Source organism: Calidris pugnax, unplaced genomic scaffold (genome assembly GCF_001431845.1).
Source record: "Calidris pugnax isolate Ruff unplaced genomic scaffold, ASM143184v1 scaffold95, whole genome shotgun sequence".
NCBI lineage: Eukaryota > Metazoa > Chordata > Aves > Charadriiformes > Scolopacidae > Calidris > Calidris pugnax.
The window spans coordinates 15,477,228-15,549,316 of NW_015090885.1; the positions used below are offsets into that span (position 1 = coordinate 15,477,228).

Here is a 72,089-nt window from a genome sequence, read left to right on the forward strand (position 1 = left end):
ATGTTCACCACCTTTTTCTTTATGTAATTTAAAAGCAGGTAAATTATGACCTCAAAAATTCTTGTGAAAAATTTGTTTCCTGAGCCCTTCCAGGTCCAGACAACAACACAAAACCAGAAAAGTAGGGAAGAAAAAAAAAAAAAAAAAAAAGATTCAATTTTGGAAAAACGCTTGTGGAGACAAAGAGAGGTTTAGCAAGTTGCCGCCTAGTATGGAATGAAAGGAAAAAACCTGAGCTGCAAACTCATCAAAAACACAGTTGTTAATTGAAAAGCTGACAGACCTGTAACTACAGCAGTGCTTCTGGCCGCCACTATAATAAATGTAACTGTACATTTAGAGTAATTTGCTAATTTGCCTAAGTAACACCCACAGACAGCAACATGACATAAATACATTAGTGGAAGCAACAACTATAACCAGCTCGTACAGGTTCTTGGCTGCTAGATGGATGGATCAGATGAGCTGGAAAAGATTTACAAAACAGAATAGAAATGGAATTGCTAACAATATTGCGGCATAGAGGATTTCTTTATTTTTCTATTTCCCAAGAATTCTTTAAGCCCTCTAGATGCCCATGCATGTTGTAGCATGTAAGGTTTTCAACTTGTGTGTGTATGCGTGCAAACACCCAGAAAACTTGTAGGTATGGTGTACACATCTGCAAAATGCTAAGCATTTCAGAAGCAAAAATGACAAAATTTACATCTCAAGTAGTCTTTCAGGTAAATAATTGAATCTCAGCATTAAAAAAAAAAAAAAAAAAAAGAGTTTCAAGTTTGGCATAACAGTTTTGATCAAAACAGCTGCAATTTGAAAGGATTAGATTTGGTCTACTGTCCTGAAGAGGTAAGAATTGGACAGTGGCTTTTAATGATTTCACAGCCTTCTGTGTAAGCTGCCAAAGTAAGCATGTTTTGGATGAAAGTCTGAAAAAGGGGAAAAAAAGAGCTGGCATCAAAAAAAATGTTTGGTGTCCACCTCCAGCCTTAATAGTTTTCTTTTAATCTTTAGCCAGGGCATGGAAATAAAATCCTCCTACATTAAAAGCAATAAGTGGTCATGTATTGGAATCTATGTGACTTGAGATTCGCCCCCTTTATGGATGAATAAGGTTCATGGAATCTGATTATAAACTCAGAAGTCACCATGGAAATTTTTATGAACTTGCTCTCCTCCCCCCAAAAATAATCTGGTCCTTTCTAGAATTTTTTTTCTTCTTTTGAATGACATGTGAGGATTAAAGCAAGGAGGGCATATATTTACCTGGAATAATACCTAAAATTTTTTTCTGGTTATTCTACTGTATTTTAGTTCCTTAGAACTCTTTCACTGTCGTGTGGTCATATAAGTGATTTTACGTGTCCTGTTCTATGGTTACAGATATAAATTATAAAAAGAGAAAAAAAGTTTACTTTCAGCTGCTGCAATAGAACTTGAAATAGTAAATGAAAGCAGATGACCAAAGGTCCAATGCTATACATTATTTTTGCAGGGTTTTTTCCTAGTTTTTTCAAAATCCACCCTCCCATCCCCCACATACACGTGGCAGTGTTTGTAGATTTTCAGCTTTGGGAGTGTTAGCAGCTGAGTCTTGTGTAACCTTTCCACTTCAGGGCATGAGCTCATCAGCTTGTACAGCTAAACCACTGCTGAGCACTGGTCAGTGTGAAGTGAGGAGACCATGGGAAAACAAACAAGCAAACAAAACCAGTGTCCTGTTGAAAGCATTACCTCATAAATAGACAAAGGCAGTGATTAATTTGCTGCTAGGTGACATTCTAAATCAAATACTAAATGACATTGACATTTTGTCTCTTAAAAACTCTGTCTTATACTTCATAACGTTGTTATACATACTTTTATGACATGGTGGAAATATGGGGGTTGAAGGACAGCTTGCCCATCTAAACTCAATTTGGCAGTTTCAATTTAGTGTTGCAATTTTCACTTTCTATTCTGTAACTCTTAAATAAATTTTGCAGTTTTCACAGCTTTCTGTGTTCAGACTCAGAGGTGACAACACTTTGATGATAAAAGTAATACTTAGTTTTAACACAGTATCTATAGCAAAAGTAGAAGATCATGCACTTCACAAAGTGGGTCAGTATCATTATCCTGGTTTACCTAAGGGAAAAGTGAGGCTCCTAGAGATGAAGAAATTTGCCTGTGCTTATTAAAGTGTTGCTAGTTTCTTTTTTTTTTTTTTTAAAGGTAGATGTTGCAGTTGATTTGTCTTGATTTTTGAAGAGGCAAAATGTGATTCTTGGTGATTGTGTAGAAATCACTGAATTCTTCTTTCCCTTCATAATCTTGTCTACGTAAAATATTGATGATATTTTGCTTTTGATTTTAAAATTTTGAGGATAATTCAGAGGGGATTAATAAGGTTAAACTTATAAGTAATGGTGAAGCACTGTAAGATCTTTGGCTAGGAAATGTTTACTGACAGGTAAAACAATATTATTATTCTGCTACAGTATTCTGAAACAGTGATATGATGCCCAGAGAGCCATGACCGCCTACTTATATCAACCTCATTGGATTAATGAGGAAAAGAGAGCTATTTAAAAAAACCTTGAGGTTTTATCACCTCCCATGCTGCTCTGCTGTGGCACTGGCAGCTCCTACGTTTGCACCATCCTCTTGGTTTGGATATTCCCTACATCAAATTCACCTTGACAGCAGATTTGTAATGTGCTGAGTTGCTTTCCTGCAAGTGGGGGTCCTAGAACTGGAAAGAGGGAGCTGCACTGCATTGCAGCTACTCCTAAAAAACATATTCCTGTAGTATTTCATCTATAAGCCACGACCATACAACCTCTCCTACGGTTCCTACTGCAGATCTATGCTGGTCCTACCAGCAACAGGATTAGCTAGCCCAGATGTTCCTGTTCTTTGCTAGGACCTCACACCCTCCTACTTCCCTTTCTTGAAACTGCGTGCCAGGGAGCATGATGGATCACACACTGGTCCATGCCTAGACTTCTGTTTGGTTTGTGTTTGGATAAAAGACTTTTCCGATCATATACACAGACCCTTGCAATGTGTTTGTAATGTGACTTGATACAGGAGACTTATTTTGATAGCGTTCAACATTTTGATCAGCATTTCAGTAGTGAGAGGTCTGAGTGCTTGCAGAGAAGTGGAGAGAAAAAAAGCAGAGATGGGTGGGTTGAACCGAGGATGGAAAGTATTTACTTACCAGAAACATGAAAGTGGATTCATGTGTGTGACTGTGATGGGATGCAAACTTTGGAAAAGTATTTGGTCCCTGGTCCTCACTGAGAACCATAAATAGACTGCCATAAAGGTACAGGGGAAAAGGAAAAGGGCTGGTGAAATAAATGCTCCTGACAGGTGCGTATGCCTATGTTTTCCTGTGATCAGGAATTCTTGGCCATGTTTCATAGGGTTTTCTCAAGAAAGAAAGGCCCCGCATAGCAGAGTGGTAATGCATAAGTTCTACATTTAAAAGACAGGGACAGCATTAACTCTGCTTAGTTTACAAGTCCCGACCCAGCTTAGTCTTTCATGGAAGCAGACAGTTTGGTTACTGCATGTTTTCTCCATTATGTTTTCCATCAGGTTTTGATCACTCTTACCCATCAGGCTGCTATGCAATAATCTCTCACCCATTTCCTGTTCCTTTCCCCAAACTGAAATATGGAGATTACGCTTGGTATCAACTCTCATGTGATGCCAATGGATCCCATAAGAGGATCCCACCTTGTCAAGAGCTGTGTAATTTTCTGGGTTACAGGTGAGTGGCACACAAGGGAGAAAAGTAAGAAGTTTGCACAAAGATGACCTCAGATGTTTATTTTGTCTAGAACATAAGGTCCAATTTTCTGAATAGACCAACCATTGGAGGAGATGGTGTTCTGCTCTGCTGCTATCTGTACTGAGACCAGGGGTCCATGGAAGTGAGGGGAGGTAGGAAGTCCAGGAAGTATGGGAACAGTGTGGGCTGCAGGAGGGAATTTGTTGCTCCATCAGGTAGTAGACAGATTTTGATTCCTATAATAAAGAGAAGAACAAGCCTTCCCACTGAGAAGGTGGAGAGCTGAAAAAGGAGAGGAACTCCTGTCTCTAACTGCAGTCCTTTGAATTCCCACTAATTACTCCCTCATCTTCATACCAATTTGCCTTTTATTACCCCAGCCCTAGAGATCCCACTGTTTTTTCCCTATTTTCTTCTCCATAGCCTCAGAACTTACTTACCATTGCACATTTGAGCATTGCACATACCATGAAGGTATCTCCAGCAATTTCTGAGTGAACTTGTTGGTGCACAGTATGTTATTTTTGTTTCTTTTACTTAGAATTGCCTTATTACTTGGTGGTGTCGTGCGCAGGAAAATGCCTGTTTTTTGTGAGAACATCCGGTCACAAATGAAGCTCCACACATAGAAAATGAGTCACTAGAATCCCAAATCTAAGAGAGTATGTGGAGAGCTAATACTTGTCCTTTGCCAATGTTTTTCATAGGGTGAGGTGAAACTGTCATCTAGTGGTCATAATAGGCATTCCAGAATTACATTTTCATTTGGATATAGCTGGAATGTTTCTTATCCCCAGGATGTATCATCTGAAAATACTAAGCTAAAAAAAATATTAAATACATATATCCGAGAGACTTTGAGGAGAAGGGAAAAACCCCAGAATCTTTGATCGAGAATAAACACATTTATAATTTCATGTAGCAAAGCTGTGAACTCCCTTTTTCCTCTCTCTCCCACAATTTACCACAGTGACATATCAGCTTCTGCCTTACTGAAGGGTTGTGGGAGGCTGAAGATCAAGATAACTGGAGCTAAAATAGGGCATAAAAAGAAGTTCTCTTGTTAGGTACATTCATTTTACTTGTCAGCCTCAATTTCAAATTTCTGGTAAAAAATAGTTGCAACACTTCATCCTAATTCATCCTAGAAGGTCAAGTTTGTTACTGCATCAGTGAAATGCCAGTGTTTTCAGTTGGACAAGCACAGATTGTAAGGGAGAATAGTCTTCAGGTGTAGATCTTCTGTTGTCCATTGACTCCAGCAAGTTGTAGTAAACCTGAAGGGTTATACCAAGAAACAACAGGCACCACGAGTGAGCACAGCCTCAGGCTTCTAGATCTTTGAGTACAGACCTCTTTTTCATATAAAAGGTACTCTGCAGCAAGTATATTGATAATCAGAAGAGAGCTGACTGATTGGTAAAGCTAATACTAACATCTAGACAATAATAACTGGCGTTCAGAGAATAAATGTGAAAAACAGAAGGTACACAGTGTAATAAGAATACGCTCTTACAAAGAGGAAAACTGGCAGAGCAAAGTGCATTGTTACGAATTTGATGACTTGGGCTAGGATATTGCTACATAGTGTTAGCATCTGCCACTAGAATCTGTGATACTGTGGGCAGGAGCGGGTGTGATTCTGTTTTTTTGAGAGATTCATGTGTACTGATCAGTGAGGAAGCTTTTGTGCAAGCCATACCTCCTGGAACAAAATGACTAATATAATAGCAAACAAACTTCCTATCTAGCTCAGTTTGCAGATTATATGTATTGTTTGTATTTTTACAAGGTGTTGAAGCCCCAGTTTTGGATTAGGATCCCTCTATTCAAGGTGCTTGCAAATTCAGAACCTCAAGATGTCATCTGCCTTGTAATGCCTACAGTTTTAAGTATAAATTGAGGGGCAATGGTGACAGAGGCAGATGATGGGGACCATAAGGGAATTACAAGACAATCTGACCTATGTAATTAGCAGCAATTCCAGTATGTCCACACCCGAAAGAAATGTCATTTTTATTGTACAGGTGTCATTGCGGAAGTTAAGCAGAGACATTGAAGAAAAAGGATGGGCTACTTTTCTGCATGTTTATGCAGTTTCCTTCTGAGGAGTGTCCAATCTGAGGTAAATGAAAAAACGCACAAGATGAATTATTTTTAAACTTAACATGTGACCAAAGATATGTGGAATCTTTAGTCCATCAGAGAGAAATGGTTTTTCAATAGTGAATGCAAGGGAGAGCAAGTTAGGTTAGGAAGCCTTTCTTACATATTCACTAGTGAAGTATATTCAGTACTGAAAATTCTTTGCTCAGTACTTTCTGTGAATAGGTTTTGGACTGACTGCATACCTTCTTAATCTGCAAATGTATTTTTGGAGCTTTCTTTCTAGTTATGACTAAATGCATTGCCTATTTTTCTTTCCCTACCAGTATGAATCAGTTTTTAATCTGCTTGTAAAGAATTTACTCTTTTTAAAAAAATTTCTTTTAGTAAATGTTTTTTGAATAATATTTCTTTAGCATTCCCTTGCCAATACATTCATTCTCTAGATTTGTACGAGGAAGTCCCTGCTACATCTAGAGGCAGGTGACTGTGTCAATGTTCACGTGAAAGTCATGCAGCTCTAATGTGAAACTTAAATTTCTAGTGCCAATAGGATGAAAATTGAAGATACTGAAATAATTTTAATTCATAACTGGAAGTAAACTGGACCGAACTACAGAGCAGTCACACGCTGAACCAGGAGGTCTGTGATGGGCAGCAGGATTACAAACTAGACTGTAAGTAGCAAACCAAAAATATGAGTAGGTGATACCGGCAGGAGAATGTAGTTGTGAGTTCTGAAACCTGCTGGGATGCAGAGACAGGGTAATATCTGAAACACCACTTTGAATGGATTTTGTTGTTAGGAAGTTGTTTGAAGCAGGGAATTGATGATACAATGATTCTTCTGCTAAAATTTGCAATATAATGAAATCATACATATTGCTGTAATGGGTAATGAAGGGCTTGACTTTGTTCCCATGAATTTCCGATTAGAAAGGCACAGAAATTGATATATGCACAGAAGCCATGTTCAGTCTCAGGATTTGTAGTGCATCTATGTTTTAGCACTGCCAGTGCCGTCGTAAAGAATAGGCCCTTGGTCTGAAGGATGCCTGCTGTGCTCCAGTGAACAGTTGCTCTCTGGATGCACAGCAGTACAGACTCTGCTAGCTTGCTGTGCATGTGAGCTCAGTGCTCAGGACTCTCTGTAGTCACAAAATAACCATGATTATTAACTGTCTGATTAGAGCAGGAATGACTGTTGTAAACTGTTAAGAGATTACAATGTGTGCGTGAAGATAAAATATAGCAGTAAAAATGGGAGATACAAATCAAGCAGAATTAAATGTTGCAACAAGAGATAGCATTGGTAAATGTGGTTAAAGCCAAAACATTTCTTTATGGGAGGAGCTGAAAAGCTGCTGACTTTCTTCCTGTGACTCCGCAACACGCTGGGGAGCTTAGAGGGTATGCTTGCCTGATGGCTAAGAGGTAATTAACACAGCACTTTGCATGGAGGGTGGGTGCAGCACAATACCAGCGTATTGCAAAGAAATAGCAAGTACCTTGATGTGGAAGTGCAGAGAGAGACTTTCTGCTCTAGACCTTCTGCGCTGCTAGGAACAAAGAGCATATTTGTATATGTGTGTTTACATAAGACTCTTAATATATTATTTATCACAGTCACAAACTAAAATGCTGTTGTCTGCCAACTTACTGCAGAGGATCTGGCTACATCCGTGGCTATGCTAATCGGTTAGGCACAGAAACTGTTGTCTTCCTGCCTTCATCAAAGGGCAGGATTAGCTGCTGTGCTGGCTGCTTTGGGCCTCATGTCAGAAGACCTACATGCCATCATCAACAGCCTACATGACTTTTGACTTGAAGTGCCCATAGCAGGCCTGAATGTGGAACAAGGTAGAGGATGAAAAAAATAATTAACAAGTTAGCGACTTAGCAATGGCCAGGTATGGAACATACATGATTTAGTCGATTTAGTCCAGCATAATAGGTCTGTAAAGGATCAGAAAAGCTAGACAGCAGGTTAGCAGGTATTATACTTCTGCAAATATAATATATTGCATATAAACCTTCAAGAGCTGCTGTTTCATAGGAAGAACCCCACCTTATAGACACTGAACAACATAAATGACCTTCCAGTCCACAGAAAAATAGTCTAAGAAATGATGGCACTGTTTTTGGCAGGGAAGAAAGATCATTGGACAGTATTACAATATTTTGAGTGGGCAATTTCAGAGGTTTATGACTGATTTGACTTGCTCTCTTCTTTGGTAAGTCACTGGAAACTGAGATTCCTTCAAAACTTTCTGTTTGTAGCTGACTGATATTCAGATTTGCACCCTTCCATTCCAAAATGACAGAAACACTGGAAGGCAATACTTGCCTGCAGAGAGTGCCTGGACAAAAGTGGCTGTTACATTGCTGATAGAATGAGAATAACCAGTTGTAGGAATTTACATGAGTAATACATCTAGGAACTGAAATCAATTTAGAAGTCTGTTTTCCAAACATTGGATCATAGCCCTTGAGAGGCCTTCTCAAAAGAAAGTTCTCAATGTGTGGCAAAGACATTTATATTGTGTAAAGGAAAAATCTCATTTTTCTGATCCTACCATCAGACCAAGTAACCAGTCAGTCTTCTAAAATACTGAAATAAGAGGTAGTAAGCAGAGGTTTACAAATGGATTTCTTTACTCTTCATACTTTAGTAAGGCATCAATCAAAAAATTTGAGAACTGCTAGTATGTAGAGGAAAATTTATTTGACTTATTCCCAAAGGATATTTTGGGAAAGTGAGAAGTCACCTCAACATGAGACACATTAGGATGTATAAGCTAATTTACATACAAAAAGTGAACTTGCAAGTATATTTTAAAAAATATCAATAAAACATCTAGGTAGTAAAATAAATATGACTAAAATTAGCAAAAATTTTATCCTTTTTGTACAATATTGCACAATGATAGAAGACATATTTTAACTTGTTTCATTTTGTGAAATATTTTATGTTTGCTTCTGTAACAACTAGCTTGCCAAATTTGAGTAACAATTATTTTACAGTGTCTTAATGCCAGTACTCTTAAGAAAGTGAGGAATACCATATCTTCAGAGAATCTTATGGAAAAGTAACCATAACAATAATCTGAAATACAAAATGAACACATTTAGTGAAAATACTGAATATGAACTTAACAAATAAATTTATCATGAATTATTACAGGAATCTGACCCCTACCCATCAATAAGCCCTGATGTTATCCATCCAAGGGTGTTATGGGAGCTGGCTGATGTCATTATGAGGCCACTCTCTATAATCTTCGAGAAGTCGTGGAGATCAGGGGATGTCCCAGAAGACTGAAAGAAGGCTAATATCACCCATATCTACCAGAAGAGCTTAAAGAAGGATCCAGGAAATTATAGGCCAATCAGTTTTACTTCAGTCTGTGGGAAAGTTATGGAATGAATCCTCCTGGGGACTATCACAAATCAAATGTAGCACATGATTGGGAAAAGGCAGCATGGATTCGCCAAGGGCAAATTGAGCTTGACAAACCTGATTGCCTTCTATGACAAAGTAACTTGCTTGGTTGATGTGGGGTGACTGGTGGACACATATACCTGGATTTCTCCAATGCTTTTGATGTGGTTCCCCACAGCCTCCTCCTAGAGAAACTGTTGTGTTATAGTGTGGTGGGTGGGGAACTGACTGCCAGGCCACACTTAAAGGGTAGTGATAAATAACTCCTTTTCAGACTGGTAACCTGTCACAAGTGGGGTCCCCCAGGAATTGATACTGGGCCCAATGCCGTTTAATATCTTCATAAATGATCTGGATGATGGAATCAAGTGTACCCTGATAAATTTTGCTGATGATAAGAAACTGAGTGGGAAAGTGGATAAGTGGGTACTTTGGAAGGGAGAGCCACCCTGTGGGAAGACCTGGGTAGGCTGGAAGAGAGGGCTAACAAGAACCTTATGGAGTTCAACAAGGACAAGTGTAAGGTCTTGCACCTGGGAACACATAATCCAGGAGTGCAGCATCGGCTGGGATCTACTCGGCTGGGGAGCAGCTCTGTGGAAAGGGACCTGGGGGTCTGGTGGACAACGAGCTCAATATGAGTGAACAGTGAGCTGCTCTGGCAAAGCAAACCAACAGGGTGCTGGGCTGCCTTAACACGGGCATCACCAGCAGAGATACAGAAGTCATTATCCCACTCTCCTCAGCACTTGTGAGGTCACATCTGGAATACTGTGTTCAGTTTTGGTCCCCGCTATGCAAAAAAGATGTGGACAGACTGGAGAGGGTCCAGAGAAGGGCCACAAAGATGATCAAAGGACTGGGAAAGCTGCCATATGAGGAAGGCTGAGACAATTGGGTTAGTTCAGCCTTAGCATAGTAGGTTTAGGGTAGATCTTATCACCATGTTCCAGTATTTAAAGGATGGCTACAAAGATGAAGGAGACTCCCTTTTTAAAAGGAGTCACATGGAAAAGATGAGGGCTAATGTGTACAAGTTACTCATGGGGAGATTCCAATTGGACACAAGAGAAAAATTTTCACAGTGAGAATAATCAGCCATTAGAATAATCTCCCCAGGGAAGTGGTGAATTCCCCAACACTGGACACTTTTAAGATTTGGTGGGACGGGGTGCTGGGCCACCTTGTCTAGACTGGGCTTTTGCCAAGAGAGTTTGGACAAGATGATTCTTGAGGTCCCTTCCAACCTGGTATTCTATGATTCTATCCTAGTGAAGTTCTCTTCTTTAGTGGATGACCTTCTAAATTCATCACTCATTTCCATTTTCAGAACTGCAGGATTAAAGGTCTTTTATATCAATATATTCCACCATTTGACCTATTCTGTGATGATCAGTACTCAGACCACTATCTTAGTAATTTGTGAATTAGAAAAAGTGGCTGTTGATTGAAGAGTGTTTCATTTTAGTTCAGACATAACACTCCTCCCATCTCCCAAATGTGTGCAATATAGTGTCAAGTGCATTGAAGTAATGCCTAGAAGTGACTGACAAAACTAGAATCTCCAAGGCAAGAACAGCAAAGAGAAGATTAATCACACCAGCTTTTCCAGCAGAAACTACAGCATGGGGTCAGTCACATTTTCCCAAGGAATAACAGAAAACATGTTTCCTTTCCCAAGGAAGAAGGCAAAACAGGGGAAAAAAGAACTATACAGTCTCATCAGCGATCACAGGTGTTTGAACAAACCTAGAGAGCTATGTAGCCCCTAAGTCTGAAGAAATTCTCTAAGAAGTTTCTTTCTATAACCAGTCTTTTATAAAGTGTCTTTCTCCCTTTCCAGTGTTGTTGAATCACTCCTGTTGCTGGCGACAGTCCTTGTAGAAGATTCTGTCACACTGTCAGATCAGACACTGAGTTGTAAATTGCATTTTCCTTCTGCACATAAGTAGTATAAGGTTCCACTTCCATTGTGTCATCCTAGCAAAACAAAACCAAAAACTGTGAATGCAAGTAGTAGTTTAGTTTGGCAAGACTCTGCTGCCTTTGATCTGAACTGAAGAACGTAACCAGGAAATACTGCTACCATATTTATTCCTCTTGGAGTCAAGGAAAAAACTTATTGCTATTTCTACCAAAGAACATGTATTGCTGTTTCTGTCAAATATCTGGAGCCTAAAGCTGAGGTGTTGGTTCATCTGCCTCCTTTTCCTGCCCTTCTACCCCACTTATTTTGGCCTGAAAAAAAATGTATTAGGGTCTAATACTCTAGAAGGAGCAAAAATATGCTAGAGTCTTGACCAAGATTGATTCCTCCATTAGTTTACAATTTTTGCCTACAAACACACTGATGAAAGCTGTGTAATATGACAGCAAGAACACTGGTTCTTAACCCATTATTTTACATTAATGCAACTGCATCTGTCAGCAACAACTGGGAGACAGAGCAGGAGGAATAATAACTAGAATTGACTAAGTCTTTTCAGAAATCAAAACTGAAGCACCTTTTTAAGTTGACAACAGAATTTGAACTTGGTGTCTGCTGTAGGTGCACAGATATTCACAAGATAGATGTAATAAATCTTGCCTGCATAGAAATGCTGGTATTTATGTTTGGTAGCAGAGAATAGGGGCACAGAGCCAATGAGTGAATTGCTCAGCTACACAGAAAGCTTGTAATAGCATAGGGAATTCAGGAACCTCACAGCTTGCAGCTCAGCACTGCTTCCGTTGTTTTAGAAAATGTTTTGTCTTCAGTATGGTTGGTCCTTGATTGTGGATTGACCATACAAGATGACGAGTGGCCTTCAAAATTTGCACATCTTCATTCTGGACATCATGAGGAATATTCTTTTTTTCTCTGTGTCTGTTAATTTTGTTATTTAATCCTCTTGTTTACTAAGAGCTTTCTTAATATTCCCTAACCCCTGACAATGCAGTATCCTTCCTAAGTATTGTTTGTACAGTAGTTGTGGTCAGTGTATCTGATACCAGCAGGGAGATTTGGTGGAACTCACTCCTTGCTAAGATAAAGGATGGCAGTTGCTGAGCATTTGCTGTTGGAACATACCTCTAATGTTTGCTCCAAGTCAGAATTATGGTGATCATAGGCTTTGTTTTGTCCTGAGATACAGCTAAGAGCAAATATACAATTTGCAGTCCTGAGTAACATGATCTGACAAGCTCTAGGCAATCCTGCTTTAGCAGGGGAGTTGGACTAGATGATCTCTATGGTCTCTTCCAACTCTAAAAATTCAGTGAAATTCAGTGAAATACAAGACACAAGCACCTGCTGAAAGCAGAGTGTAAAAATCTAATAGTTTCCCTTTACTGACTATGATTTCAGGGCTACCAAAAGATCCCTGATTTGGTGATGGTCTAATTTGTATAATTCTCCTTACCTGTGGGGAATGTGTAAGAGCAGTCTCAGGAGGTCTGGTTTTGTGGCACAGTCTGTGAAAAAGAAGACGAGTATGAAAGCTACTTCCTTTCTCAGTACTAGGTTTGGCTGGATCCCAGCCTGGTTTCTTTGGCCACAATCCTATGAACCTTTTTTTTTGTCATCAGGAGTAAAGCCAAAAAGCCTTCTCATGTCTCTCTCTCTCCTTGACTTTTGGTCCTTTTTGTGGCTTCAGTTGAGATAGAGTTAAATAGTGTCGATGGTGCACTGGGGGTTTTGGTTGTAGCTAAGCAGTCAAGGCCTTTTCTGTTTCTCCTGCCACCCACCAGTGAGTAGGCTGGGAGTGCACAAGAAGCTGGGAGGAAATACAGCTGAACAGAAGACCCCAACTGATCAAAGGGCTATTCTATGCCATGCAATGTCATGCTAAGTGTATAAAGTTGGGGGAAGAAGAAAGGGGAGATGTTCGGAGTGATGGCATTTGTCTTCCCAAGTAACCATTATGTGTGGTAGAGCCCTGCTTTCCTCATCATGATTGAACACCTGCCTGCCGATGGGAAGCAGTGAATGAAGTGAATGAATTACTTGTTTTGTTTTGCTTGCATGCATGGCTTTTGCTCTAACCCATTAAACTGTCTTTATCTTAACCCATGAGGTTTTCCTCACTTTTTCTGTTCTGATTCTCTCCACCATCCCAACTTGGGGTGTGAGCGAGCAGCTGCATGACCCTAGTTGCCAGCTGGGGTTAAACCATGACAATCTTGAAATTATGAGACCCTGTCTTTCTTTAAAGGTCTTTTCTTATGTGGGAGCTTAAGCACAAAGTGGAAGCAGAAGATTGAAATGAAATCTCTCTGGAAGGACGTATGATTTGCAGCTAGAAAAATTGTATTGAACCAATTCTTCACCTCTGAGGTAGAAGGTTTGGGAGATAATCACTTTTGGAAAAGAGGAAGGAGGGAACATAGCTGAGGTTTCAATACAGGTGCTATCTGAAGAACAGCTTTATGCTCCCAGTTTCCTATTAAAAGGAAGAGCTCCCTTTTAGTGTGGTAGGCAATGCAGTGAGGATCCTCTACCAGCTTCTGCCCATTTATATTTCACTCAGGTGCATTATGCAGTGAAGATATGCGCAATGCACAGTGTCTACAGTACAGAATTATTTGATGTAGTTAATTCAGTTATTCATAGCAGCACAGACTGAGATAATCATATGGCTTCAAGACACAAACACTACTTAAAGATTTCTTCTAGCATTATACAATCTATTCTTAGCACCCTATCACATACCTGTCATGGTGGAGCTTAAAATAGTAAATGACAGCCACAAAGATGATAATGCTCAGGAAACAAAGAATGATGGAGACATACAGGATAACCTTCCCGTTGCTGCTGCCTAAACACAGAGAATTAGTTTTAGTTATATCTTCTTTGCTATTTCAGTATGAGATTAAAGCTGCTTTAGTATATACACACTTTTTCAGTGTGCTCATAAAATAAATATAATCCCCTTAAGCAGAAGGGAAAGTCAGTAACAAAAGTTGTCTGAGAAACATAAATGGAGTCTGTGTCAGAGACAAAAGCAGATCCCACAAACCTCACAGCGCACACTCGTGATATTTTTTCACTAAGCCATACCTGAGCTCCTTTAAAGGAATCAGCATATATCGGTACTGAACTCATGTGTAGTTCTCAAAAGCAACAAAAATAGCAAAACCCAGAAACCAAATATCATTCAGTCAGACATTCGCAACTCAGAATGAAGTGATTTATTTGTTTCTGCTGGCCATGCAAGAGTTCGTTCTCTTTGTCTCTCTTACCATGCTCTGAGCAAGAGACTTCACATTTGCATCCAAAAATTTTGGATGGTGTTCTGTCTCCAAGTGATTATTTTAACACTAAGATCATGAGTGCTTTGGTGGTTTTTTTCCAACAATATCTCCACTACCAAAAGTATATACCAGAGTAATGCATATCCATCTTAAGAAAGAAACCATTAGGAAATAGTTTCTAGAACACAAGCTGGTGAAGTTTCTGGGCAAGGCAGTTGGGGATTGTACTCTTCTCTCTATGAGACTTCACTGAAGGTTTCTATACCTTTTACAGATTTTCCTTTCTAGAAGGAACAAAAGTTTGCATAGGAGACTAACCATGATTTTGAATGCTGAATACACAAAGAGAAGCTTACGTGGAGGACAGGCTATGGACGCACTCCAGTTCCCAGCTGGGTGGGACACAATGCAGGTTGCATTAGTCACTTTGGTGCTGTGTGCTGTGAACTTGCTCAAAACAGTCACTGTCCCATCGTCATGGCCTTCTTCATTGGGGGTGGAGTTGCTCTCTCGGACCCACGAGATCTGGGCAGCCGGTTTCCCTGCTGCTGCTTGGCACACGGGGTTCCCTTGGTCATCACAGGACAGGGTTGGCTTGGGAGGGACTGCAAAGCATCAGGAAGGGGAGATACACGGAGTTAGTTTGCCTCAGTTAGGACAGGACGTTCTGGTTCTCTACCCAAAATGAACGGAGCGAAAAGAGGAAAGTAAGGTTGGAGGTGTCATCCCATTACAGTGACATGGGCCAAAGTCACAAGAGACAAAAATCATGCCTCTTTTTTTCCTTTTGGACAACTCTAACCCGTTCAGGTGAGTTACCACAGCCAGGTATCGTTAAAGGAGGTTTCCCTGCACATTGGGGTAGGGAATTATCCCAAATGCAGGGCTGAATTAGACTTTTGTCCTAAGCAGCCATTGTACACATCATTTAAAATGTATCTTACTGTCCATTCTTACTGTCTGGATAAGAACATCAGTGTTCAGTACAATATCTCAGAACTTGGAAATGTTAGTCTCATGCTTTAGTTCTCTTAAATTAGTGTATTAACAATTGATTCTACAGGATAACCGGATGCGTATGCAGAACTCTCTGTTAGGGTGTTGGATATTGCTTCACACCTGCCATTTCTAACTAGACAGTGGAAAAGGAGACAGGAGAAGGAATAAGAGTTTTGGAGAATAAGGAGAAGGGAAACGTGGAGCTACTATCAATGAAATGCATGACAGTTTATCCCAGCAAGAGACCTCCACTTCTCACTTCTCACTGCATGATTTCGCTGGTGCATGGGGAGAGGCCCAGACACGGTCCTGGGGAGAACTGTGAAATGAGGAAGGAGTCCCTTACCCAGCACAGTCAGGTGGTGTGTCTCGTGGAAATTCCCTTCTGGTGCTACTACTTCACAGGTGTAATTTCCCTCATGGGCTATTTTCACTTGCCGTATCTCGAGGGTAGGATCCCGATCTGGTCTGAATTTCCAGTTCATGCTGTCACTGCAGTTTGTTCTGTCTGTCTTGTTCTGATCAGCCCTGTATCCCAGGGTGCAGGGTCCTCCAACCTTGGGACTTATTTTCCATGTTACCATAGTTATATTTGATTTCTGAGGGCAAGTGAACACGGAGCTGGAGAATTAGTTTTAGTTATATCTTCTTTGCTATTTCAGTATGAGATTAAAGCTGCTTTAGTATATACACACTTTTTCAGTGTGCTCATAAAATAAATATAATCCCCTTAAGCAGAAGGGAAAGTCAGTAACAAAAGTTGTCTGAGAAACATAAATGGAGTCTGTGTCAGAGACAAAAGCAGATCCCACAAACCTCACAGCGCACACTCGTGATATTTTTTCACTAAGCCATACCTGAGCTCCTTTAAAGGAATCAGCATATATCGGTACTGAACTCATGTGTAGTTCTCAAAAGCAACAAAAATAGCAAAACCCAGAAACCAAATATCATTCAGTCAGACATTCGCAACTCAGAATGAAGTGATTTATTTGTTTCTGCTGGCCATGCAAGAGTTCGTTCTCTTTGTCTCTCTTACCATGCTCTGAGCAAGAGACTTCACATTTGCATCCAAAAATTTTGGATGGTGTTCTGTCTCCAAGTGATTATTTTAACACTAAGATCATGAGTGCTTTGGTGGTTTTTTTCCAACAATATCTCCACTACCAAAAGTATATACCAGAGTAATGCATATCCATCTTAAGAAAGAAACCATTAGGAAATAGTTTCTAGAACACAAGCTGGTGAAGTTTCTGGGCAAGGCAGTTGGGGATTGTACTCTTCTCTCTATGAGACTTCACTGAAGGTTTCTATACCTTTTACAGATTTTCCTTTCTAGAAGGAACAAAAGTTTGCATAGGAGACTAACCATGATTTTGAATGCTGAATGCACAAAGAGGAGCTTACGTGGAGGACAGGCTATGGACGCACTCCAGTTCCCAGCTGGGTGGGACACAATGCAGGTTGCATTAGTCACTTTGGTGCTGTGTGCTGTGAACTTGCTCAAAACAGTCACTGTCCCATCGTCATGGCCTTCTTCATTGGGGGTGGAGTTGCTCTCTCGGACCCACGAGATCTGGGCAGCCGGTTTCCCTGCTGCTGCTTGGCACACGGGGTTCCCTTGGTCATCACAGGACAGGGTTGGCTTGGGAGGGACTGCAAAGCATCAGGAAGGGGAGATACACGGAGTTAGTTTGCCTCAGTTAGGACAGGACGTTCTGGTTCTCTACCCAAAATGAACGGAGCGAAAAGAGGAAAGTAAGGTTGGAGGTGTCATCCCATTACAGTGACATGGGCCAAAGTCACAAGAGACAAAAATCATGCCTCTTTTTTTCCTTTTGGACAACTCTAACCCGTTCAGGTGAGTTACCACAGCCAGGTATCGTTAAAGGAGGTTTCCCTGCACATTGGGGTAGGGAATTATCCCAAATGCAGGGCTGAATTAGACTTTTGTCCTAAGCAGCCATTGTACACATCATTTAAAATGTATCTTACTGTCCATTCTTACTGTCTGGATAAGAACATCAGTGTTCAGTACAATATCTCAGAACTTGGAAATGTTAGTCTCATGCTTTAGTTCTCTTAAATTAGTGTATTAACAATTGATTCTACAGGATAACCGGATGCGTATGCAGAACTCTCTGTTAGGGTGTTGGATATTGCTTCACACCTGCCATTTCTAACTAGACAGTGGAAAAGGAGACAGGAGAAGGAATAAGAGTTTTGGAGAATAAGGAGAAGGGAAACGTGGAGCTACTATCAATGAAATGCATGACAGTTTATCCCAGCAAGAGACCTCCACTTCTCACTTCTCACTGCATGATTTCGCTGGTGCATGGGGAGAGGCCCAGACACGGTCCTGGGGAGAACTGTGAAATGAGGAAGGAGTCCCTTACCCAGCACAGTCAGGTGGTGTGTCTCGTGGAAATTCCCTTCTGGTGCTACTACTTCACAGGTGTAATTTCCCTCATGGGCTATTTTCACTTGCCGTATCTCGAGGGTAGGATCCCGATCTGGTCTGAATTTCCAGTTCATGCTGTCACTGCAGTTTGTTCTGTCTGTCTTGTTCTGATCAGCCCTGTATCCCAGGGTGCAGGGTCCTCCAACCTTGGGACTTATTTTCCATGTTACCATAGTTATATTTGATTTCTGAGGGCAAGTGAACACGGAGCTGTTACCTACTGTTGCTGACAATCTGTAGTTCCCTGAAGGAGAGAAAGAAGAGAAAGTTCCCCAGGATGTCACTCATAGCCTTGAAGTTCTGGTCTGTGCTTCACAGAGAAATGCCTGCACCTGTTACATGCCAGGGTAAGGCCCTGCCTGTGCTCATCTGCTAATTGTCATCTGGTTTTACAGCTATGGATAATGGAGCCAGTGGCCTATCACAGCCTGCCCTCTCACTACCATCCACAAATTTCCCACTGGGGCTTATCTCAGTGGATAAGACAGATACTGGAGGAAGACCCTGCTCCTTAACTTAAGCAGTTCAGCATCTGAATAGTGTGTTCCTATTATCAAATCCTCCAGTGGATTGCCACTAACAGGCTGAAATAATAGAAATTTGACTATTGTGTTTGGTCACATGATAATTACTTTCCTCTGGGACGGTTGCCACCAAGGAAGTAAACGACTTTTACTTCTGCCTTCATACAAAATCCAGCACTGTGGGCAAAGGCCTTGTCTATGCCTCTCAGACGTGACCCCGACATAAGTAACAATGGTGTAGCTTTGTGTAGGAGGAAAAGTTTTTGCCTTATGTCTCAGGGGTGTCTTTACATTTTCTGAATCTTTGTGAACATATGCATTCACACTATGGGGGTACACAATGTGTACATATGCATTCACTCTGTGATCCTTGAACTATGTACTTGAAGGTAGATGTCTGTATGGAAAAGCTTCCACCTGTTCCTCTTGTCCTTTTTGGAAATTATCACATTGGCCATTGAAGGTTGGAGAGCCAGACCACTGTTACGGCTCCAAAGTGTGCTGTGTTTGTTCAACACAAGGCACATCCTCATGATTAGCCAACAAACTAATCTGCCTGGGTTTTCTTTTTCTGCAGGCTTTCAGGACTGATTATTTTTTGCACATTTTGAACAAGAGTCATGCTTGCTCTCTTTATATACCAGATTTGGGACCCCTCATCTGCCTGTGTCTTCAATTGACATATCCAAGGTGTGAAGTTTCTGACCCCAAGATTCATTTCAACTTGACCATTGAAGCCTCTCAACATGATGCCACCTTTGGGACAGTCAGTTCTTTTGCTTTATTTCAACTAGTCACATTGGGAGCTTTTCCTTAAAGTATTCTGTGGTGGGTTTTGTTTGCAGTAAGGGTACATGTGAGCAAGCAGTTAGAGATGAAAGAAAGGTTACCTGTAACTGTTCTTCAAGATGAGTTGCTTCTATGTGCATTAGTGTTGCTTACACTTACATACTCAGCCCACCCTCCTTCAAGAGAGAAAATGAGAGTCTGCAGCATGGTGGGAAATGTACGTGAGGGAATGGGACTTTTGTGTCCTTTGGGTCCTGCTGAAATTAAAAGCAAACAACCCCCAAATGCACAATGTATGTATGTGTATAAATAACCACCTGAAGAAGACCTGTTACAGATAAATAACCTTTCTTTTCCCAAATCTCCTACATGCAACGATTAATGAGGTAATAGGAATAAAGCCCATAGCTGCAATCCAAGCCAGTCTCCATTTACCACCTCACTAGTTTCCTTTTTTAAAAGGTGACCATTAAATTGTAAACCAGGAACTGTACACCATTGATCTCTGAGTGCTCTGTGTCTCTATGTCTCCGAGTTGCTCCTTCCTTGGTCTGAGTAATGATTTTAGCAACTTTCTGAGAGCTGTGTGTGAGGAGAAAATCAGAATACTATTTCAAACCATGAATTAATCTAGAAGGACAAGCAAAGTTAATCAATCTGATTTATACCAACGAATGAATGCTTGACAAATTATTCCAAAAATGTTGAACCATTCCCAAACCTTTCAAACAACAATTGAAAGTTCAGCTGGAATATCCAAAGAATTGGAAGACCTAAGTTTCGTGTGGTTAATCGAACCTTTGTCAAAGTCTTCCTCTGACGTACCAGACCTGACTTTGTTGTGTTTCTCTATCCCCTACCCAGAGCTGGATTTTTTTTGCCTCTGCTGGCTGGCACAATATGAAGGCCTGTTCCTGAACATTAACAACACTGTAAGGAATGGTCGTAATGAGCATCAGCTTCAAATTATTAGTCAAATCATTACTACTAACCTCTTTGAGAAAACTAAAGTTGGTTTTACCTTAAAAATATTGTCTGAAATCTCATTTTTTTTTCTAGAATCTAGGTGAATGAACTATTCCAGCTCAACCACTTTTCCTTCTCTTTAACCGTGTTCTGGGGAAATGATTTCTGACTTGCAAAATAACATCATTCGCTACGTTTTAACTACTTAAAGATCCCTTTAAAGATTTTTGCTTTTTTGTTCTAAGTGTCCTTTGGGTGAAGACATTTCCAAATCTAGACCTAGCTCCTGCAGATTGATAGAAGGTGTAGCTGCAATATTGCCCCACACCATACAGTGCTGTAACGTATTAGTTACTCCAACTGTACAACATGGAAATTAGAGTGTATTCTGATAAGTTTGGGGGTTTTTTGCTGGTAGGAAAAGAAAATTAGGTGGGGATAGTATTTCACTGAGGCCATCCAGTTCCCATTTTTATTAAACAAAGGCAATTATACTTAACTTCTTGCTGCTCAGTACTGCCAGGTTTCATTGATTTCTAAGTACAGCTGAAGAAGAAAAGTGCTATCTATTCACACCATTTTTTGATACACAAATTATTCACCAGCCCCACAAATGCTTGTTTACTCACTTCAAGTGTCCACAGTCTTTGGCGATACATTATTACAGTGGAAGTGTTTAAATGACAATTTTTTTCTGCTTAATGGAATTTCAAGCTAATGCAAAGTGTGTGTTTTGAACTCAGATGATTTTACCAGGAGAGGAAGTAAAAAAAGCCTTTTGTATCGTTTGTTTCTGGATGCGATTTCTGTGAATGTCTCTGAAAATTGGAGAACAAAGTGTTTCCTCTCCCAGTTTAGCTGACAAAAGCCTCAAGAGCTCAGTCATGTCATCAGAATGGCTGACCTCATCTGAAAATGACCAAGCAAACCTAAGCATTCAAAGAACCTGTATGCTAAAGCTGGGGTTTCTTTGGATAATATTTAGAAATGCTGTGCAGGAATGACAATGTTGTGCATATTTAGGTGTGTACACTCTCATTTACATAATAAAGCAGTATCATTCTACTTGTCTTTCAGCTCTGCATCTCCTAAGCAGCCTATTGCAATGTACAAGTTCCCCAACATAACAGTTCGTGTGCTTTAAGACTGTAAAGAACGAGGGAGTGAAAGTGGTGCTTTCTGCTATGCCTTTCTGTCATATTCTTCCTGTATGAATCGGTACCATTCACTTCAAATGATAAGCCACATCAATCAGCTTAAAATCTGCTGAATCACGTTGAAGTACAATGTTAGGTTTACAATACATTTGTAGAAGGATTCTTTACGGTCAGGGTGGCTGGTGCGACACTGGAACAGGTTGCCCAGCGAAGTTGTGGCTGCCCCATCCCTGGAAGTGTTCAAGGCCAGGCTGGATGGGACTTTGAGGAACCTGGTCTGGTGGAAGGTGTCCCTGCCCAGGGCAGGGGGGTTGGAACTAGATGATCTTTAAGGTCCCTTCCAAACCAAACCATTCTGTGACTCTATGATTCTATGAATTCCCTTGTGTCTTGTTGTGAGTTCAGAAGGCTTTTAGCAAAGCAAGATCTTTTCCCCAGACAGTAGATTAATTGGTAAAACATCTCCTTGTTTATCCAACTCTTACATGCAGTTTCCTACTATTGTGAAGAGGCCTTATAAACATACTAAAATTAAAGTGCTTTCACTTTATTATCCTCCATTGCTAGAGCGCAGATAAGTGGCATCAGTGAAAATATGAATTGTGTACTACTTCTTTGCTTCACTTCTTTTCTCAGGAATGATGCTAGAAACATTATCTTTATACTTCTTTTACAGAAGAAGAATGTATATGCCAAAAATCCTGAAAGGTTTGGTTAATTCGTATTTCTGAATTGACTTTGAAGTCCTCCTCTTAAGGTGGAACAGGGATTGTGTATTTATCTCTGTAGAACAGACGTATATTATTAGGAGGAGATTTTATCCTATATTATGACCCTGTTAGCATGTTAGCATTTTCCCAAGAACTGTCTAAAACTCTGACTGTCTTTGTGTTGAAGGCAGAGAAATAAACAAAATGGTAAGGGAGCAAGGCGTAACTGCAGAGCCTGCACCTATTTTGATCCTCTTCCAGTTCAATGTAAGATGGAAGCATGTTGTGATGGCAGAGTGCTCTGGGTACATGCTTGACTGAGTCCCAAAACCAGCATAGCCAGGTTGATAGTTCTGCTGGGCTCACTAGCCCTGCTTGCCAGCCACGTGGATGGTTATAACGCTTCCTTTTCTATAGATGCTCACTCACATTCTCACGTGGTGCAGAAATCTTCCAGCATGCTTGCTATTCTCCCAAGACAGCCTATGCAGAGAGAGAGCTCTGCTTCGTTTTGCCCCAGAGCATAGTACCAAGTTCAGATAATGTGATGTTTTGAACTGTGTGAGCTTAAATCTTGTCACTCACAAGCAAAATAGGCCTGGGCCTGGGTAATACCCAATGAGAAGCTTCCAAACCATACAGAATAGTGCCAGCCATTTTGATAACTGTCTCTAATGAAAAGATGATTTGCCTTTCTGTCTGTTTCAAGTGAAATACAGCCTAATGAGATGTCAAGACTTGCTGGTTTTTAGCACAAAGTTTGCTTTATTTAAAAGCAGTCCAAAATGTGTATTCTCAGGGATTGATCTGTAAAGAGCTATGGGACCCACCAGCACAAAGGCAGTTCTTTAAATAGAAATTATCCTGTCCCTCCTACCATAGCATTTCCTGCAATTTGGAGCTGTTGATAAGACCCCATGTTGGGCTGAAGTTGGATATGCCCTCCTTTCTTTTTCAAGTGAGCATACCAAAAGCCATCTAGTCTCTAAAAATATTTTTTATTAGAACAGACACCAATATGGTAGAAAGTGATAGCTCTTTAGGGAACACAGAATTGCTAGCTATACTCAAGAAAAAAAAAACTTGCGTTAAAATAAAGCTTCCCTGTTCTCCGTGCCCCTACAGAACAGGGTCTTTCCCCTAGTCCTCTCTTCTATTCCACCAGTGTTTGGTGACTTGTCAGGCTACACAGATTCCACGTGATCTCTTCTGAGCTGCTCCAACCAAGCCCTTTGCCAGGGTCTCCCCATCTGCTTTGTTTGTCCTCCTTATGCTGTTTGCCTGCACTCCTGGGCACAACCTCCCCTTCCTTCTAAGAATTTCTCTAAAACTAAACAGTGTGTGTCTGCTCTGCAGGAGAATTAAACAAACAAAAGTATTAGAGTCTGTTAAAGAGGAAAGGTTCAGGGCTGCAAGTGTTTTAATTCAGACTTGTCGCCACACCACAGTTTTCTGGAATGGTGCTTTCATACTGTAAAATGGCTAAAAGTCAGCAGCTAAAGTTTCCTCTGCAATAGCTGGTTGGTTTATGACCAATGTCTTGGGGTATATATGCCATACACGTCAGCATTTTTATCTATTCAAAAAAAGGCTTGGAAACAAGCCAGCGTGTTGCACCGCTACTTCTCTCAAGGTGAAATCCGGTGTTATAGCTGAGGTGAACTGCCTTCTTGCTGCAGCTGAAAAAGGAGATAACCAGTGCAGCAAAGGCCTCACTTGCCACGATTTGACTCCAGCCTCTGAAGTTCATCTAATTATAACACCAAGAATACTATGCCCTCCCTCATTGGGCTCTGCTTGACTGTTGAAGAAAATTTAAAGCTGTGTCTGAGGAGGATCTCAAAATTTGTTCAAACGCATTGAGTGTGCATTCCAATGTACTGACAAATTCCACTTTCATGTTTGGAAATGGACACATCCTTTCTCAGGGAAAAACAAACTCAGTTGAGGAGTTCGCATTTGTGTTTCATAAATGTGCTGGTTACTGTTGTCATTACTGTAATTGAAAAAGATTGGGGGAAAGATATTTTTTTTTAACATGGTTTATGTAGTGTCTTTGACTTTGTCACTTGTGGATAAGTAGTTGCAACAGTTCCTTTGCAGTGTCACTTTAGTCATTTCTCCAGTTTCAAAGAGTCTTTCTCACAGTAAAAGGAGAAAGATTTTTAAAAACAGGAAAATTTGATTGTGAAGCCACTGAAATTTTGAGGGGAATCACTGCAAAATCAGAGACAGCTACGCAGCTTGAAAGTGCTTTTGATTGCTTTCAAATAGGAAAGATTACCAGCCTTTGCTAGTCTTTATAGCAGGTTTTAACCCACAGTAGTATTTTTTCTTGCCCCCAAAATGACTCAGGTTCCATGACACCCTCTTCAGAAATGTAGTTGTTAAAGAGTTTTTCGCACTCTACTATTTTGTACAGTAACAATCTACCACAGCGTTTTGGGGCATCTCCCGCCTCTTATCCCCCACCGCCCCCACCCTGCCCCACCACTGCAAATACTGATGCGTGAAACTTAGAGGTATAATGAACTGAAACACTGATCATGCCACAAGCAAATGACTAAGTGTATCTTGGAATGAATATATTATGTGAGTCATAACAAGTCATAATCAAAAAAGAAGTACAGGACGCTTGGAAGAAGCCAGATACAACAGGCTGAGCTTTGCATCTGTTTCCCCCTTCTATTGCCACAGAGTGCCTGTGACACTTAGCAAGGCTTGTCTGGAATGAAGTGGAAGATAAACAAAGAGAAGTGCTTTGTACTAGGGTAGAGATTGCTAAAGTACTGACAAAGTTTTATATATGGCAGGACAGAGCGTAGGCTGAAAACCGGTACCACGTGTTGGGTGAGTAGTAAGTAGTTAGAACTAATTTTCGTGATGGAAATACATGAACTAGCTGGCCTGAGGTCATATGACTCTGGTTTTAGAAGCTGCACTCACAGCTTTTTCAGTGTGGACATATCTTTAAAAGGACACAATAAGAGACTTATACCTTTATTGTTAGTTTCCCACTCACACTCTTTTGTCTGTTATCATCATTATTCCTTGAAAATATCTCATATTCCCATTTCATTTTGTATAGGCTTTTTTTTTCCCTATCTTCAGAAATTCCTTTCTTCCTCATGCTGAAATTATTATTTTGTTCTCCTTTTAACACATTTATCTTCTACCACCATTACTGTGTCACTTGCAGTATGAATCTCTCCTGATGTTGTCTCGTGTAAGCTAAAATAGCAACCTTAAACACATCCAGAAAAATACACTCTGTCATTGTAAACTCTGGTTTTCCAGTATGAAGTGCCTGCAGCATGGCTGGATTTTGTTTAGATCACAAACTTTAGTATCAGGAACGGATTCTACATGTTGTAAAGAGATGAGCACACTGACAAAACTTAATAATGAACTCAAGGTTTCAGTCTTCCCATTCAAGGTGGAATATACCTTTGCAGTTTCCAGTTCCTAGTTTTTAAGTTTTCTTTGTCCTTTTCACTCTCTTCCTTTAGCTTTCTCCAGTATCGTTTCAAGCAGTCATTCAAGACAGCTGCTTTCGAAGGCAATGGGAAGATGTTAAAGCTCACCTAGTTAGAGATGCAGTTCAATATAGTGTCTTCTTGAAAATCATAAATTAAGCTGAAGAATAGAGGGACAAGTAGAGGGAAACATGATTGATAAAGAACTGAATTAAGAAAGGAAAGCAAAAGGCAGCGTTAACAGGAGTTGTCAGGTTGAAGGTAGCTTGCTAATAATGTTTCCCAGCAGATGATTTTATGGTAATTCTGTTTAACAATTTTACTAAGACAATTGGCATTTGTATTTGGAGTGTGTGACAAAATTTGTTGAAAGCAGGAAGAATATAGTATTTTTAATGTAAATAATGGAAATGTCACACAAAAAAGAACCAGGTGACCTTGATGAGTAGAATGGTAGGTGTATGCTGAAATGCAGCAGCCTAAAATGTAATAACAATAAAAATAGGCAGAACAACAAATTCAAGCTGGAAATTAGAATAGAGAATCTTGCCTCAACCAGGATTAAAACCAGCCAGTGCTTTTTTTGGTGCTCAGATTGTTTATGAAAAGTGTTTCATGATACGATGCCTGCAAAAAAAGCGATTTGATGCAGTGACGTAGGGCTCCTTTCTGAGGTTGTGTTTCTACCCTCATATAAATGGGCTACGTTTCAATATAAAATAACTTTATAGAAAAAAAAAAGATGGGTACAATTCTTTAATGAATGAATTAGTTGGTGTTTAAATTATAAGTTTAGAGCCATCCAACTTGCCAAAGAAACACTGTTGGCCAAATCCTCAACTGATAATAAATCATCACTGAACTTGCCAAGCTGTTGCATATTACATCAGCCTGGCTGTAAACTTTAAACTTGGTATAGCTACTTCTGTGTGCAAAGTAAGCGGATCTTCATCCTTGCAGAATGTGATGAGGGGAAAAGGGATTTACACTGGATGCCAAAGTGCCTTTGGTAGTATTTCTTTCAGAGTAGCACTGTGACGACTGTAACAAAGTGCAAAGGCCCCTCACTTCTCAGTATAGAAAAAGAGATACAGATGTGTTATACTCTGTTCTGCACACTGAAATTGCCCTTTACTCTCTTTCTCATTATAAGCATTAAAAAAATAAATAACTCATACTGTTTATGCTTACATGGCATTTTCCTGCTATTCTGAACAAAAATCGATCATTGACTGAAAATGGTGGGTTGTATGCCCTCTTTTTATACTTTACAGAGAGCACATAAGAGGTTCCTGGGAAAGCATGCTTATGACTTTACTATACGTGGTAAAAATCTCAGTCATAGCTTGTTGAGTGCTTAGCTTTAGCATAGTACTTCCTAGCATTTTCTTACTCAATACAAAGATAAGGCAGCATAAGATTCCCTACAGTTTTTTCTTCTGAATGATTATACCTCTAAATACAAAATATATCAACTGTGAGTTTTAAGTAGCAGGTATTCCTGCAGGTGCACTCCCAGCTAAAGAATATCTGCTTTGTAGTCACAGAGGATTTGGTCAGCTTGAAGGCTGAACTTCCTTGTTTCCATGGTTTTGAAACTACACACATTCAGACATTGCGTTTGAGCCACAGCAAAGTAAAACATTAATGTCACAAGGACAAGCTTTGAAGATTATGCTAGGGCAATTTAGATGCCTTCTGAGAAAGTAATAGTACAGAATTGTGTTTTAAGCATGTGGGTAAGAAAAACAGGCTGTTTGGATTAGGTTTTTTTTAGGGTAAAAGAAGTCAGAACGATTCCAGCACATAGACCAAAGGAGCAGCAAAGAAATAGTGAAATGTAGACAAATGTAAGTGCACCAGAATCATTTTTTATGCTGTGATTTTTTGTATCTGGAGCAAGATTCCACAGTAAACCAAAAGTAAGAGGCACCAGAGACAGGATTACTGAAACACAGTAGGACAAATTAAAGCAATAACTTTTCAGTAGTACACTAGTGAAAATTAAGGAAAGAAACTCAATGAAAGCAGCAGCATGCAGGTAAACTTGAGCTCTAGCCAGGTTGCTCTTTAAATCTTCTCCATTTTGTCAATTTTGGTCAAAACCACAACAGATTTTTATTCACTTCAAAAAATTCTAATTCCAGTGCTGATTCAATGCCCCTGAGCAGTTTTTTACTATTGGCAGAACTGAACCAACCATAGAGAATCACGTCTTATTAATGACAATGGATTTCTTGCAGCTTCCTCTGAAGTACTCAGTCCTATTTATTGTCACAGGATATAATTACAGACAATCCAACATTGCAAATGTTAATCCAATAAAAAGGATTTGTTGCACAAACCTCTCATGAAAGATCTTGCCTTCCCTTGTCACTTCTCCTTTGGAGCAAGTACGCAACCACCTGAGGTGTCCTGTCTGCTTAGTTAAACTAGAGAAGTCTTCAAAGTGTTACCAAAAAGATTTTAATTTTGCAACTTTTCCACTGCTGCTGCTATGAGGATTGTCGCAGGACTGCTAGTACAGATCATGCACCAGCAGCTTCAGTAGCATATTATCCAGCTCTACGTGGTGGCAGATCTAGATACAACAATCATGATGTGACCACAGCTTTACTTCTGAGCTGCCCCTTCTGCTGTTTTAAAAACCAATCAAACCACACAAAACAACATGCTAAGGAAATGTTAAGGAAAATGCTAATGTAGATAAAGCCTGGTTACACAGGTTTTGCATGACCGTGTTTCATTCAGGGTAGCTTGCTGTAGTCTTCAATAGGGGGGACATTGTTCCCTCTAAGCTCCATACAACACTAAAATTCTCTGGGTAGAATACATACATTGCATCACCTTGACACATTTAGCATGTGATCTCTGAAGAGAAAACGTTGTCACTACATCTTGCTCAGAACAGTCACTCTAATATTGAAGGAAACAAGTTTAAGAGCAGTGTTAAATAAAAAGCTCCCATCAAATGTGAGCTGCTTTTTACTTGGGGGACTGCTGCATGGTCCTGGAAGAGCACAAGCTCTAGAAATGCAAATGAACAGTATGTGAGAGACATTAACTGCCGTAGCTAGGCCATATTAAAACCACATCAAGTACACTAAAAGACACGGTTAGAAAGGCTTTGGATTGCCACTGTCTTTGAGACAAGAGCCTTTCCCACTCTTGATACTAACCATGCCCATTAGCCTCAAAATGAAATTCCAGGAGCTGTTCCCTGCTGTTAGCACATTGGTGATCTTCCACCACTCCTCAGAAAGGTGCAAGAGATCCCTGTCCTATTTATAAAATCATAAAATCATAGAATGGATTGGGTTGGAAGGGTTCTTAAAGATCATTGAGTTCCAACTCCCCTGCCATGGGCAGGGATACCTCCCACTAGACTACTTCAGAGCATCTGCAGCCTCTCTTCAGCAGAAACAACATGGCCAAAAGCTTCAAGTTCACAAACACTTTCCCAAGCATATTTTAATGTGTCACATAGATCAGTTTCTCAGATGATGTGGATTTAGAGGTCTGAGTAAAAAGGCTATCTGTGACAAACAGTACATTCCCAGCTCAGGGTCAAGAAATAATTGCCTACATGAAAGTCACAGGGATAATGCCTGGCAGCCTTGTGACCACTAAGAAAAATGGAGCAGGAGTAGTTATTGAGGATCCATGTTTTAATTATGCTCGATAATTTTTAGCAATTAAAGAAAGTCACAGCATGATGAATAGCTTTTATGGAAAAAAATATGCATGCACATTTCCCTTTTTTCCACCCCGACGGCTGGTTGGTTTCCGTTAGACTCACCTGCTGTTATCATGGCCTTGGTGATGGTGAGCAGCACAAAAACACACACAGTCTTTCTAGCAGTCTTCATGTCACCTCCTGCTTTCATGGCTCAAGGCAGCTCCGTCACTCCATCCATCCCACTGTCAACCTAGCTGTGGTCATGGGGAGAACTTCTTGCCTGCCAGTGCATCCTCAGCAGCCAATATCTGTGTTTTCTCTCCCCCTTTCTCACTCCTCTTCTCTAGCTGTGTGTGGTCCCGATCGACTGGCTCCTCTAAACTGGAGAGGTTCCTCCTTCTGACTTTTAGAGCACCAGGCTTCCTGTGCTGAGCCTAGGCGAACGCTGCGAAAACAGATTGAACAACTCTGCCTTCCGTTCATTGGCTCTTCTCAGGAGGCTGATGAGTGAAGATAAAGCCTGCAGCAGAGCTCAGAGGGGGTAAAAGCAGAGGACATTATTCAAGGCTCTGAGTCTAATATCAAAAAGGAAAAATTAGTCTTGGGAAGCTACAGAGAAACTTATTCTTCATATTTGTCACTGCTGCTACTACTGCTGCTGGTGCTGGTGCTGCTGCTACTGCTGCTACTGCTACTTCTTTGTCACTTCTTTATTGCTTCTTTGTCACTGCCTACAAGAACATTCCTCCTCATGTCTCCCTCAAAAAAATAAACAGTCTCCTCTCTGTAAGTGACATTTTAAATGATTTCTCCCTTCAGTAGCTACTTAGGTACAGGCAGCACAGTTCTCTTCTTGAACAACGAGACTTTACAGACCCTGAGGGGAATAACTGATTTTTGAGGGGAAAGAAAACCTTATTTTACATACTTTTCAGCAGAAATAATACAAAAATACAATACATCTTTCACTGAAAAACTGTTTGGATTTTTCAGGACACTGTTGTGTGGGTTTTTTTAAAATAATACTGCACCTGTTTCCACACTGCCTCACTGATCTACTAATTTCAGATTCAGAGTTTCTTTTCCTTTCTTAACTCACTGCACCTTCCCAGCACAGCTCTGTGGGCTAGCAGTAGAGAAAAAGCCTCAGCTGTTGAAAGGTAGAAGTCAGAATAATTACCACCGAGGACAGAGACATAAGAGGTAAAGACAGAAAACAGATCAAAGTCGGCAGGAAATTAAACTGCTCAGGAGCTAGGACTACACACCATGTTTGAACATCAATGATCTGTACTGATGACTGTAGTCTGATGTTGTGGTAATTTTTTTTTTATCAGACTGGTGTTCAAAAGTGAACTGCATTGATGTTCACTGGAACAAGAGAGTGTGAATTAAAGTCCTATGTAAATAAGTAAAAATAGACTGATAATGTTCATATAAAGAAAATCAGGTAACACAGAAATTCAGCTACATCATCTTTGTCCCACAATCATCTTATTGATTACAGTTTCGTGTCGGAGGGCATTCTGTGTATTTTTCCCCACTATGTTTTTTTAATTCAATTTAACATTTTGACACTCCTCCACACTGTTCTGAGGTTTTTGACATGTTATTCACAGTATCGCTCTGGTTTATTTTTGGAATATTTACTCTTGATCTAGGAATTAGTAATGCTTGTGATCAGATATCATAGTGATATTTTAGAGAAGGGCACAGAGAGGAAGAAGAGGTGTTTATGTGAGTAGAGATTCAGATCCAAGGCTGGAGAGAGAAGTTGGCAACATGTAAACAGTATGAGGCCTCAAATGCAAAAGAAATAGTGCTCAAAGGCAAAGGCAAGAGGAAACTAAGGCAGTGTAAATGTGCAGACATGTAGCGTATTGGATAGATGCTTGCTGCATGAATGTGAAAAAATGAAAAGATGCAATGGGATAGAGGAGATTTTGGAAGAGAGCAACCTGTCTTCTAAGTAAGAAAAGTCCTGCATTAAGTAGGACAATGAAAGGTCTCTGCCATTCCTACAGGAATTCATTCAGAACCAGAAGTTAGACAGCTTTTGATAGGCAAATATTATTTAAGATGGCATTAAGATACTTTGGGAGCAACTTTCTTCTTAAAGCCTAAGTTTTTATGTACAAGTCAGGGGCTTATATTAGAAGATGTTGTGGGTTGACCTTGGCTGGCCTCCAGGTGCCCACCAACCCACTCTATCACTCCCTTCCTCAACTGGACAAGAGGAGGAGAAGAACACGACAAAAGGCTTGTGGGTTGAGATACGGACAGGGAGATCATTCAGCAATTACTGTCAAGGACAAACCAAGATGGTCTTTTGGGCAGTGGCATGGTTTACAGGGTATGTTTCCAGCCAACCCGTAGTTACTTCCACCATCGTGAGTATGTAGCACTTGCCTTGCATGTCTTTGGCAGTGGTCCAATACAGTTGGTTTGCCAGGCCTCACCAGGTTGAAGATCCAGCCACTGCCCTTTATTCCAGGGAGAAGTCTCTAGGCTAGTTGGATGGCTTTCACTTCTGCAAACTGACATGACTCACCTTCTCCTGTAGTGACTTCATCAACTTCCCTTGTGGGATTCCACACTGCAGCTTTTCACTTCTCATGGTTTCCTACAACACAACAGGATCCATCAGTAAACAGAGCATAATGCCTTTCATCTTCTGATAGCTCATTAGATGGCTGTGCCTCTGGGGCACTAGTCACATCATCAGGCAATACTCCAAAAACTCTGCCTACTGGACAGTCTGTGATCTCTTCCAGGGTTCCTGGGCAGTTGGGTTTCCCCTCTTGAGCCAGCTGCATGATCAACCCTACCCACTTACTCCAGGTAGTGCCGGTTGCATGATGTGTAGAGGGGATGTTTCCTTTGAACATCCACTTAGCGCAGGCAGGTGTGGTGCCAAGAGGAGATTTGCTTCTGTATCAACAATTTCTGAAGTAGCTTGAATCCCTTCACATGCTGCTAGTATCTCTTTTTCAGTTGGGGTGCAGTGGACCTCTGATCCTTGATACCCCTGGCTCCAAAACACTAGCGGTCAACCTCAGGCTTCTCCTGATGATTTCTGCCAGAGGCTCCAGGTGAGACCATGTTCCCAGGCCACAATGTAGAGTACATTTTCCACATCTGGTGCTATATGGACAGGCCCAAGAGCTACCACATGAGCTCTCTCCTGTTTGATCTGCTCAAAGACTTGTTGTTGCTCGAGGCCCCACCCAAAACAGTTCTTCTTTCAGGTTACTTGGTAGAGAGGGTTCACCATCTGACTATAACTGTTAGCTGGTGCAGACATAATTGCTATGTTTGATCATATCCATAAGGACATGGCAACATCTAGAAATCTGAGGAGGACTGAGTCTGGGAGGTACTGCAAATTGTTCCTTCTTCTATCTTGTGAAAGTTCTGCTACAGACAACAGAATTTGGAAAGTGAGATATGCGTAGTCTGTGGCAAGACATGACTGAAAACATAAATTTACCACAAGAACTGAAAAGTTCTTTATTTCTTATTCATGGAGCCTGTCCTCTCAGTTATACGTTAGGAGCCGTGATCCCATGGCAGAGGAATTGATCCCGAGAAAGGCAAGAGTGGAACAGAGGATGACCTAGATGGAGAAATATTGCATATAGAGGGAGGAAAATTGTTAGGGATTGCTGGCTGTGTAAGTCAGAAATGTAGCATGCATTTGATGGAAAGGAAGAGAAGGAGAGAAGGAGGGGGATATACTGATTGTGATAGCTGAAGCCTGAGACGTAGCTGAAGGTGAAGATGTTGCCAACAAGGTGCAACTAAAGGCACACTTTCGGTAAGTGTACTTTTCCACACAGCAGCAGAGAAAACTCGGGCATTGTTGGTTTATGGTGCCACTCAGAGCCATGACAGCCTTCTTTGAGACTGGACTTTCCCTGTCTTCTGTGTTCTGAGAGAACAGATCTGGGCTCTGCCTGTGGTTTTCAGTGTGGGTGACCCATTTGATGTTGACCCATTTGATGTTAATTATCATAATGTCATCAGATGTTATTTGACACAGGCACAGTCTGTGATCTGCTCTGTTTGAAGTGGTTTTACTCAGCCTTAAAAGTCCTTGCTGACAGCAGATTCCATCCTAATAGCTCATTCAACAGGAAGTGCTGGAGCTGTAAAGCTGGATTTTAATTATCAAGATGCAGAGAGAAATTAAATACTTTCCAGGAACTTCATTTTCAATGATAACATGAATATCAGAGTTCCGGAACCTCATCCCATATAAACTTTTAAGCTGGCATGGTTCTCTTGACTTCTCATGGAGCTACCATGACTGTCTCCATGTGAGAATTCTCCCTGTTCTCTCTTTCTGCATCGCCTAAGGATCCTAAATCTTCTGACCATACAGATAGCTCAACAGGCTGCACATAAATGAGTAAATCCAGTTATCTCTGAAGTTGGGAATGGTTCTGGAAAACCATCATGATTATCTGTGTACTGACAGATGTTTTACTCACTAAGTGCTCACCCCAGCAATGAAATACAATAGTTTTGTCTGACAATTTGTCAAGGAAATGAAATTAAGGCTGGATTACATTATGCAATGGCCTTGTTCGATGTATATGGCAGTAAAACCACTTTAATTCTTTCAGAGATAGCAGTGTATGTCACACTTGTCAGTGAATTTCCTGCTTTTTGATGACCTGTTTTGGCACCTAGAACTCGGTACATTTATAATGAAGGAAAAATAATTTCATAAGTTTTATTTGCATACTTTGTAACAAAATACATTAATGTTGCATATAGGGGTGTGTGAAAGAGAAAGCAAAAGTATTGAGTAGCATCAATTCTTGTGTGGGCAGATGCAAAACTTCTGTATCCACCTTGCTGACACACTTTACTGGCTGGTCCTCCGACTACTCCAATTCTCAACTCTAAAAGCATTCATCCAGTCTACCTCAACTGTGACTGACTTGCCCGTGATTTGCCCAAAATTTGATTGTCTGAATGGTTCCAATTGCAGATTTTTTAATTTCAGCTCTTGCTTTCAGCATGCCATGAAGGGCAATGTGCAGCAGTCACTTCTTAGCCTGTTGGTCCCACCACATGGCAAGTCCCTGAGTAGAATGGCATAATAGGGTAGGCTGGAGATAAAATGGAGATAAAATTTATAAATTTTGTAGCAGTAAAGTGACATAGGATGCTTATAAAGCCGCTTCCTGGTTGTTCTGTGGTTGGGTGCTGTTTATTGCTGGAAACACCCACACACCTGAAAGTCCTGAGGAGAATATGGTTTCTTTTACATAACTCCTACTGTAGGGTAGGTAAGGCTGAGGTGATACCCACATTGCCAGAGTCCCTCTCCCTCAGAGAAGCTTGCATTTTTTGAATTCATAGCTCTTGTGCACCCTTTATACACATTTGTAGGTAAATAAAACACTACTCATGTTTCAAAGTATTTCTGGGTGTACTGGATGTAGGGGCTAAATGTACAGAACACTTCCCTGCAGTGTGGTCTGAAATTCGGCTTCCCATCACTCCTTGGATTCCTGTCTCAATAGCTTCTGTGACCCATGTCCATGCTGTACAGTTGCTGACAGTGCAGATCTCCCTCAGCTGGCTTTGAGCTAGCTTCAGAGATAGAAGTCAAGCCAGCACAGCACTGCACCAAGTCAGGGCACAGCAACTTGTTCATGCAGCTAATTGCTACCCAGTAGGGATGAATGGTTCCATCCAGTGGAACACAATGACATATCAGTTTACTTGGAGGTAGTTCTGGGGTCACTGACATATGCAGAGGGCACACGGTTCCTGTTGATATGAAATGTTGTGGCTCTCTTGAAATTGGCATTAAGATCACTAAAATGCATAATGTTCACCTGCCCTGAACTCCTGCACAGGCCACAATGGCTAGGAGCTTAACCTTGTGATTATGTTGTGGGTACATTCTAGCCTACCTCCCAGCAAGGCTTCCCTTGAACCCTGCTCCAGATTGGGCAAAGAAAACTGGGCTTACTTCAACAAGTGCACTGAGGGCACATGACTGAAAAGCGGGGAGGAAATGACTCAGAGGACCGGATGAGCTGAGACAGATGTTTGGTAAGGGAAAGGAGCAGGAACCTCCCAATGAATTCTGGCTCCCTTCTCTGCTGGAGGCCCAAAGCATTGGAGTTGGCCTCTCTTTTCTTTGGCCAGGAGGTTGCACAGAAATAAGTAATTGTTAAGGCTGTGCTTGAACAACAGAAACATGTTTCACTTCTGTGATTCCTTAAATTCCTGAAATCCTTGGCTTAAGGAATGAACAGGATGTCTTCACTTGACAGCAAAGCCTGAGGCTAGTTTTTTTCCCAAAGGATATGTGTCCTCGTAGACAGTCAAGGGTGGGCAAGCTAAGGATATGAAGGAAAAAATTCTGCATTTGTACACCATTTGCCACACTTCTAATGATGTGGCTTGGAAATCCAGTAGCTCAACTAGGTTGGGACTGACCTTTGCACTACCCTGCATGTTGTGCTGTGTCTATCATCCCCAGTATGGCTGCACAGAATACTGTATGTGATATGTCCTCTATTATTTCAAGTAGCTGGAGTAAGGAAACATGAGAAATCTGGGTGAAATTCTTCCCTGACGTAAATCAATGGAAGTAAGTGGAAAGAAGCTGGTGTATGGAGACATTTTCAGGGTGTAGAAGCATTTATTTCATTTTCTGCAACAGATGCTACACATGTAAGCAGAAGCAGGAGATTCTGCCTGATATGGAGTTTGGACAATTATTTCTGCCATATTTTGTTTAGTAAACAGCAGTAAGGGTGAGAGAAGATGGTTCTAATAGAAATTACATCTCTAGGGAAGAAATTAAAGTCCAACATCAGATCACTCACAGAAAGGAGCAAGATACTTTGTAAGCTTCAGGAGATAGGTATTGGTTTAAATGACAGTACATAAAGCTTAGTGTCTGTTTCAGTACTATCTGTTCAGTAATATCTGGTGATAAGGACACATGCAGATTATTTTTGCAGTGAATGAAAAGTTACTTTGTTTTCTTGCCTTGAAGTTGGTAAGAGGTGAGGTGAGACATCCTGCTGTTCTTGCGTTGTGGGGATCAGGAAAAACAGAAACTAATTTCTAGTCATAATAATAATAATTAGGCCTAGCTATCCAAGCTTGAATCCTAATCCTTTTGCCTTTCCTCTAAAAACTCTGGTTTCTCTCCCTTTCTATTCAGAATGCATTTAACATCATCTGAATTAAAAACAGAAGGAAGTAAAGAGAAGCATATGATTCAAGTCTGAAATAGCTGATGGTGGTGGGATTTGCTAATATATGGCCAGGTTTTTAAGACTAATCTGAAATGATAGACTGTAGTTTAGGAGAGATTTCTGTGCAAAACATATGTTTCCAGGTCTGAACATTTTCTGTAACTTAAAAAAGCTAAAGTCTTTCCAAAGTGCATTCAAGGCATGCAATAATAAGCGTTATATGTGTGGGCGTGTGTATTGCTCTTGTTACTGTCTATAGACAATTTCAATCAATCATGGACTGTTTATGTGTAGGAAAGTCACAATACTGATTAAAATACATGCTAGGTTCATTGTCATTTTCTGCACCTGCATCAAAAGGGCTCCCCAAATGCAGCTATACTTCCACAGAGAATTAGCAAAACCTCAAGTGGGTCATTTAAATTTATTATTTTCAGCATTTTACTTTTTGTCACTAGAGAGGAAACCTCTCTCACTTCCTCTGGTTTAATAGCATAGCCTGTCTTATCTGTGAAGTTCTGCTTAGCACAGAGACATTCACAAAAATCTCACAGATCAAGATCATTCTTAAACTATATAAATTACACTGAGATGCACCATGACATTCATCCATCAGAAACGCAGCACTCATGGAGAGTTGATATTAGCCTTTTTTCATAAAACAGAAAGTCATCAGGAAACCACGCTAAATCAGCATTGCACTGAAACTTTTGGACAGATGTAAGTAGAACTTCGAGGGACTTCGAGGAGATAGAGGCAGGCATCTTTCCTCCAGCCTCACTAACCCTTCCACATTGTTCAAGTGATCTGACCTCACAAGTGAGGTATGGGGGTTGCAGAACTTTTTCCTGGGGCACTTATCTCCACAGCCAAAGCAAGTAGTGTAGAAATTTCTGGAACTCCCTCCTTCTGACTACCTTTCCTTGGCAAAACCCCATTCCTTCTCCCGTCTACCCCTGTGACCCACTGACCCATTCTCCTACATTGCTTGGAAAGTGCCACCAGCTGGGATATAGGAGTCTTCACCTTACTTTGCGCTGATGGAGCAGAGAAGACATGAGAGAGTGAGAGACGGGATGTTGAGATGAAAGGAGAGACAAGATAGGCCGAATGGAGCACACAGTGAGGCATGGTGTGCAGAACAGGGCACTGAGATAGTACTGTGTGTACTATGTGATACTACATTAACGTTAGGGGATAATATCTGCAAATGGGACATGGTTGTACCGTGTGCCTGTTTCCCAACAGTGTTGAGTGCAGCTTTGTCTAATCTGGTTGAACAGTGGAACTAGAGATAGGAAAGAAAGCTTTCCTTTTTAGGTTCACCACCATCAAATGGACCAAGAGCACTCAGTGATGTTTCTTGTCCTGAAAAGGCCTAATGTTTCAAGCTAAATGAGGACAAATTCATTTGTTTCAGTGATATTTTGCCTCAAGGTTTTAAGTACTTTCTGTGAAAGAAACTGACATAATCTGATGTGCACATATTAATATCCTCCACTATATCAAGACATCCCTTTTGGGAAGATGCAATCCTTTGGTTGGATAGCTATAATAGCTTATGAACAAACAAGGAAATGGAAAGATGGGAGATTAAAAGTGTGATCTGATCACCACATGCAAATATGTGCACAGGGCAAAAATGCAGGTGGTAAAGGACTTTTTCACTTAGTGAAAAAGATGCAACACTCACCAAGTTACAGCCAGTCAAATTCAAACTATAAATCAGGCATGTATTTTTTACAGTGAGCATGACTAAGCATTGGAACAAACCAGTGTAGGAAGTGACGATTCCCATGCCTCATTTCCTTCAAGTAAAGACTAGCTGCCTTCTTAGAAAAAGTGCTCTACTGGAGCCTGGGTTATCTCACTACAGAGAATGAGTACTAGTAGTACCTTTACTGAGATGAAGAACAGGATACACGTGAAATTTGAAACACCCTTTATCCATACCTATTCACTTCTCGCAGAATCAATTTTAAACACTTAGTGAATTGTATAGCAGTGAAGAACTGTAGGTGATGAAGGGAAGTTATGCATTGTCAGCTTTAGGCTTCTACCCTGCACTGCTCTTGATTTTTCCAGTGAAAGAAAGGTAGCTATACTGGGGAATGGAGACTAAATTGAAAAATAATTCAAAACTCAAGATTTCCTCAAGGCCACAAAAAAATCTGAATCTCTGGATCTTGTACCATGCTTTGCCTTATCTCATTTCTGCCACTTTCTGAAGAAGGCAGGAGACTTGATCTGGGGGGTTCAGGATAAGCCAGAGGTAAAAATTTCTCTTCCGATTTTGCTACTGGCTCATTCTGTCACCTTCATTTTTTATAAGTGAATTGTAAAATCTGCTTCTGTCACAGAGAATCTCAACTCCTAAGTCTACATATATTGTCTTACATACAATGCTTATGTTATGATGGGGATGCCTGTATTGGAAACAGAACAAATGGGCTTCTCCCATCTAAGCAGACTTGCTAACCTATTGGTAACTGAGAACAAATGAGCTTCTCCCATCTAAGCAGACTTGCTAACCTAAACAAATCATTTTTTCTGATACTAATATATGATTAGGAATCAGCCCTGCTTGCTACACCAAGAAGGTCTCTCTGGCACAGGAAATACCAGGCTACAGTTGTTAGCAACATAGGACTAAGAGCAGCACGGGGTGGGTATGGCATCTATATGGTCTGGAAAATAGAGCCTTACCAGCCCTGAAGATTGAAAATAATTTCTCAACTTGCTGGCACAAATCATATAACTGCAAAAGAAGCATTTGCTTGGGTGGTTTTGTTCTGTAACAACAATAGCTAAAATATGAGATCTCAGAACGATGTGAATCCAGCTGGGGCAGAAGAACTCTAAATAGCACTTCGTTTGGGAATTTTGAAATACTGAGAACACTTCAGGTGAAGAAAAGAACATGACAGCAAAATTCTGGTAGTTACAATAAATTTGGCTTTTTATGTTTTAGTCAGGTCAGAAAGGAAGATTTTCCCCTGGGTGAGGATGATTGGGTTAGAGATGATTTAGTCAAATTCAACACCCACAAATCCATGGGCCCTGATGGGATCCACCCATGAGTTTTGGGGGAGGCGTGAGATGTTACTGTGAAGCCACTCTCCATCATCTTTGAAAGTCAAGGAGAACAGGAGAGGTGCCTGAGGACTGGAAGAAAGTCAATGTCATTCTGTTCTTCAAGAAGGAGGACCCAGGGAACTACAGGCCAGTCAGTCTCACCTCCATACCTGGAAAGATGATGGAATATCGCATTCTGGATGTCATCTCTAAGCTGTAGAGGAAGAGAAGGTTATTGGGAGTGGTGAGCGTGGATTCACCAAGGGGAAATCATGCTTGACCAATCTGATAGCCTTCTATGGAGGCATGACTGGCTGGGTAGATGAGGGGAGAGCAGTGGACATTGTCTACCTCAACCTCAGCAAAGCTTTTGATACTGTCTCACATAACATCCTCATAGGTAAGCTTAGGAAGTGTGGGTTAAATGAGTGGACAGTGAACTGGCTGAATGGGAGAGCTCAGAGGGTCATGGTCAGCAGCAGAGTCCAGCTGGAGGCCTGTAACTAGCAGTGTTCCCCTGGGGTCAGTACTGGGACCACTCTTATTCAATACATTCATCAATGACCTGAATGCGGGTCTGAGCTTGCTGATGAAACTGGGAGAAGTAGCTGTGCCACCACTCAGCAAGATCTGGACAGGCTGGGAAGTTGGGCGGAGAGGAACCTAATGAAGTTCAACAAGGGCGAGTGTACGGTCCTGCACCTAGGGAAGAATAACCCCACGCACCAGTACAGGATAGGGGCTCACCTGCTGGAAAGCAGCTCTGCAGAGAGGGACCTGGGAATCCTGGTGGAGAACTAGTTGACCACAAGCCACCAATGCACCCTTGTGGTCAAGAAGGCCAACGGTCTCCTGGGGTGCATTAAAAAGAGCATGGCCAGCAGGTAGAGGGAGGTTATTCTCCCTCTCTACTCTGCCCTGGTGAGGCCACATCTGGAGTACTGTGTCCAGTTCTGAGCTTCCCAGTTCAAGAAACATCTGGACTGGAGAGAGTACACCAGAGAGGTACAAAGATGATCATGGAGCACCTCTCTTATGAGGAAAGACTGAGAGACCATCGTCTGTTTAGCCTGGAGAAGAAAAGGATGAGAGCAGATCTTATCAATGCTTATAAATATCTAAAGGACAGATGCCCCAAGGATGGGGCCAGATTCTTCTCAGTGGTGCCCAGCAACAGGACAAACAGCAATGAACACAAGCTAGAACACAAGAAATTCCATCTGAACATGAAGAAAAACTTCTTTACTTTGAGGGTGACAGAGCACTGGAACAGGCTACCCAGAGAGGTTGTGGAGTCCTGATCTGATGTTTCCCTGGACATCTTCAAACCTGGCTGGATGCCTTCCTGTCCACCCTTCCACCAGCAGGGTGGTTGAACTAAATGATCTCCAAAGCTCACTTCCAACCCTTACCATTCTGTGATTCTGTGATTTTGTATGATTTCTAAACTAGATATTGGTGAATACAAGTGATGCCATTTGAAATCTGATTCTCTCCAGTGCTTGGCAAGCTTCTCTGAACAGTAGTAAGAAAGAAGCAGTGAGTCAGGAGCTCAAAAATCATAATTTGGAGACTAGCAATGACATGTTGCCTCACACTGCTCTGTTCTTTCTTTAGAAACTGCTGTAGCTGCTCTGTGGGATGAAAATGCTGACAGTAGAATGAAGCGGCACTAAAATCCAGGAAATACTGCAATTTGAACTTTGATGAGACAAAAGGGTGGTATTACAGAATCACCGAATCACCATGATTGGAAGGGATCTCTGAGATCATCGAGTCCAGCCTTAAAAAAAAACAAGCCAAAAAAAACCCCAACAAACCGACCAAACAACAACAACAACAAAACCCTCACAAAACACAACACCCCAGCACATCACACCCACCCACAAACCAATAATCTCAGGCACTAGAGCATGCCCTGAAGAGCCACATCTACACGTTTCTTAAATACCTTCAGGGCCTTTAGGATTTCCTTCTTGAAGAGCGTCCAGCCTTCCTGGACCCCTTTGGCCTGCAGGATTATCTCCCAAGGGCCTCTCCCAATCAGCATTCTGACAAGGCTAAAGTCTGCCCTCCAGAAGTCGAAGGTGGAGGTTTTGCTAACCCCCTTCCTTACCTCACTAAGAATTGAAAACTTCACCATCTCATGATCGCTAAGCTCAAGACGGCCTTCGACCTCCACATCTCCTACTAGCCCCTCTTTGTGAAAAGTAGGTCTAGCGAGGCACCTCCCCTGGTAGGCTCACCTACCAGTTGTGTCAGGAAGTTATCTTCCATACACTCGAGGAACCTCCTAGCCTGCCTGCTCTCTGCTGTGTTATATTTCCAGCAGATATCTGGTGGGTTGAAGTCCCCCAGGAGAACAAGGGCTGGCGTTTGCAAGATTGTAGCCAGCCGCTTATAGAATACTTCATCGACCTGCTCATCCTGGTTGGGCAGTTTATAGCAAACTCCCAGCACAAAATTATCCTTGTTAGGCTTCCCTTTCACCCTTACCCATAAACACTCAACTTCATTGTCACTGGAGTCTATCTCTATACAGTCAAAACAATCCCTAATGTACAGAGCCACACACCCCCCTCCTTCCTTGCCTATTCCTTCTGAAGAGCTTATAGCCAATCATCGCAGCATTCCAGTCATGACCGTCATCCCACCACGTTTCCGTGATGGTGACTACATCATAGTTGTCCAGCCACACAATGGCTTCTAGCTCCTCCTGTTTGTTGTATTGAGCAGAGCATTCTAAGCTTCCCACTTTCAGATGGCTTTCTGGACCTTGTGCCCTTTGATTATGATGGCAACTTACAACTTGAGCTCCGTAAAAAGAAACTACTTACCCTGATCAGCTATAAATACCAACAGCAGCTTATTAATGAATTTGGCACTGTTGTCAGTGAGTGTGCAGCATGAGTACAGCAGGTTTTCTTCTCCTAAAATCACTTTGTCAATAGATTGCTGTGATCCAAATAACTGCCTAAACTGAGTACAACTTCAGATTAAATCTTCTGTGATTAAATATTCTGCTTTCTTTCAAGGTAGGGTGGGATACACATATTATTTATGTCATTATGTAGACCAGCTGAAGTTTCCCAACTTTTCTCTGCCAAGACCTGGTTCAGTAACACCATCTAGAAAACAGCACGACTGCATATGAAATGGTATATACAGTTATTGCCCTGAAATTACATCGGCTTTTTGGCACATATTAATGTTTGATTTCTATGAGGATCAAACATCTAAACCTAAGTCCAGAAAGACCAGAACAAAGAGAATAGCATTGGAAAACATTTTGCAACATGCGGTTCAGCCCAGGCTCTGCACTCTACAGATAGCCCAAATCTTTTCACAGTATCTTGCTGAGTAAAATTAATGATCTGAGAACTCAAATCATGTGACCACCTTAAAAATAACTGTCTTTCAGACAGCTGAAGTAACTGAGATTTCTTGCATTGCTATCCACATTCAGCAAGGACTCTGTACCTTATAGAGTTGGCGATCAGTACCATCTGTGAGAACAATACTTTTGCAAAGTTACCAGCCGCCTTTTCTCTCCGGTTGGGTTTCTCTGCTGATAAACGTGTCATGAAGTTATATTTCATTAGAAATACTGAAAGACCAGAAATGACTTTACAGGGAACATCTCATCTATGTTGCTGGTTCTCCTGCTGCCTCTACTTACATTCCACCCTACTTTTTCAGCTCTTCTAGCAGTAGGACCTAAGAGATGGGTATTATATTGCTTCTAGAGGAGAAAACTCCCTTTTTTTTCAGTTTGCCCCACAGGTTTTGCTAGAATTCACAGTGAACTGGATCAAATTTTAATCTCTTTCCCAGCCGTTTCAAAACATGGTGCCTGATTGTTATTATTTTTCTCATTGCCCGGTGGGTAAAACTAGACTGTTGCAATAATGAGCATTTGACTTGTGGGTGACTTCAGTAGAAGATTAAAAAAACATGCTCTAGTTGCCCTTTCATCTCCACCTTGTGGTCAAATCAGATGATGCTTCCTTCTTTCAGAAATACATTTTAGGATGGAATTAAATACTTTATTCAATCCAAAGCAAAAGATTTTATTTGTTTGACAGAGTGGGATTTGTGGGGTTTATTTAAAGTATTTTGGAAGGTCTACTTCCTGTGAAATTTTAGGAGAAATCATGTACTACTGCATGATTTTTACCTAGCAGTTGCTTGAATAGGTATGGCATAATGATTTGTCATCATTATATGTAGGTTTATTTTAAAATATTTAAATCAAAAAGTTTTATTAGAATTTTTTTATCCATCCATCCATTACCTGATTGTGGGAAAGTAACGGAAGATTGGCGAGGAGGACTGTAAATACGCTCAAGTGACTCACATGTGGGGTGCTGGAAAACACATCTATCACACTAATTGTTGCTTAGTTTTGTGTGCTCAACAAGTAGTGCATCTGCACTTAGATAACACAGGCCTGGGATGGGATCAGGGGCACCTTATCAAACACACCTGAGATTCTTGCCCTGCTGCTGAAGAGATCAAAGCCCAGCAGAAAGCTCTGCCTGCCTGAATCCTTGAAATACAGGCCCAAACAGCAAGTGGGAGCTCCCTCACTCCCTTGCTAACAAGGACTCTCTTGCGGTGCCTGCGTCCCCTGCTTGCCTGCCTCTGCCCGGGTGCTGCTTCAGAGGTTCCCCAATCCATGAGATATTGACATTAAATTGTTCTTTGCCCTTATTCCATGGTTTTGTGGTTGTTCCTGTGTCCTGCCTGCATAGGCTCACACACTGATATTCACCTGCATTTAGACTCCTGTAAAGATTAATTTTTTTCTAAAAAAGATAAGTTCATTCTTCTGTACATTTGAGAATAGGAAAAATGAGAAAAAACATTAAATCATTAAATCTAAAGATTTGAGAATGTAAGCATCATAAGAATTGCTGCTTGAACGCCATGACATAACACCTGAAATAAGCAGAACTGAATTTGAGTTTGCTATGAGGAACATTGCCTCAGATGCACAGATTGCCTAGCTGTGATTTAACTCATTGTTTCCAAATGCAGGATGGAGCTTGTAGTTGCTTCTCAATGCAGTGTATATGAATGCACCAGTTCTACAGAAAACAGGACCAGCTTTTACTGTGATATGGTTTATATAAGAAAGAGTTACATAATTGTTTCCTGGTAGAATGGGCCACCCATTTGCAAAAGCTGACACGCACTGGTTTAGAGAGTTGCTTGTTCTTGCTCTGTTTCATAACGTGTTGCATTTTGAACACGCTATCAGGCAACATGTGAAATGAATAAATTCTATTTGATGCAATGTAAGATAACATGCTGATGCATAGATGTTAAGCAGATTACTTAATAGGAAAAGGTTCATATGCATGAGTGGAAATACCACATGCAGTAAAAATAAACAAGGGCCAACCAGCTTACTGATGGAAAGAGAGATAGTAATAAATCAAGATTAGGCAGGCACTGCTTATTTTTGCATAGTAACACTAGTTGCATTGTGAACATTTGCAATTGTATCCTAAAGATTTGGCACTGGACAGTCCCCCATCACTGAGATCATCCCAGCCAGAAGATGTTTTTGCACTGTTGGTCAGGAGAGAACTTTTAGATTTTTAATTCCTTTTGCACAGAGATGAGTAGGGCTCTCTCCAGGCTGATTATTATCCTAGAAATAAACAAACCAATACAACAAACAATTGTACTTGTAGAAGTCTAGATGCTGACAAAGCCTACATGAAGCCCTAGTGTTCCATTCAGCTTAAGTAGAGCCCCCTGGACCAAGGCTCTCCTGCTCAGCTGTAGCTTTGAGTGACACACAGCCTATTTTACAATCCTATAAGAGGCAACCAATTTTGTGGCTACCATGCTGATGCAGGACTCACAATAGCTAGTCTCCCCCCTGTTTCTGTAGCTGTATCTATGTTACAGTCCTCAAGAGTGACTGCAGTCTGTGTAAGCCTTCATGCAGCAGCAAAAGCTCTAGAAACCAACAACTGAAACCCATTTCTGGGTAGACTTGTAAAGCTCATCCCTGCACAGCTAGTTTTCCCTTTATAGGGATTAGGTCCCTACTGTCAGGGTGCATTAACAAACCTTAATAGCCCTGAATGGCCTCACCTGGGCCTCCACCCAAGGTTTCTGCCCTTAGGCCTAGGAACCCTGTTTAAGCACAGGTGCAGGTTCTTGTTTCTGCTGCCTTGAAGGAATGCTGATCTCTGAGTTGCCTGTGTGTAGATCTGGACTGATTTCACAGCTTGACCCCAGATATGTCTTGCCCTGTTGAAGGGTCAGAAGTGGAAAAGCATAGAGGGGTTGCATCTGTGGGGAGGAGTGTACAGGACAGGTGACTCAAAACCGACTGACAGGGTATTCCATCCCATCTGCCTCATGCTCATTATAAGAGCTGAGAGATCAAAGGGTCAGGTCTCTTTCTTCAATGGCCAGCATTTGAGGAGGACTATGTCTATTTGCCTGCCTTTGAGCCTGATCTAAGCGTTCCTGAATCCAGTTCCTGTCTGTCGCTGGGTCCAGACTTTCCCAGTGCCTGTTGGTAATGTGATCGTCATCCTGGGAGCTTGATATGATTTTGTATGTATTATATACATTTCATTATTTTATTTTTATTTTATTAATATCTCATTAAAGTAGTTTAGGTTTTTTCTAAACTCGTAAGTGTCTCTCTCTCTTCCTCCTCTCCCTTCTGGGAAAGGTGGGGGAGACCATCTGTCAGTCATTTCAGTGGCCAGTCTGGCCCAGACCATGACAATATATCAGGCCTATATGTCCATTGGATCCTCGCCTAAGTGAGAAGTTTTGCTGGAAAGAACCCAGCATTTTTCCAGTTGCTACTGCCCCTTCTGTGACTTGGCAGTTATTCCCAGGCCTCGTAGGATATCTCATGCTTCTGTCCTTTGCTCCCCATCTCTAAAATACTAATGAAATCTCCTGCTTACCTCAGTGGTAGACGGTAACTTGCTCAAATACCAGATTAAAGATAACTTCTGACCTATAAAAGCCTTGATCAGCAGAAACTTTATCTCTGAGGGCATCCTGCACATTAAGATGATGTGAGTGGGCTTGTGTATCATCCTCTGGGACAAACTGGCAAATAATAATGAGTAAGAGCAGTAGTAATGCATTGGAGGCTGTAGTTAGATCTTTGCTGTTGCTTAGATAAAACTATTTGTGTTCAGTCTTAAAGATTGTTGATCGGACATTTTTAGTAGGGGAAAACTGGGGGCAATTTCTGGACCTCTCAGGAAAAGTCTGCTCTTTATTCCTCTTAAAATTTGTCTAGACAAGCATCTAACCAATTTGGAGAAAACAGTAAATAGTGAACAGAATAAACATAAAAGATAAAACAAGGTTACTGGTGGAAATCAAGTACAGCAGGTACTGAGAGGATGTTGCTGACATAAAGTATTTCTCTGATAGTATCAGAAATCACAATAAGGCCCACAGTCTCAGGAGACAGAACACCAAAGAATGATATCCACAAAATCTACGGTATGCTCTTTGTCCAGAGCACTCTTGGCCAGTAACTTCTTGGAGAGGCCTAAGTAGATCTGGAAGCATAAATTCTCTTGTGAGCAGGGAATGGCTTTTGTTGTGCCTGAGAAATGCCAGGTGAGCATCCTCTGTGTGACTGCATGTGAACTCACAGGTTGTTCTGATGCTGTGAAGAAAAAAAGATTTATAATAACCAAGTACTTTTCAGCTGCAGCACAACCACTTTCACTGTGTGAACTTGATCTTCATGTTGATTTAAAATACATATATTCCGGCCAGTGTAGCTTTCTGCTACGGAATTCTTTGTGGCTTTCAGTTATGCAGTTACATTACCACAAAGAACTAATAGCAACCCTGATTTAGTCCTGTGAAGTGCTTATTATGCTGCTTCTCAGTACGAAAGGAAAATGTTCTTTTCGGTCTGATGGCTGATTAACACACCACACTTTTTAAGGTTTAGACTGCTTAGAAATTGTACTGCCTACACAGGCACACGCAGATAAACCTGTATGCCTATGCAGTACCTCTTAGTAGGTTTAAATTTTTTTCAAAATAGTTCACAAAACATGGATGTAGCTGTGCAGAAGCCTCTTTCAACTAACAGTCAAAATCAGTGACTGTACCAGGTGGAAATGTGGCACATGCCTGTGTTCTCTAGCTACGCTGTTGACAAGAGAATGTCTTGAGGGAAGGGATGTGGAATATCAAGATCTTCAAAATCAGGCAATAACAAGTTTGTCTCAGCCTCTGCCTCTTGCTGTATTTAGTCATCTACATGGTCATTCTCCTGCTTTTAAGATAAAAGCTTTTAAGATAAAAGCACATGTCAGCGCACGTGATCATGCTGGGCAAAAAGAACAGAACAAAGAGGTTCTTATCCAACACAGTCATATTACAGTTTCTGTGGAAATTACCAACACTAGTTGAAGCTTCCTGTGTCTTGGCGATACAGGACAGCACAGAAGTGGAAAGCAGCCTATCTATAGCATCTGCTTGTTTCCCCAGAATAGTTTGAATTATTTATGTCCCAGAAGAAAGAACTGTAGAATTTCTCTGTAGAAAGCATCCTTACAATTTCTGCATTCTGGATGGGCTCACTCACTGACAGATTTGAAGCCTCCTAGACACTGAGGGAGGTACTAAATACTGAATAGAATGGACCTTTTCTACTTTGGACACAGGTAATGCCAATACTGAACCTGTGCAACGCTCTTCCCTATCAATGGCTAGCTCTGTGCTGACAGGCTAGAATATGAATCCAGCTAGAAGTAGTTGCCTTTGGTAATGTTGACATGGCTAGAGCCAAAAAGCAGAAAGGCTGGTACATGACTTTCTGCTTCAGTGATTAGCTCTGCTGGTTTTGGCCCATTTTCTGAGAAAAGTTTCTCTACATGGATTACTTCTGTAAATGGAACCCAAGGGTTCTGGTGCCACAGACCCCAGGACAGCTACTGATCCATGCAGGGCAGCCAAAACTTAGGCTTTGTTTTCCCAGTGCTTCACCCTTGTGATCTTTCTGGTACACTGTCTTGTCTTTCAGGGTAATGTGACATATAAAGAAATACTCTTCAGGCAAGTTTCTAAAGCAAGCTGTTTCTACTGCACAGCATGGTGCATAAAGACTGAAGTGAGAATACTTGTTTGTCACTTTTCCTCTGTTTCTTTGCTGCTCTTTAGCAGTATTTGGGATTTGGATTGATGGTAATGGTTATAAGTTTCCTATTCAGATCACTTCTGCTGGACTTTTCCTCTGAACCCTAGGAACTCGCTGTGTTTTTCTGTCATGGCAGTTCTAGCAATCCTAAATCCCTCTGACTTAGGAAATGCAACCAGTGTTCTCTGTCCGGCTATACAAGGGGCTATGTCACTCTCATTCCATTTCCCATTTCTGAAACGGCAGGCCTAGCCTTTTGTTTTCATTTTGTTCCTACTTGTAGGCTTAGAATTAGTTTGAACTTGAATTTACACAGACACCTTTCTGTCTTTAGAAATTCTGTTTCAGAAGGATATAATTGCTCTTGCAAAGACTCTTAGGGTCTGGGTATACACTCACGTTTCTGCATATGAAGTCTTATAGCAAGACTATATCTGTGCTTTCATTCTCTGGAACACATGCACGTAACTTTGGGAAGAAAGATTCAGTGAATAGTGCAGTGCATATATGAATTATACATGTATGAAGTCTTGTTCCTTGATTAATTTTGGTCAGGCCTTTATGGGACTCAGCACAGCATATCCCTAACAGAAAGGCAAACACAGCCAAACATTAGCCTCCTGATCTAAGATATGTTACTGCTACAGGTTTTCAAATGAAAGATTGTCCACACTTTCTGGTAGGAGTAAAATGTTATTGAATTATCAATCTAAGCTAAACTGTAAAAAAAAAAAAAATCAAATATCAGGCTGAGGCAGACATTTACCACAGATAATTCCAGCCCAAACTCATAACATTTGGGAATATTATAAACTGTAGAAAACTGACTCTTATAAAGGGAACTGTCATACATTCTTAAGAGCTAACTGTAGCAGTCCCACCTACAAGTACCAGCCCCTGCTTCTGCATAGTACTTGCAAAAAGCCTCCTTGTGAAAAAATACAGTATAGTTTGGTGAGAGTAAAAGGCTTTTCTTCCTACTCATGTTTCAGGGGGCTCCTTTCTGAATTAAAGCTTTTTTGCCTCTCCTTTTTGTCTAATCCCTTTCCAAAGTGACAAGTTCCACTTAGCAGAAGGTCCTGAAGTCACTCCTGTGGCTTCCTGTCCTGGTTTGAGGGACCTCTACCCTGGAGGGAGAGGTGGGGGAGAGCATCTGTCATTCGTCTCAGTGGGCAGTCAGTCACGGTGCATGAAAGAAAAGGGTCTGTGGATGTGCTGCTGCTACTGCTGCTACTGCTACTTCTTTGTCACTTCTTTATTGCTTCTTTGTCACTGCCTACAAGAACATTCCTCCTCATGTCTCCCTCAAAAAAATAAACAGTCTCCTCTCTGTAAGTGACATTTTAAATGATTTCTCCCTTCAGTAGCTACTTAGGTACAGGCAGCACAGTTCTCTTCTTGAACAACGAGACTTTACAGACCCTGAGGGGAATAACTGATTTTTGAGGGGAAAGAAAACCTTATTTTACATACTTTTCAGCAGAAATAATACAAAAATACAATACATCTTTCACTGAAAAACTGTTTGGATTTTTCAGGACACTGTTGTGTGGGTTTTTTTAAAATAATACTGCACCTGTTTCCACACTGCCTCACTGATCTACTAATTTCAGATTCAGAGTTTCTTTTCCTTTCTTAACTCACTGCACCTTCCCAGCACAGCTCTGTGGGCTAGCAGTAGAGAAAAAGCCTCAGCTGTTGAAAGGTAGAAGTCAGAATAATTACCACCGAGGACAGAGACATAAGAGGTAAAGACAGAAAACAGATCAAAGTCGGCAGGAAATTAAACTGCTCAGGAGCTAGGACTACACACCATGTTTGAACATCAATGATCTGTACTGATGACTGTAGTCTGATGTTGTGGTAATTTTTTTTTTATCAGACTGGTGTTCAAAAGTGAACTGCATTGATGTTCACTGGAACAAGAGAGTGTGAATTAAAGTCCTATGTAAATAAGTAAAAATAGACTGATAATGTTCATATAAAGAAAATCAGGTAACACAGAAATTCAGCTACATCATCTTTGTCCCACAATCATCTTATTGATTACAGTTTCGTGTCGGAGGGCATTCTGTGTATTTTTCCCCACTATGTTTTTTTAATTCAATTTAACATTTTGACACTCCTCCACACTGTTCTGAGGTTTTTGACATGTTATTCACAGTATCGCTCTGGTTTATTTTTGGAATATTTACTCTTGATCTAGGAATTAGTAATGCTTGTCATCAGATATCATAGTGATATTTTAGAGAAGGGCACAGAGAGGAAGAAGAGGTGTTTATGTGAGTAGAGATTCAGATCCAAGGCTGGAGAGAGAAGTTGGCAACATGTAAACAGTATGAGGCCTCAAATGCAAAAGAAATAGTGCTCAAAGGCAAAGGCAAGAGGAAACTAAGGCAGTGTAAATGTGCAGACATGTAGCGTATTGGATAGATGCTTGCTGCATGAATGTGAAAAAATGAAAAGATGCAATGGGATAGAGGAGATTTTGGAAGAGAGCAACCTGTCTTCTAAGTAAGAAAAGTCCTGCATTAAGTAGGACAATGAAAGGTCTCTGCCATTCCTACAGGAATTCATTCAGAACCAGAAGTTAGACAGCTTTTGATAGGCAAATATTATTTAAGATGGCATTAAGATACTTTGGGAGCAACTTTCTTCTTAAAGCCTAAGTTTTTATGTACAAGTCAGGGGCTTATATTAGAAGATGTTGTGGGTTGACCTTGGCTGGCCTCCAGGTGCCCACCAACCCACTCTATCACTCCCTTCCTCAACTGGACAAGAGGAGGAGAAGAACACGACAAAAGGCTTGTGGGTTGAGATACGGACAGGGAGATCATTCAGCAATTACTGTCAAGGACAAACCAAGATGGTCTTTTGGGCAGTGGCATGGTTTACAGGGTATGTTTCCAGCCAACCCGTAGTTACTTCCACCATCGTGAGTATGTAGCACTTGCCTTGCATGTCTTTGGCAGTGGTCCAATACAGTTGGTTTGCCAGGCCTCACCAGGTTGAAGATCCAGCCACTGCCCTTTATTCCAGGGAGAAATCTCTAGGCTAGTTGGATGGCTTTCACTTCTGCAAACTGACATGACTCACCTTCTCCTGTAGTGACTTCATCAACTTCCCTTGTGGGATTCCACACTGCAGCTTTTCACTTCTCATGGTTTCCTACAACACAACAGGATCCATCAGTAAACAGAGCATAATGCCTTTCATCTTCTGATAGCTCATTAGATGGCTGTGCCTCTGGGGCACTAGTCACATCATCAGGCAATACTCCAAAAACTCTGCCTACTGGACAGTCTGTGATCTCTTCCAGGGTTCCTGGGCAGTTGGGTTTCCCCTCTTGAGCCAGCTGCATGATCAACCCTACCCACTTACTCCAGGTAGTGCCGGTTGCATGATGTGTAGAGGGGATGTTTCCTTTGAACATCCACTTAGCGCAGGCAGGTGTGGTGCCAAGAGGAGATTTGCTTCTGTATCAACAATTTCTGAAGTAGCTTGAATCCCTTCACATGCTGCTAGTATCTCTTTTTCAGTTGGGGTGCAGTGGACCTCTGATCCTTGATACCCCTGGCTCCAAAACACTAGCGGTCAACCTCAGGCTTCTCCTGATGATTTCTGCCAGAGGCTCCAGGTGAGACCATGTTCCCAGGCCACAATGTAGAGTACATTTTCCACATCTGGTGCTATATGGACAGGCCCAAGAGCTACCACATGAGCTCTCTCCTGTTTGATCTGCTCAAAGACTTGTTGTTGCTCGAGGCCCCACCCAAAACAGTTCTTCTTTCAGGTTACTTGGTAGAGAGGGTTCACCATCTGACTATAACTGTTAGCTGGTGCAGACATAATTGCTATGTTTGATCATATCCATAAGGACATGGCAACATCTAGAAATCTGAGGAGGACTGAGTCTGGGAGGTACTGCAAATTGTTCCTTCTTCTATCTTGTGAAAGTTCTGCTACAGACAACAGAATTTGGAAAGTGAGATATGCGTAGTCTGTGGCAAGACATGACTGAAAACATAAATTTACCACAAGAACTGAAAAGTTCTTTATTTCTTATTCATGGAGCCTGTCCTCTCAGTTATACGTTAGGAGCCGTGATCCCATGGCAGAGGAATTGATCCCGAGAAAGGCAAGAGTGGAACAGAGGATGACCTAGATGGAGAAATATTGCATATAGAGGGAGGAAAATTGTTAGGGATTGCTGGCTGTGTAAGTCAGAAATGTAGCATGCATTTGATGGAAAGGAAGAGAAGGAGAGAAGGAGGGGGATATACTGATTGTGATAGCTGAAGCCTGAGACGTAGCTGAAGGTGAAGATGTTGCCAACAAGGTGCAACTAAAGGCACACTTTCGGTAAGTGTACTTTTCCACACAGCAGCAGAGAAAACTCGGGCATTGTTGGTTTATGGTGCCACTCAGAGCCATGACAGCCTTCTTTGAGACTGGACTTTCCCTGTCTTCTGTGTTCTGAGAGAACAGATCTGGGCTCTGCCTGTGGTTTTCAGTGTGGGTGACCCATTTGATGTTGACCCATTTGATGTTAATTATCATAATGTCATCAGATGTTATTTGACACAGGCACAGTCTGTGATCTGCTCTGTTTGAAGTGGTTTTACTCAGCCTTAAAAGTCCTTGCTGACAGCAGATTCCATCCTAATAGCTCATTCAACAGGAAGTGCTGGAGCTGTAAAGCTGGATTTTAATTATCAAGATGCAGAGAGAAATTAAATACTTTCCAGGAACTTCATTTTCAATGATAACATGAATATCAGAGTTCCGGAACCTCATCCCATATAAACTTTTAAGCTGGCATGGTTCTCTTGACTTCTCATGGAGCTACCATGACTGTCTCCATGTGAGAATTCTCCCTGTTCTCTCTTTCTGCATCGCCTAAGGATCCTAAATCTTCTGACCATACAGATAGCTCAACAGGCTGCACATAAATGAGTAAATCCAGTTATCTCTGAAGTTGGGAATGGTTCTGGAAAACCATCATGATTATCTGTGTACTGACAGATGTTTTACTCACTAAGTGCTCACCCCAGCAATGAAATACAATAGTTTTGTCTGACAATTTGTCAAGGAAATGAAATTAAGGCTGGATTACATTATGCAATGGCCTTGTTCGATGTATATGGCAGTAAAACCACTTTAATTCTTTCAGAGATAGCAGTGTATGTCACACTTGTCAGTGAATTTCCTGCTTTTTGATGACCTGTTTTGGCACCTAGAACTCGGTACATTTATAATGAAGGAAAAATAATTTCATAAGTTTTATTTGCATACTTTGTAACAAAATACATTAATGTTGCATATAGGGGTGTGTGAAAGAGAAAGCAAAAGTATTGAGTAGCATCAATTCTTGTGTGGGCAGATGCAAAACTTCTGTATCCACCTTGCTGACACACTTTACTGGCTGGTCCTCCGACTACTCCAATTCTCAACTCTAAAAGCATTCATCCAGTCTACCTCAACTGTGACTGACTTGCCCGTGATTTGCCCAAAATTTGATTGTCTGAATGGTTCCAATTGCAGATTTTTTAATTTCAGCTCTTGCTTTCAGCATGCCATGAAGGGCAATGTGCAGCAGTCACTTCTTAGCCTGTTGGTCCCACCACATGGCAAGTCCCTGAGTAGAATGGCATAATAGGGTAGGCTGGAGATAAAATGGAGATAAAATTTATAAATTTTGTAGCAGTAAAGTGACATAGGATGCTTATAAAGCCGCTTCCTGGTTGTTCTGTGGTTGGGTGCTGTTTATTGCTGGAAACACCCACACACCTGAAAGTCCTGAGGAGAATATGGTTTCTTTTACATAACTCCTACTGTAGGGTAGGTAAGGCTGAGGTGATACCCACATTGCCAGAGTCCCTCTCCCTCAGAGAAGCTTGCATTTTTTGAATTCATAGCTCTTGTGCACCCTTTATACACATTTGTAGGTAAATAAAACACTACTCATGTTTCAAAGTATTTCTGGGTGTACTGGATGTAGGGGCTAAATGTACAGAACACTTCCCTGCAGTGTGGTCTGAAATTCGGCTTCCCATCACTCCTTGGATTCCTGTCTCAATAGCTTCTGTGACCCATGTCCATGCTGTACAGTTGCTGACAGTGCAGATCTCCCTCAGCTGGCTTTGAGCTAGCTTCAGAGATAGAAGTCAAGCCAGCACAGCACTGCACCAAGTCAGGGCACAGCAACTTGTTCATGCAGCTAATTGCTACCCAGTAGGGATGAATGGTTCCATCCAGTGGAACACAATGACATATCAGTTTACTTGGAGGTAGTTCTGGGGTCACTGACATATGCAGAGGGCACACGGTTCCTGTTGATATGAAATGTTGTGGCTCTCTTGAAATTGGCATTAAGATCACTAAAATGCATAATGTTCACCTGCCCTGAACTCCTGCACAGGCCACAATGGCTAGGAGCTTAACCTTGTGATTATGTTGTGGGTACATTCTAGCCTACCTCCCAGCAAGGCTTCCCTTGAACCCTGCTCCAGATTGGGCAAAGAAAACTGGGCTTACTTCAACAAGTGCACTGAGGGCACATGACTGAAAAGCGGGGAGGAAATGACTCAGAGGACCGGATGAGCTGAGACAGATGTTTGGTAAGGGAAAGGAGCAGGAACCTCCCAATGAATTCTGGCTCCCTTCTCTGCTGGAGGCCCAAAGCATTGGAGTTGGCCTCTCTTTTCTTTGGCCAGGAGGTTGCACAGAAATAAGTAATTGTTAAGGCTGTGCTTGAACAACAGAAACATGTTTCACTTCTGTGATTCCTTAAATTCCTGAAATCCTTGGCTTAAGGAATGAACAGGATGTCTTCACTTGACAGCAAAGCCTGAGGCTAGTTTTTTTCCCAAAGGATATGTGTCCTCGTAGACAGTCAAGGGTGGGCAAGCTAAGGATATGAAGGAAAAAATTCTGCATTTGTACACCATTTGCCACACTTCTAATGATGTGGCTTGGAAATCCAGTAGCTCAACTAGGTTGGGACTGACCTTTGCACTACCCTGCATGTTGTGCTGTGTCTATCATCCCCAGTATGGCTGCACAGAATACTGTATGTGATATGTCCTCTATTATTTCAAGTAGCTGGAGTAAGGAAACATGAGAAATCTGGGTGAAATTCTTCCCTGACGTAAATCAATGGAAGTAAGTGGAAAGAAGCTGGTGTATGGAGACATTTTCAGGGTGTAGAAGCATTTATTTCATTTTCTGCAACAGATGCTACACATGTAAGCAGAAGCAGGAGATTCTGCCTGATATGGAGTTTGGACAATTATTTCTGCCATATTTTGTTTAGTAAACAGCAGTAAGGGTGAGAGAAGATGGTTCTAATAGAAATTACATCTCTAGGGAAGAAATTAAAGTCCAACATCAGATCACTCACAGAAAGGAGCAAGATACTTTGTAAGCTTCAGGAGATAGGTATTGGTTTAAATGACAGTACATAAAGCTTAGTGTCTGTTTCAGTACTATCTGTTCAGTAATATCTGGTGATAAGGACACATGCAGATTATTTTTGCAGTGAATGAAAAGTTACTTTGTTTTCTTGCCTTGAAGTTGGTAAGAGGTGAGGTGAGACATCCTGCTGTTCTTGCGTTGTGGGGATCAGGAAAAACAGAAACTAATTTCTAGTCATAATAATAATAATTAGGCCTAGCTATCCAAGCTTGAATCCTAATCCTTTTGCCTTTCCTCTAAAAACTCTGGTTTCTCTCCCTTTCTATTCAGAATGCATTTAACATCATCTGAATTAAAAACAGAAGGAAGTAAAGAGAAGCATATGATTCAAGTCTGAAATAGCTGATGGTGGTGGGATTTGCTAATATATGGCCAGGTTTTTAAGACTAATCTGAAATGATAGACTGTAGTTTAGGAGAGATTTCTGTGCAAAACATATGTTTCCAGGTCTGAACATTTTCTGTAACTTAAAAAAGCTAAAGTCTTTCCAAAGTGCATTCAAGGCATGCAATAATAAGCGTTATATGTGTGGGCGTGTGTATTGCTCTTGTTACTGTCTATAGACAATTTCAATCAATCATGGACTGTTTATGTGTAGGAAAGTCACAATACTGATTAAAATATATGCTAGGTTCATTGTCATTTTCTGCACCTGCATCAAAAGGGCTCCCCAAATGCAGCTATACTTCCACAGAGAATTAGCAAAACCTCAAGTGGGTCATTTAAATTTATTATTTTCAGCATTTTACTTTTTGTCACTAGAGAGGAAACCTCTCTCACTTCCTCTGGTTTAATAGCATAGCCTGTCTTATCTGTGAAGTTCTGCTTAGCACAGAGACATTCACAAAAATCTCACAGATCAAGATCATTCTTAAACTATATAAATTACACTGAGATGCACCATGACATTCATCCATCAGGAACGCAGCACTCATGGAGAGTTGATATTAGCCTTTTTTCATAAAACAGAAAGTCATCAGGAAACCACGCTAAATCAGCATTGCACTGAAACTTTTGGACAGATGTAAGTAGAACTTCGAGGGACTTCGAGGAGATAGAGGCAGGCATCTTTCCTCCAGCCTCACTAACCCTTCCACATTGTTCAAGTGATCTGACCTCACAAGTGAGGTATGGGGGTTGCAGAACTTTTTCCTGGGGCACTTATCTCCACAGCCAAAGCAAGTAGTGTAGAAATTTCTGGAACTCCCTCCTTCTGACTACCTTTCCTTGGCAAAACCCCATTCCTTCTCCCGTCTACCCCTGTGACCCACTGACCCATTCTCCTACATTGCTTGGAAAGTGCCACCAGCTGGGATATAGGAGTCTTCACCTTACTTTGCGCTGATGGAGCAGAGAAGACATGAGAGAGTGAGAGACGGGATGTTGAGATGAAAGGAGAGACAAGATAGGCCGAATGGAGCACACAGTGAGGCATGGTGTGCAGAACAGGGCACTGAGATAGTACTGTGTGTACTATGTGATACTACATTAACGTTAGGGGATAATATCTGCAAATGGGACATGGTTGTACCGTGTGCCTGTTTCCCAACAGTGTTGAGTGCAGCTTTGTCTAATCTGGTTGAACAGTGGAACTAGAGATAGGAAAGAAAGCTTTCCTTTTTAGGTTCACCACCATCAAATGGACCAAGAGCACTCAGTGATGTTTCTTGTCCTGAAAAGGCCTAATGTTTCAAGCTAAATGAGGACAAATTCATTTGTTTCAGTGATATTTTGCCTCAAGGTTTTAAGTACTTTCTGTGAAAGAAACTGACATAATCTGATGTGCACATATTAATATCCTCCACTATATCAAGACATCCCTTTTGGGAAGATGCAATCCTTTGGTTGGATAGCTATAATAGCTTATGAACAAACAAGGAAATGGAAAGATGGGAGATTAAAAGTGTGATCTGATCACCACATGCAAATATGTGCACAGGGCAAAAATGCAGGTGGTAAAGGACTTTTTCACTTAGTGAAAAAGATGCAACACTCACCAAGTTACAGCCAGTCAAATTCAAACTATAAATCAGGCATGTATTTTTTACAGTGAGCATGACTAAGCATTGGAACAAACCAGTGTAGGAAGTGACGATTCCCATGCCTCATTTCCTTCAAGTAAAGACTAGCTGCCTTCTTAGAAAAAGTGCTCTACTGGAGCCTGGGTTATCTCACTACAGAGAATGAGTACTAGTAGTACCTTTACTGAGATGAAGAACAGGATACACGTGAAATTTGAAACACCCTTTATCCATACCTATTCACTTCTCGCAGAATCAATTTTAAACACTTAGTGAATTGTATAGCAGTGAAGAACTGTAGGTGATGAAGGGAAGTTATGCATTGTCAGCTTTAGGCTTCTACCCTGCACTGCTCTTGATTTTTCCAGTGAAAGAAAGGTAGCTATACTGGGGAATGGAGACTAAATTGAAAAATAATTCAAAACTCAAGATTTCCTCAAGGCCACAAAAAAATCTGAATCTCTGGATCTTGTACCATGCTTTGCCTTATCTCATTTCTGCCACTTTCTGAAGAAGGCAGGAGACTTGATCTGGGGGGTTCAGGATAAGCCAGAGGTAAAAATTTCTCTTCCGATTTTGCTACTGGCTCATTCTGTCACCTTCATTTTTTATAAGTGAATTGTAAAATCTGCTTCTGTCACAGAGAATCTCAACTCCTAAGTCTACATATATTGTCTTACATACAATGCTTATGTTATGATGGGGATGCCTGTATTGGAAACAGAACAAATGGGCTTCTCCCATCTAAGCAGACTTGCTAACCTATTGGTAACTGAGAACAAATGAGCTTCTCCCATCTAAGCAGACTTGCTAACCTAAACAAATCATTTTTTCTGATACTAATATATGATTAGGAATCAGCCCTGCTTGCTACACCAAGAAGGTCTCTCTGGCACAGGAAATACCAGGCTACAGTTGTTAGCAACATAGGACTAAGAGCAGCACGGGGTGGGTATGGCATCTATATGGTCTGGAAAATAGAGCCTTACCAGCCCTGAAGATTGAAAATAATTTCTCAACTTGCTGGCACAAATCATATAACTGCAAAAGAAGCATTTGCTTGGGTGGTTTTGTTCTGTAACAACAATAGCTAAAATATGAGATCTCAGAACGATGTGAATCCAGCTGGGGCAGAAGAACTCTAAATAGCACTTCGTTTGGGAATTTTGAAATACTGAGAACACTTCAGGTGAAGAAAAGAACATGACAGCAAAATTCTGGTAGTTACAATAAATTTGGCTTTTTATGTTTTAGTCAGGTCAGAAAGGAAGATTTTCCCCTGGGTGAGGATGATTGGGTTAGAGATGATTTAGTCAAATTCAACACCCACAAATCCATGGGCCCTGATGGGATCCACCCATGAGTTTTGGGGGAGGCGTGAGATGTTACTGTGAAGCCACTCTCCATCATCTTTGAAAGTCAAGGAGAACAGGAGAGGTGCCTGAGGACTGGAAGAAAGTCAATGTCATTCTGTTCTTCAAGAAGGAGGACCCAGGGAACTACAGGCCAGTCAGTCTCACCTCCATACCTGGAAAGATGATGGAATATCGCATTCTGGATGTCATCTCTAAGCTGTAGAGGAAGAGAAGGTTATTGGGAGTGGTGAGCGTGGATTCACCAAGGGGAAATCATGCTTGACCAATCTGATAGCCTTCTATGGAGGCATGACTGGCTGGGTAGATGAGGGGAGAGCAGTGGACATTGTCTACCTCAACCTCAGCAAAGCTTTTGATACTGTCTCACATAACATCCTCATAGGTAAGCTTAGGAAGTGTGGGTTAAATGAGTGGACAGTGAACTGGCTGAATGGGAGAGCTCAGAGGGTCATGGTCAGCAGCAGAGTCCAGCTGGAGGCCTGTAACTAGCAGTGTTCCCCTGGGGTCAGTACTGGGACCACTCTTATTCAATACATTCATCAATGACCTGAATGCGGGTCTGAGCTTGCTGATGAAACTGGGAGAAGTAGCTGTGCCACCACTCAGCAAGATCTGGACAGGCTGGGAAGTTGGGCGGAGAGGAACCTAATGAAGTTCAACAAGGGTGAGTGTACGGTCCTGCACCTAGGGAAGAATAACCCCACGCACCAGTACAGGATAGGGGCTCACCTGCTGGAAAGCAGCTCTGCAGAGAGGGACCTGGGAATCCTGGTGGAGAACTAGTTGACCACAAGCCACCAATGCACCCTTGTGGTCAAGAAGGCCAACGGTCTCCTGGGGTGCATTAAAAAGAGCATGGCCAGCAGGTAGAGGGAGGTTATTCTCCCTCTCTACTCTGCCCTGGTGAGGCCACATCTGGAGTACTGTGTCCAGTTCTGAGCTTCCCAGTTCAAGAAACATCTGGACTGGAGAGAGTACACCAGAGAGGTACAAAGATGATCATGGAGCACCTCTCTTATGAGGAAAGACTGAGAGACCATCGTCTGTTTAGCCTGGAGAAGAAAAGGATGAGAGCAGATCTTATCAATGCTTATAAATATCTAAAGGACAGATGCCCCAAGGATGGGGCCAGATTCTTCTCAGTGGTGCCCAGCAACAGGACAAACAGCAATGAACACAAGCTAGAACACAAGAAATTCCATCTGAACATGAAGAAAAACTTCTTTACTTTGAGGGTGACAGAGCACTGGAACAGGCTACCCAGAGAGGTTGTGGAGTCCTGATCTGATGTTTCCCTGGACATCTTCAAACCTGGCTGGATGCCTTCCTGTCCACCCTTCCACCAGCAGGGTGGTTGAACTAAATGATCTCCAAAGCTCACTTCCAACCCTTACCATTCTGTGATTCTGTGATTTTGTATGATTTCTAAACTAGATATTGGTGAATACAAGTGATGCCATTTGAAATCTGATTCTCTCCAGTGCTTGGCAAGCTTCTCTGAACAGTAGTAAGAAAGAAGCAGTGAGTCAGGAGCTCAAAAATCATAATTTGGAGACTAGCAATGACATGTTGCCTCACACTGCTCTGTTCTTTCTTTAGAAACTGCTGTAGCTGCTCTGTGGGATGAAAATGCTGACAGTAGAATGAAGCGGCACTAAAATCCAGGAAATACTGCAATTTGAACTTTGATGAGACAAAAGGGTGGTATTACAGAATCACCGAATCACCATGATTGGAAGGGATCTCTGAGATCATCGAGTCCAGCCTTAAAAAAAAACAAGCCAAAAAAAACCCCAACAAACCGACCAAACAACAACAACAACAAAACCCTCACAAAACACAACACCCCAGCACATCACACCCACCCACAAACCAATAATCTCAGGCACTAGAGCATGCCCTGAAGAGCCACATCTACACGTTTCTTAAATACCTTCAGGGCCTTTAGGATTTCCTTCTTGAAGAGCGTCCAGCCTTCCTGGACCCCTTTGGCCTGCAGGATTATCTCCCAAGGGCCTCTCCCAATCAGCATTCTGACAAGGCTAAAGTCTGCCCTCCAGAAGTCGAAGGTGGAGGTTTTGCTAACCCCCTTCCTTACCTCACTAAGAATTGAAAACTTCACCATCTCATGATCGCTAAGCTCAAGACGGCCTTCGACCTCCACATCTCCTACTAGCCCCTCTTTGTGAAAAGTAGGTCTAGCGAGGCACCTCCCCTGGTAGGCTCACCTACCAGTTGTGTCAGGAAGTTATCTTCCATACACTCGAGGAACCTCCTAGCCTGCCTGCTCTCTGCTGTGTTATATTTCCAGCAGATATCTGGTGGGTTGAAGTCCCCCAGGAGAACAAGGGCTGGCGTTTGCAAGATTGTAGCCAGCCGCTTATAGAATACTTCATCGACCTGCTCATCCTGGTTGGGCAGTTTATAGCAAACTCCCAGCACAAAATTATCCTTGTTAGGCTTCCCTTTCACCCTTACCCATAAACACTCAACTTCATTGTCACTGGAGTCTATCTCTATACAGTCAAAACAATCCCTAATGTACAGAGCCACACACCCCCCTCCTTCCTTGCCTATTCCTTCTGAAGAGCTTATAGCCAATCATCGCAGCATTCCAGTCATGACCGTCATCCCACCACGTTTCCGTGATGGTGACTACATCATAGTTGTCCAGCCACACAATGGCTTCTAGCTCCTCCTGTTTGTTGTATTGAGCAGAGCATTCTAAGCTTCCCACTTTCAGATGGCTTTCTGGACCTTGTGCCCTTTGATTATGATGGCAACTTACAACTTGAGCTCCGTAAAAAGAAACTACTTACCCTGATCAGCTATAAATACCAACAGCAGCTTATTAATGAATTTGGCACTGTTGTCAGTGAGTGTGCAGCATGAGTACAGCAGGTTTTCTTCTCCTAAAATCACTTTGTCAATAGATTGCTGTGATCCAAATAACTGCCTAAACTGAGTACAACTTCAGATTAAATCTTCTGTGATTAAATATTCTGCTTTCTTTCAAGGTAGGGTGGGATACACATATTATTTATGTCATTATGTAGACCAGCTGAAGTTTCCCAACTTTTCTCTGCCAAGACCTGGTTCAGTAACACCATCTAGAAAACAGCACGACTGCATATGAAATGGTATATACAGTTATTGCCCTGAAATTACATCGGCTTTTTGGCACATATTAATGTTTGATTTCTATGAGGATCAAACATCTAAACCTAAGTCCAGAAAGACCAGAACAAAGAGAATAGCATTGGAAAACATTTTGCAACATGCGGTTCAGCCCAGGCTCTGCACTCTACAGATAGCCCAAATCTTTTCACAGTATCTTGCTGAGTAAAATTAATGATCTGAGAACTCAAATCATGTGACCACCTTAAAAATAACTGTCTTTCAGACAGCTGAAGTAACTGAGATTTCTTGCATTGCTATCCACATTCAGCAAGGACTCTGTACCTTATAGAGTTGGCGATCAGTACCATCTGTGAGAACAATACTTTTGCAAAGTTACCAGCCGCCAACAAATCATTTTTTCTGATACTAATATATGATTAGGAATCAGCCCTGCTTGCTACACCAAGAAGGTCTCTCTGGCACAGGAAATACCAGGCTACAGTTGTTAGCAACATAGGACTAAGAGCAGCACGGGGTGGGTATGGCATCTATATGGTCTGGAAAATAGAGCCTTACCAGCCCTGAAGATTGAAAATAATTTCTCAACTTGCTGGCACAAATCATATAACTGCAAAAGAAGCATTTGCTTGGGTGGTTTTGTTCTGTAACAACAATAGCTAAAATATGAGATCTCAGAACGATGTGAATCCAGCTGGGGCAGAAGAACTCTAAATAGCACTTCGTTTGGGAATTTTGAAATACTGAGAACACTTCAGGTGAAGAAAAGAACATGACAGCAAAATTCTGGTAGTTACAATAAATTTGGCTTTTTATGTTTTAGTCAGGTCAGAAAGGAAGATTTTCCCCTGGGTGAGGATGATTGGGTTAGAGATGATTTAGTCAAATTCAACACCCACAAATCCATGGGCCCTGATGGGATCCACCCATGAGTTTTGGGGGAGGCGTGAGATGTTACTGTGAAGCCACTCTCCATCATCTTTGAAAGTCAAGGAGAACAGGAGAGGTGCCTGAGGACTGGAAGAAAGTCAATGTCATTCTGTTCTTCAAGAAGGAGGACCCAGGGAACTACAGGCCAGTCAGTCTCACCTCCATACCTGGAAAGATGATGGAATATCGCATTCTGGATGTCATCTCTAAGCTGTAGAGGAAGAGAAGGTTATTGGGAGTGGTGAGCGTGGATTCACCAAGGGGAAATCATGCTTGACCAATCTGATAGCCTTCTATGGAGGCATGACTGGCTGGGTAGATGAGGGGAGAGCAGTGGACATTGTCTACCTCAACCTCAGCAAAGCTTTTGATACTGTCTCACATAACATCCTCATAGGTAAGCTTAGGAAGTGTGGGTTAAATGAGTGGACAGTGAACTGGCTGAATGGGAGAGCTCAGAGGGTCATGGTCAGCAGCAGAGTCCAGCTGGAGGCCTGTAACTAGCAGTGTTCCCCTGGGGTCAGTACTGGGACCACTCTTATTCAATACATTCATCAATGACCTGAATGCGGGTCTGAGCTTGCTGATGAAACTGGGAGAAGTAGCTGTGCCACCACTCAGCAAGATCTGGACAGGCTGGGAAGTTGGGCGGAGAGGAACCTAATGAAGTTCAACAAGGGTGAGTGTACGGTCCTGCACCTAGGGAAGAATAACCCCACGCACCAGTACAGGATAGGGGCTCACCTGCTGGAAAGCAGCTCTGCAGAGAGGGACCTGGGAATCCTGGTGGAGAACTAGTTGACCACAAGCCACCAATGCACCCTTGTGGTCAAGAAGGCCAACGGTCTCCTGGGGTGCATTAAAAAGAGCATGGCCAGCAGGTAGAGGGAGGTTATTCTCCCTCTCTACTCTGCCCTGGTGAGGCCACATCTGGAGTACTGTGTCCAGTTCTGAGCTTCCCAGTTCAAGAAACATCTGGACTGGAGAGAGTACACCAGAGAGGTACAAAGATGATCATGGAGCACCTCTCTTATGAGGAAAGACTGAGAGACCATCGTCTGTTTAGCCTGGAGAAGAAAAGGATGAGAGCAGATCTTATCAATGCTTATAAATATCTAAAGGACAGATGCCCCAAGGATGGGGCCAGATTCTTCTCAGTGGTGCCCAGCAACAGGACAAACAGCAATGAACACAAGCTAGAACACAAGAAATTCCATCTGAACATGAAGAAAAACTTCTTTACTTTGAGGGTGACAGAGCACTGGAACAGGCTACCCAGAGAGGTTGTGGAGTCCTGATCTGATGTTTCCCTGGACATCTTCAAACCTGGCTGGATGCCTTCCTGTCCACCCTTCCACCAGCAGGGTGGTTGAACTAAATGATCTCCAAAGCTCACTTCCAACCCTTACCATTCTGTGATTCTGTGATTTTGTATGATTTCTAAACTAGATATTGGTGAATACAAGTGATGCCATTTGAAATCTGATTCTCTCCAGTGCTTGGCAAGCTTCTCTGAACAGTAGTAAGAAAGAAGCAGTGAGTCAGGAGCTCAAAAATCATAATTTGGAGACTAGCAATGACATGTTGCCTCACACTGCTCTGTTCTTTCTTTAGAAACTGCTGTAGCTGCTCTGTGGGATGAAAATGCTGACAGTAGAATGAAGCGGCACTAAAATCCAGGAAATACTGCAATTTGAACTTTGATGAGACAAAAGGGTGGTATTACAGAATCACCGAATCACCATGATTGGAAGGGATCTCTGAGATCATCGAGTCCAGCCTTAAAAAAAAACAAGCCAAAAAAAACCCCAACAAACCGACCAAACAACAACAACAACAAAACCCTCACAAAACACAACACCCCAGCACATCACACCCACCCACAAACCAATAATCTCAGGCACTAGAGCATGCCCTGAAGAGCCACATCTACACGTTTCTTAAATACCTTCAGGGCCTTTAGGATTTCCTTCTTGAAGAGCGTCCAGCCTTCCTGGACCCCTTTGGCCTGCAGGATTATCTCCCAAGGGCCTCTCCCAATCAGCATTCTGACAAGGCTAAAGTCTGCCCTCCAGAAGTCGAAGGTGGAGGTTTTGCTAACCCCCTTCCTTACCTCACTAAGAATTGAAAACTTCACCATCTCATGATCGCTAAGCTCAAGACGGCCTTCGACCTCCACATCTCCTACTAGCCCCTCTTTGTGAAAAGTAGGTCTAGCGAGGCACCTCCCCTGGTAGGCTCACCTACCAGTTGTGTCAGGAAGTTATCTTCCATACACTCGAGGAACCTCCTAGCCTGCCTGCTCTCTGCTGTGTTATATTTCCAGCAGATATCTGGTGGGTTGAAGTCCCCCAGGAGAACAAGGGCTGGCGTTTGCAAGATTGTAGCCAGCCGCTTATAGAATACTTCATCGACCTGCTCATCCTGGTTGGGCAGTTTATAGCAAACTCCCAGCACAAAATTATCCTTGTTAGGCTTCCCTTTCACCCTTACCCATAAACACTCAACTTCATTGTCACTGGAGTCTATCTCTATACAGTCAAAACAATCCCTAATGTACAGAGCCACACACCCCCCTCCTTCCTTGCCTATTCCTTCTGAAGAGCTTATAGCCAATCATCGCAGCATTCCAGTCATGACCGTCATCCCACCACGTTTCCGTGATGGTGACTACATCATAGTTGTCCAGCCACACAATGGCTTCTAGCTCCTCCTGTTTGTTGTATTGAGCAGAGCATTCTAAGCTTCCCACTTTCAGATGGCTTTCTGGACCTTGTGCCCTTTGATTATGATGGCAACTTACAACTTGAGCTCCGTAAAAAGAAACTACTTACCCTGATCAGCTATAAATACCAACAGCAGCTTATTAATGAATTTGGCACTGTTGTCAGTGAGTGTGCAGCATGAGTACAGCAGGTTTTCTTCTCCTAAAATCACTTTGTCAATAGATTGCTGTGATCCAAATAACTGCCTAAACTGAGTACAACTTCAGATTAAATCTTCTGTGATTAAATATTCTGCTTTCTTTCAAGGTAGGGTGGGATACACATATTATTTATGTCATTATGTAGACCAGCTGAAGTTTCCCAACTTTTCTCTGCCAAGACCTGGTTCAGTAACACCATCTAGAAAACAGCACGACTGCATATGAAATGGTATATACAGTTATTGCCCTGAAATTACATCGGCTTTTTGGCACATATTAATGTTTGATTTCTATGAGGATCAAACATCTAAACCTAAGTCCAGAAAGACCAGAACAAAGAGAATAGCATTGGAAAACATTTTGCAACATGCGGTTCAGCCCAGGCTCTGCACTCTACAGATAGCCCAAATCTTTTCACAGTATCTTGCTGAGTAAAATTAATGATCTGAGAACTCAAATCATGTGACCACCTTAAAAATAACTGTCTTTCAGACAGCTGAAGTAACTGAGATTTCTTGCATTGCTATCCACATTCAGCAAGGACTCTGTACCTTATAGAGTTGGCGATCAGTACCATCTGTGAGAACAATACTTTTGCAAAGTTACCAGCCGCCTTTTCTCTCCGGTTGGGTTTCTCTGCTGATAAACGTGTCATGAAGTTATATTTCATTAGAAATACTGAAAGACCAGAAATGACTTTACAGGGAACATCTCATCTATGTTGCTGGTTCTCCTGCTGCCTCTACTTACATTCCACCCTACTTTTTCAGCTCTTCTAGCAGTAGGACCTAAGAGATGGGTATTATATTGCTTCTAGAGGAGAAAACTCCCTTTTTTTTCAGTTTGCCCCACAGGTTTTGCTAGAATTCACAGTGAACTGGATCAAATTTTAATCTCTTTCCCAGCCGTTTCAAAACATGGTGCCTGATTGTTATTATTTTTCTCATTGCCCGGTGGGTAAAACTAGACTGTTGCAATAATGAGCATTTGACTTGTGGGTGACTTCAGTAGAAGATTAAAAAAACATGCTCTAGTTGCCCTTTCATCTCCACCTTGTGGTCAAATCAGATGATGCTTCCTTCTTTCAGAAATACATTTTAGGATGGAATTAAATACTTTATTCAATCCAAAGCAAAAGATTTTATTTGTTTGACAGAGTGGGATTTGTGGGGTTTATTTAAAGTATTTTGGAAGGTCTACTTCCTGTGAAATTTTAGGAGAAATCATGTACTACTGCATGATTTTTACCTAGCAGTTGCTTGAATAGGTATGGCATAATGATTTGTCATCATTATATGTAGGTTTATTTTAAAATATTTAAATCAAAAAGTTTTATTAGAATTTTTTTATCCATCCATCCATTACCTGATTGTGGGAAAGTAACGGAAGATTGGCGAGGAGGACTGTAAATACGCTCAAGTGACTCACATGTGGGGTGCTGGAAAACACATCTATCACACTAATTGTTGCTTAGTTTCGTGTGCTCAACAAGTAGTGCATCTGCACTTAGATAACACAGGCCTGGGATGGGATCAGGGGCACCTTATCAAACACACCTGAGATTCTTGCCCTGCTGCTGAAGAGATCAAAGCCCAGCAGAAAGCTCTGCCTGCCTGAATCCTTGAAATACAGGCCCAAACAGCAAGTGGGAGCTCCCTCACTCCCTTGCTAACAAGGACTCTCTTGCGGTGCCTGCGTCCCCTGCTTGCCTGCCTCTGCCCGGGTGCTGCTTCAGAGGTTCCCCAATCCATGAGATATTGACATTAAATTGTTCTTTGCCCTTATTCCATGGTTTTGTGGTTGTTCCTGTGTCCTGCCTGCATAGGCTCACACACTGATATTCACCTGCATTTAGACTCCTGTAAAGATTAATTTTTTTCTAAAAAAGATAAGTTCATTCTTCTGTACATTTGAGAATAGGAAAAATGAGAAAAAACATTAAATCATTAAATCTAAAGATTTGAGAATGTAAGCATCATAAGAATTGCTGCTTGAACGCCATGACATAACACCTGAAATAAGCAGAACTGAATTTGAGTTTGCTATGAGGAACATTGCCTCAGATGCACAGATTGCCTAGCTGTGATTTAACTCATTGTTTCCAAATGCAGGATGGAGCTTGTAGTTGCTTCTCAATGCAGTGTATATGAATGCACCAGTTCTACAGAAAACAGGACCAGCTTTTACTGTGATATGGTTTATATAAGAAAGAGTTACATAATTGTTTCCTGGTAGAATGGGCCACCCATTTGCAAAAGCTGACACGCACTGGTTTAGAGAGTTGCTTGTTCTTGCTCTGTTTCATAACGTGTTGCATTTTGAACACGCTATCAGGCAACATGTGAAATGAATAAATTCTATTTGATGCAATGTAAGATAACATGCTGATGCATAGATGTTAAGCAGATTACTTAATAGGAAAAGGTTCATATGCATGAGTGGAAATACCACATGCAGTAAAAATAAACAAGGGCCAACCAGCTTACTGATGGAAAGAGAGATAGTAATAAATCAAGATTAGGCAGGCACTGCTTATTTTTGCATAGTAACACTAGTTGCATTGTGAACATTTGCAATTGTATCCTAAAGATTTGGCACTGGACAGTCCCCCATCACTGAGATCATCCCAGCCAGAAGATGTTTTTGCACTGTTGGTCAGGAGAGAACTTTTAGATTTTTAATTCCTTTTGCACAGAGATGAGTAGGGCTCTCTCCAGGCTGATTATTATCCTAGAAATAAACAAACCAATACAACAAACAATTGTACTTGTAGAAGTCTAGATGCTGACAAAGCCTACATGAAGCCCTAGTGTTCCATTCAGCTTAAGTAGAGCCCCCTGGACCAAGGCTCTCCTGCTCAGCTGTAGCTTTGAGTGACACACAGCCTATTTTACAATCCTATAAGAGGCAACCAATTTTGTGGCTACCATGCTGATGCAGGACTCACAATAGCTAGTCTCCCCCCTGTTTCTGTAGCTGTATCTATGTTACAGTCCTCAAGAGTGACTGCAGTCTGTGTAAGCCTTCATGCAGCAGCAAAAGCTCTAGAAACCAACAACTGAAACCCATTTCTGGGTAGACTTGTAAAGCTCATCCCTGCACAGCTAGTTTTCCCTTTATAGGGATTAGGTCCCTACTGTCAGGGTGCATTAACAAACCTTAATAGCCCTGAATGGCCTCACCTGGGCCTCCACCCAAGGTTTCTGCCCTTAGGCCTAGGAACCCTGTTTAAGCACAGGTGCAGGTTCTTGTTTCTGCTGCCTTGAAGGAATGCTGATCTCTGAGTTGCCTGTGTGTAGATCTGGACTGATTTCACAGCTTGACCCCAGATATGTCTTGCCCTGTTGAAGGGTCAGAAGTGGAAAAGCATAGAGGGGTTGCATCTGTGGGGAGGAGTGTACAGGACAGGTGACTCAAAACCGACTGACAGGGTATTCCATCCCATCTGCCTCATGCTCATTATAAGAGCTGAGAGATCAAAGGGTCAGGTCTCTTTCTTCAATGGCCAGCATTTGAGGAGGACTATGTCTATTTGCCTGCCTTTGAGCCTGATCTAAGCGTTCCTGAATCCAGTTCCTGTCTGTCGCTGGGTCCAGACTTTCCCAGTGCCTGTTGGTAATGTGATCGTCATCCTGGGAGCTTGATATGATTTTGTATGTATTATATACATTTCATTATTTTATTTTTATTTTATTAATATCTCATTAAAGTAGTTTAGGTTTTTTCTAAACTCGTAAGTGTCTCTCTCTCTTCCTCCTCTCCCTTCTGGGAAAGGTGGGGGAGACCATCTGTCAGTCATTTCAGTGGCCAGTCTGGCCCAGACCATGACAATATATCAGGCCTATATGTCCATTGGATCCTCGCCTAAGTGAGAAGTTTTGCTGGAAAGAACCCAGCATTTTTCCAGTTGCTACTGCCCCTTCTGTGACTTGGCAGTTATTCCCAGGCCTCGTAGGATATCTCATGCTTCTGTCCTTTGCTCCCCATCTCTAAAATACTAATGAAATCTCCTGCTTACCTCAGTGGTAGACGGTAACTTGCTCAAATACCAGATTAAAGATAACTTCTGACCTATAAAAGCCTTGATCAGCAGAAACTTTATCTCTGAGGGCATCCTGCACATTAAGATGATGTGAGTGGGCTTGTGTATCATCCTCTGGGACAAACTGGCAAATAATAATGAGTAAGAGCAGTAGTAATGCATTGGAGGCTGTAGTTAGATCTTTGCTGTTGCTTAGATAAAACTATTTGTGTTCAGTCTTAAAGATTGTTGATCGGACATTTTTAGTAGGGGAAAACTGGGAGCAATTTCTGGACCTCTCAGGAAAAGTCTGCTCTTTATTCCTCTTAAAATTTGTCTAGACAAGCATCTAACCAATTTGGAGAAAACAGTAAATAGTGAACAGAATAAACATAAAAGATAAAACAAGGTTACTGGTGGAAATCAAGTACAGCAGGTACTGAGAGGATGTTGCTGACATAAAGTATTTCTCTGATAGTATCAGAAATCACAATAAGGCCCACAGTCTCAGGAGACAGAACACCAAAGAATGATATCCACAAAATCTACGGTATGCTCTTTGTCCAGAGCACTCTTGGCCAGTAACTTCTTGGAGAGGCCTAAGTAGATCTGGAAGCATAAATTCTCTTGTGAGCAGGGAATGGCTTTTGTTGTGCCTGAGAAATGCCAGGTGAGCATCCTCTGTGTGACTGCATGTGAACTCACAGGTTGTTCTGATGCTGTGAAGAAAAAAAGATTTATAATAACCAAGTACTTTTCAGCTGCAGCACAACCACTTTCACTGTGTGAACTTGATCTTCATGTTGATTTAAAATACATATATTCCGGCCAGTGTAGCTTTCTGCTACGGAATTCTTTGTGGCTTTCAGTTATGCAGTTACATTACCACAAAGAACTAATAGCAACCCTGATTTAGTCCTGTGAAGTGCTTATTATGCTGCTTCTCAGTACGAAAGGAAAATGTTCTTTTCGGTCTGATGGCTGATTAACACACCACACTTTTTAAGGTTTAGACTGCTTAGAAATTGTACTGCCTACACAGGCACACGCAGATAAACCTGTATGCCTATGCAGTACCTCTTAGTAGGTTTAAATTTTTTTCAAAATAGTTCACAAAACATGGATGTAGCTGTGCAGAAGCCTCTTTCAACTAACAGTCAAAATCAGTGACTGTACCAGGTGGAAATGTGGCACATGCCTGTGTTCTCTAGCTACGCTGTTGACAAGAGAATGTCTTGAGGGAAGGGATGTGGAATATCAAGATCTTCAAAATCAGGCAATAACAAGTTTGTCTCAGCCTCTGCCTCTTGCTGTATTTAGTCATCTACATGGTCATTCTCCTGCTTTTAAGATAAAAGCTTTTAAGATAAAAGCACATGTCAGCGCACGTGATCATGCTGGGCAAAAAG

General features: G+C 41.6%; 2 protein-coding genes across 2 annotated transcripts; both read right to left on the reverse strand.

Annotated features, from left to right (window-relative positions):
- Window positions 1-8,593: 8,593 nt before the first annotated feature.
- LOC106890994 (cell surface glycoprotein CD200 receptor 1-A-like) lies at window positions 8,594-16,446 on the reverse strand. The gene is made up of 6 exons (XM_014947144.1): window positions 16,421-16,446; window positions 15,910-16,184; window positions 14,921-15,169; window positions 14,023-14,128; window positions 12,734-12,785; window positions 8,594-11,312 (listed from the first exon to the last, which is right to left on the reverse strand). Exons 1-6 carry the CDS (start codon window positions 16,444-16,446, stop codon window positions 11,226-11,228), a joined length of 795 nt encoding a protein of 264 aa, XP_014802630.1. The 3' UTR covers window positions 8,594-11,225.
- Window positions 16,447-16,461: 15 nt separating this feature from the next.
- LOC106890995 (cell surface glycoprotein CD200 receptor 1-A-like) lies at window positions 16,462-29,688 on the reverse strand. The gene is made up of 4 exons (XM_014947145.1): window positions 29,446-29,688; window positions 17,960-18,268; window positions 16,933-17,219; window positions 16,462-16,473 (listed from the first exon to the last, which is right to left on the reverse strand). Exons 1-4 carry the CDS (start codon window positions 29,531-29,533, stop codon window positions 16,462-16,464), a joined length of 696 nt encoding a protein of 231 aa, XP_014802631.1. The 5' UTR covers window positions 29,534-29,688.
- Window positions 29,689-72,089: the final 42,401 nt, after the last annotated feature.

Excerpts from the sequence above, each read along its gene's own strand:
- LOC106890994 (XM_014947144.1), bottom strand. The coding sequence starts at position 16,446 with ATGCTGATTCCTTTAAAGGAGCTCAG. Across the intron at positions 14,129-14,920 it reads GTCCATAGCCTGTCCTCCAC|GCAGCAGCAACGGGAAGGTT; the intron begins GTAAGCTTCTCT and ends CTCTGTGTTTAG. Across the intron at positions 12,786-14,022 it reads TTTAAGCTCCACCATGACAG|ACTGTGCCACAAAACCAGAC; the intron begins GTATGTGATAGG and ends TCTTTTTCACAG.
- LOC106890995 (XM_014947145.1), bottom strand. The coding sequence starts at position 29,533 with ATGAAAGCAGGAGGTGACATGAAGACTGCTAGAAAGACTGTGTGTGTT. Across the intron at positions 18,269-29,445 it reads CAAGGCCATGATAACAGCAG|GGAACTACAGATTGTCAGCA; the intron begins GTGAGTCTAACG and ends TCTCTCCTTCAG. Across the intron at positions 17,220-17,959 it reads ACACCACCTGACTGTGCTGG|TCCCTCCCAAGCCAACCCTG; the intron begins GTAAGGGACTCC and ends GATGCTTTGCAG.